Source organism: Chanos chanos, chromosome 9 (genome assembly GCF_902362185.1).
Source record: "Chanos chanos chromosome 9, fChaCha1.1, whole genome shotgun sequence".
NCBI classification, from domain to species: domain Eukaryota; kingdom Metazoa; phylum Chordata; class Actinopteri; order Gonorynchiformes; family Chanidae; genus Chanos; species Chanos chanos.
The window spans coordinates 35,135,872-35,207,960 of NC_044503.1; the positions used below are offsets into that span (position 1 = coordinate 35,135,872).

At 39.2% G+C, this 72,089-nt stretch overlaps 5 non-coding genes across 5 annotated transcripts; all 5 read right to left on the reverse strand.

Moving 5' to 3' along the window:
- Positions 1–7,108: 7,108 nt before the first annotated feature.
- trnay-gua (transfer RNA tyrosine (anticodon GUA)) lies at positions 7,109–7,198 on the reverse strand. The gene is given in 2 exon segments: positions 7,109–7,144; positions 7,162–7,198. It is a non-coding gene; the product is annotated as a tRNA-Tyr (tRNA).
- A 1,910-nt stretch (positions 7,199–9,108) lies between these two features.
- Positions 9,109–9,181, reverse strand: trnak-uuu (transfer RNA lysine (anticodon UUU)). The gene has a single exon. It is a non-coding gene; the product is annotated as a tRNA-Lys (tRNA).
- Positions 9,182–29,365: 20,184 nt separating this feature from the next.
- trnak-uuu (transfer RNA lysine (anticodon UUU)) lies at positions 29,366–29,438 on the reverse strand. Its single transcript has one exon. It is a non-coding gene; the product is annotated as a tRNA-Lys (tRNA).
- A 6,261-nt stretch (positions 29,439–35,699) lies between these two features.
- On the reverse strand, positions 35,700–35,772 carry trnak-uuu (transfer RNA lysine (anticodon UUU)). Its single transcript has one exon. It is a non-coding gene; the product is annotated as a tRNA-Lys (tRNA).
- A 26,036-nt stretch (positions 35,773–61,808) lies between these two features.
- On the reverse strand, positions 61,809–61,881 carry trnak-uuu (transfer RNA lysine (anticodon UUU)). The gene has a single exon. It is a non-coding gene; the product is annotated as a tRNA-Lys (tRNA).
- Positions 61,882–72,089: the final 10,208 nt, after the last annotated feature.

A 72,089-nucleotide genomic window follows, 5' to 3' on the forward strand; every position in this document is an offset into this window, starting at 1 on the left:
GGCTAACTCACCTGTGTGTAGGCGACACAGCCAATGAGAGATGAGTATAAGGAGGAGAATCACACACACTGTACTGAGTGCTATGGCTGCATAAGACAGAGCAGCACACCACTCTGAGCCTACAGGAAATACAGGACTGCATTATCATATGACAGTTTGTCTTACAATTCCAATTTCATAAAACACCCTCCATAATAATGTATGTTAAAGTAGACTATCCATTAAGAGTTATAGATGACACTGACTGAATCCAAAGATTGTGCTCAAATTGACTACATGCCACAGTTTTCTGGTGCATATGAACAGGTAATTATTTGTGTGTGTGAGTGTGTGTGTGTGTGTGTGTGTGTGTGTTTGTGCGTACGCGAATGTTCATGTGTATGTGTGTGTGTGTGTGTGTGTGTGTGTGTGTGTGTGGGTGTGTGCTTTACCTGATTCCTCTCCATTTCTCTTGTTTAGTAAGAACGTGTTGCTCTTGTAAACTTTGTCTCCAGCATGAAACTCGCACCAAAACTCCTCCTCCAGGTCTGTATTACTGTACTCATGCTGGAGAGCACTGTGGGAGTTGTAGTGATGGGAGTCTCTGTTCTGATCATGGTCCCAGTTAGTGTAGTACGACTGAATACTGGTGGGCATTTGAATGCGTAACTGACTCATCACTTGGAACATGCTTGAAATGGGACAATAATTTTACGTTAATAAAAACTGAAATGCAACGTCAGCATACGACGATTTTAGTAGATAATCAATCTGCTGTTCCAGTTGAGACTGTGTTAGAGAAAATCTGATAAACAGGATGCACGTGCTGAGCGGTAGCTTGTGAAGTCCAATATCTTAAACAGGTTCCGCTTCCATACAGAGTAAACATGAAGATGGTGTATGCAATAATCGTTCCGTGAGCTGAATGAGGAGGTGGTTAATAAGTCGGCGAAGACGCACATTTGATAGATAAAAATATTGGCAGAGAGGGGGTTGGCATAAGGTTTTTAACTAAAACGCGAAAAAAAGTTCTAACCACAGAAGGGAGCCTTAAGATGTGGAATAATTTTAGAAATGCTTATAAAGAAAAAAAAGAAAGAAACGAAGGGATTTTAAAATATTTAAATCAATTCTAAAACTAAATGAAATAATAAACAACAACAACAAAACCCCACTTGTCCTAAAACCCTATATTATTACACTTACAAAGACTTAATTTTACGACGCTGAAGCCACTCACAAAATACGTCTATGAAGTTAATTATTCATGAGTGAACTTCAGGATACGCTAAAAATTGAAACTTTCAAAGCAGAAATTGAAAAATTGAAAAAGAATAGCTAGCGTATGACGAGGGAGAAATTTCTGTAAAACGAATGAATTAGTGAGATCTGTGTCGTTAGAAATTTTAATTCAGTTATTGTACGGTAAGACAGATTGATACTTTCCTCAAAGACGTCGCGAAAAATACAGTTCATATCATCACCATCTCTCAGTGTGACTATTCACTGCTCACCTTCTCATTTCACAGGACAATAATGGCTTTCATTAAAAAAAATCACTGTTATCCACTCACCCACTGTTTGTCTCCATTAATTCCAAAATCTCACCGGTTCGGTTCTTTCCACCTGATGACCTCCAAAATATATTCACCACTGGAGCACTCAGACCGCTCACTAGACAACGTAGTTCAGCGTAACGTCTCCGTTTTTCTGGCTGATCTTCAATTGAATTGTTGAACCACTCAAAAAACAGCTCGACTTTACTGTTTTTTGTCCAGACCTCCTCCTCTAAAACAAAAGAGCATTTTTAAAAAAAAGAAATTTTAAGATAATGTCAGACAATTAACCAACCACGTTTTCCGCAACTGAGACGAAAACATGAACTAGAATACAGGGCATAGAACGTTCGATAGAACATGAAAAAGAATGTAGAACATAGAATGGAATGCAACTGATCATCAGAACGAAGAGTCATATATACAAAATGTTGATCTGCTCTGTCTCGCCAGTGGGCTGACTTTTAGCCTGTAACCAAAAAACTAAATGCATTTCTGTTCATGCTTAACAACAGGATTATACAAATAACGCCGATTTCTTTCTTGCTTGTTCACCGGAACAAACTTTTGACTGTTTCACCTGCTCAATCTGGATTGCGTTTAACTGGACAAGGAAACTTTTGACCTGCACAGTTCTACATAATCTTAACTCCTCTATTCGGTACGGATTAAATGGTTGTGGAGCACACAGTGAAATGACACGTTCTCCCAGACAGGTCATCCTTTACTTTATGTGTTTCTTAATGGCTACTGCAAATTATTTTCTGGTAAAATGTATGTGAACATTTTTACGACTTCAAAGCTCTTGTTACAAACTGAGATACGTGTTTTGTCGAATGTCACATCGGGCATTCTCAGTAGGCGTTTAAGCACTGTAGATACTGTGAAGCTGCTTCGAGACATTTTTGATGGTAAAAAGCGCTAAACTAATAAAATTACACTTAAAACTTAAGACTTTAACGTTTTGAATGTGCAAACCTATGCAAATATTATTAGACTAAAATCATTATGTTTCACTGAGAAGTTTTAGAAAAACGTCATAATTATATTGACTGTTTTTACTGACCTCCGACATGCAGGAGGGTGTCCTCGGCCTTAAAGTCAATGAGTGCACTCTTTTTTTCTCCGCAATAATAACGTCCTGAGTTCCGTTCTTCAACCCGAAAAATCGTCAGCTGCATTTCAGTAGCGTTTAATTTTACACTGGAAAACCGACACGGCGGTTTCTGACACTTTGTGTTAATGATCTCCACTGATCCGTTCATATGGAATCGAACCCACCGCACGTAGTCCAAACGACAGCCGCCCGTTCTGAAACAGGAGCAGTTTAGGGAGACGTTTCCGCCTGGTTTGGAAATAATTAAAAGGGTCGCATCTGTGTAAAGAGTAATAAAAACAAACAAATAAAGTGACAAACTAATATAGCATGAATTATACTTAATTTCTATAAGTTAAATAAAAATGGCAGCTATGCACATGTGAAGTGATGAGTGACGTTGCTAATTATTAAGTAATTCGTTATATTTCATTTTTGAGACTGAGTTATGAACATTTGACACGCACCGGTGCAACATACCAACAGTAAAGTCCACTTATAAAAAATATCTATTTAAAAAAATATCTATTTATTGATTTGGCAATTGAAATGTACAGACTTACCCACGTGAAAAACGGAAAGCAGGAGAATGATAAATCGAGCCATGTGCCTTAGAAACAGACGCTCTCAAGAGTAGCTGGGCAGACACGAGAAGAGAGTCCAGAAAACAAGTAGTGAGCACTTCCTAAACGAGGCATTATCACCGCAACACCTAAATTAAATGTGTCTCTGACGTGATGTGAGCAAAAGCCACAGTCAACAACATGCCCAGTGAAAAAAAAACACCTGCCTGGACCATAGAGCATTTCACCAACACACAGCATGAGCTCTCACGCAGGAGGCTCCTCACTTAGTGACACGCAGTTTCAACCGTTTAACCACAACGTTTTTTTTTTTTTTTTTTTTGGTTTGTTTCTTTTTCAAGAGGTGTGCGCAAAGGTAAGAAGAACCTCGCGAGAGCCTTGTCGTCAGTAAGCCTTCTCCTTTATCATCCATTGTCTTTCTTGTTTTAATTGTATAGTGATTTGTTAAACAAACGAGCATAAGTCAGTTACACACCAAGATGTATTCGGTTCTGACGTCAAAAGTGTACTTGGCCTGGTTAGTCAAATACATTTCACGCTAATTAATTTCCCAACGAATTCAGTAAACTTTTAAAAGTCCCCAGTTACCAAAGTTCAAAAACATTTTCTTTTCAGATCAGATAATTCGAGTATATGAACATTTAGATGATCATGCAAAGTACAATGTCGAAAATCTGTCAGAGTAAAATAGAGTAAAACAAAAGAATCAGACAGAGGCGTGACAATGTACATTGCTAGTTTTTCTTGGTAAAAAACATGATGTATAAAATGATTATGCTGGTCACACTGTGAAGAGAGTGATGCGCAGTGACAAGCGTTAAACAGAATGTGTGTATATATCCTGTCAACAAACCACCACTGCATTAACCTGGCCTGAGAAGTGGAAAGTTGTCTGTTGTTTTGATCACTGGAAACTTTCACCCCTGACCACAGTGAAAGAACAATGATGTGGTGTGAGCGCTACAGAGTGAACAAGATACAGCTTTTTCCATCTTGTTTTTCTCACCAAGCAAACTGTTTGAATGCACCATCGAATTATTACAACAATCATATCATCAGTGCAAGTTCGCAAGAATGGGAAATAGATTAAATTTTGAAGCTCAGAATTTGAAGAAACTAACTGGGCAAAAAAGGGACAAAAATAGCCACCGTTTTTGGTAACGTTTGAGCGACACAGGAGTTGGAATTTTCCGTCGACGGTCTCGTGATACCGGAAAGATAAATACGCGAGAAAGCAAATAACTGTCGTAGCTCCCAGTTTCTCTAAAACGACACTATTAAATCGAAGCCAAGACTCTATAGAACAAGAAGAAGTAACAGACACACGCGGGAGTCAGTAAAGACTTGATTCTGAAGACCTTTCACTCGTCCACCTCCCTCTCCGGAATGCTGGTTTGCGCGTTGCGTTTGCAGTGATCTATTTTTTGTGCATTTTGTCCATTTTCATTATGGTTACTATATCCAGCATGTGTCATGGTTTGTAGGTGTGTTGTGGTACCCACAGGTCTTGTCTCTTTTTAAAAAACATTATTAATGTCCTTTTTATTATTAATGACATAATTCTGACAATGTCGGTGTCAACAACCAGCAAAACATTCTGAATAATAATAGTAAGATAAAAAATAAGAAGATGTAAAGTAAAAAATAAGATGAAATAGAAGTAAGACAGTTATCTGGAATTGGAGATTTTTATTTTTGATTATCATTAAGTGCCAAAATATCAGTAGAGACATTCACAGGCCTGGCTCCAGCCCTCTGTAACAGGGTGGACCAGTGAGATTTTGTGGGGGGCAAATTATAGAAATATATGTTCAGAAGAAACAGGATGTTTCGGACATAAGTCCTTTGTCAGCTGCAGAGTCCTTTTGAGCCTGTGCATACAGTGTGTACACACACACACACACACACTGGTGGTTGTTAAAAGAAGGGGAGTAAGGAAGCTGCGCTCGGTGAAGTTGGGTGGTGTTGGGGTGGTGGTGAGGGCATATGTGGGCATGTAAAACCCATACGCATTGTAGGCAGCTGTAAAGAGTTTTGGTCTAAAACTAGTGAACTATCTACCTAAAAGACATGGAAAGCACAACAACAGCACAATAAGCACTGATAAAAGCTTGCTAGCATTTTAACTGGTGTGTTTTTGGGATATAGTTAGCAATGTTATACTGTGACAGGCGCTCTTACATTTTCAAGAGGTGGTCTGACCACAGAACATTGTGCAATGCCTGGGTGGCTAGTAAGAATGACAGTTGGGTTTTTTCCTTTACATGACCGTATACTATAAAAATGAATTTCTCATACTATGTGGTGTTGAACACACTGATCTTGCCATTTGGTTTGGTAATCTCGATTTTTGGAACTGGTCTCCCTGCTGCGTTGACCCTAACCTTCCCCCTGCACTCCAACGAGTGAAATTGTGTATTTAATGAAACATCTACAGCGCCGTGTTTCAATTGTGGCTTTAATAACAATTAACAAAGCTAGCTTGAACGTTGGCAGACGTATGAAAATTTTCGAGTTTGTAAAAGTCGTGCGTCTCAATAAATACGCGTTTCCTGAGATTACACATTTACACCTATTTGTTCTCTGTCTTGGTTATTACTCGCGTAATTTTCCTTAAAATACAATAATTTTAAGCCTCTATACTTTAACATTTCCCATTTGGCAAGGTAGCAGAGAAACATCTCTCTCTAGCTCCGATTACTCGCCGTGGATAAGTTTTAAAAATTGGCTGGCTTTGGGTTTGTTTGTTCAAATCATCGACAGTACAGATGGATCACCGCTACGATCAGGCAACTGCTAAATAACCAAAAAGACGATAAAAGAACCAACACTGGTACGACAGACGAAATGGAAACGGGCTGCTTATACTATTTTCAGTTTATTAATAAATCTTTAAAAATTCTTTAAATACAAATCTTGGTAGGTAAACTGACATGACCATCGAAAGGCGCAGTTCTGCCACTGACAGACTCTAATGTCACATAAAAATGTCAGTTACACATGTCTCTGCACTGATTGGGTGTTCGCTGCTGTGATTGGTAGATTCGTACAGAGAACAAGATTTTTGGAGGGTGGTGGGGTGGGTAAGCTTATGGGCACAAGAAAGATACATTTTCAAATAAATTAAAAATAAAATAAAATAAAATATATCCTTGTGATGAGAACTCTCCAACTTGGGTGGGTGGACCAGCCTTGTGATTGGGTATCATTACTGCAGCATAGCAATAGGCTAGTGATAAGCGGTAAAACAAGTAACCACTCTCTCTCTTTCTCTCTCTCTCTCTCTGGTGTGCGTATGTGTGTGTAGATGGAGGGTTAACGTGCGTTTGTGAGGGCTAGTCTGAAGATAGAGCTTGACAAGCGCAGGCATTTCCATTTTACTTGACTGAAGTTGCTCAAATCAATAACGTATTGTCATTCAGGTGACTCAGTCTGTACTTGGCTGTGTTACGATTGGGTGAATTTCTACATCACTGAACTCTGAAATGAAAACCAATCAGCGAGAACTTGTTATAGGTCTAACACTTTTTAATCTAGTTCGAACAGGGCCGTAGCATTTCATTATGAATATATATGCATTTTACGATAGTGGTTCAAGCATTAAGTTAGGGAGAGGACATGTTTTAAAGGATGCTTTTAGCATACAAAGGTAAAGGTTATTTATCCAGCTTTTTGTCGCACAATGGCAATGTCAGACGGTATCCACATAACAACGCTGCACTGAACAGACGCAGGAGCAGTGGGCAGCATTCCCCTGCGCCCGGGGAGCATTAGGGTTAAGTGCCTTGCTCAAGGGCACACATGTAGGGACTGGGAATCGAACCGGAAACCCTCCGGTCACAAGCCCGGTTCTCTAAGCTTTGGAAAACGGCTTCCCACGAAAAATAAGCACCTCCTTCGAGCCGGATTCGAACCAGCGACCTAAGGATATCAGTGTCACAGGCCTCTACAGTCCTCCGCTCTACCAACTGAGCTATCGAAGGAGCAAGTGCTGGGCCTCAGCTGCATGTGGGTCGTTTGAACTAAAATGTGCGAGCGAAAGTTTGGTCTCAGTTCATCTCTGGATGAATCAATTAAAAAAAAATCATTTTGCTTTTGCTAAAATAACTCTTCTTTCTCTCAGCTCCGACCAGCATAAGACAGGTAATAGTAAAGACATCATAGCATCGCTTCTGCCATCTACTGGACATCTACACTCATTACGGATGCGTGCCATCAATTCATGGAAAACAGCCGAACATTTTCAGTTTAGTTTACTGAGCACAAAGTGCGTGGTGTATGTTGTCAGCCGCCCATGTCAAGAGGTGCGACTGTGTTTTTCGTGCACTTACTATTTAAGAAGTGATTCCATGTAGGTATGGATACTTCTTCCGTTACTAAGACAGAACATATATACGGCATTAGTTCAAATATTTAGTTAGTTAAATATGTAACTAATATATTTGTTCAGCATTTAACGAATAGCTCGCTACCAGTTTCGACAGAGGTGGAAAAAATAAAAGTAGAAGTAGAGTATTTTTTTTAGCAAGAATGTTTCTGCCTTTTCTTTTTCCACCCTTGAGTACTGATATGTAACACAAGCAATCTTGTAAGTATAACACATTTGCCATTCACTGCCGAGTTGACATCAGCTTGTCCAACAACAGTCAAGTCTCTCTCGATGTTATCATTCCCTCTAGTGGTCAGTACATGGTACTGCGTCAATGGGATTAGCGTGCCACCATTTACTTGTCAGAATGTTTCTGTGAAGCTTTGCACACAGTGACTTTTGGACATCTGTAGGTCGTAGAGCTCTTTGCTTTGGTTAAGGGCATATGCTAAACTTTCACCTTTGCTTTGGGATCGGGTTATATTGTATACAGACCATGATCGGTTGACTGCCGTAAAAGGCTAAGGTTTGTGCTGACTTTTAATTTGGGATCATATTGGCAGAAATTTCATGACAGGTTACGCATGGATGATAAGTACACAGCGTACGGACAGAGTAAGGGACACTCCACGACAGAATTAAAGGTGGGGTTTATTACTGCACACATAGGTCAAGAAACACAGTGGAAAAAGAAACCCTCGTACTTTGGACTGATCACACGGGTTGTGGAGAGTCCTTGATTAAACCAAAACACATACACACACACATACACACACGCATGACTTTCCTGAGTGATTCACCACTACTATTGATATGCTCTTCATGATCTCCTCTCGAAAGTCTTCATTTCAGCACCAAGGACAGCGCGTAAATGACGCCCTCATTCTGATGGCCTCTTATAGTCTGTACGGGTCAGTCTAGCAGGTCAATCCAGAAGATCAAAAATAAATAAATAAATAAATAAACCCCAGAATGATGGTGACAACATGCATTAGCATCGACACAGGGCCTCTAATGATAACTGTTTTTAAAGATTTAAACTCCTCTTATTGCTCTTCAGTAGGACCTGGGCTTCATTGATAATATGGACAAGGACGTAGTTTCATTACGCATTGCTTTTTATGACACCTATTTGTGACACAAGACGATGATAAGTTTCGCTTAACATTTCTTCGTTATACCTCTTGGCACCGTCTGATGGCAAGTTTGGTAGTTAATTTCCTCTCGATTTATATCAGGAGTTTAATTTACCGACATTGCTGAGGGGACGATAGAACTGTTACTCAGTGACGGCATTTTGTAGCACTTTGTTGGGTCCTGATGCATATTAAAGCCTTTCGTACTCAGTATAAGGTATTCTCTCTGCTTCGACGCATTACTGCACTTACACAGCAAGATCGCCTTCGTTTCCCACAGCCAAGCTGAAATTCCAAGCCATTCATCACACCGTGGCCAAGGAACACAACTGTTTGTTTCTTAAAAGGTCTCCACGCCCTATCCATTTCAAAAACTGAAGGGGAGAGACGCCCGAACAGGGACTTGAACCCTGGACCCTCAGATTAAAAGTCTGATGCTCTACCGACTGAGCTATCCGGGCTCCGGCACTGATTCCGAAGCTACGCAGCTCCCTCCATTGGAGTAACCTGTTTAAAAAAATATGTGCACTCCATATCGACAACTATCAACTACTGAGCCGGACCAGCAACCAGGTTGCGTTAGGTCAAAAAGAGATGAGCGATAACTCCTGAAGGTATTCAACTTAAGGCGGTGTGGGACGAGTCTCACACCGACCTCATAACGGTTTAGTCTGATAAAGTACTGGTTAAAATATCCTAATGAGTCACATATCCCGGTGGCGCTTTGTTGAGGAACTATACAGGTAACAGTGTGAGGTTCCCATTATTTGACTGTGGAGGGTGAGCTGTCGTCCAACTTTTTCAAACACGAAAGAGAAAGAACGTGAACCGCGGAACCGCTAGGACCCGGGCCCTACATACTTTTGAACATCAAACATGTAAAACAAAATTCGAATCCATCGGTAGCCACATATGTCATACATTGCTTCCATGCGTGCCCCCGTACAGCCAATCAGGAAACAATAACTTATCATATCTAAAAGTGTGTTGGTTAATTGTATCATGTGACGTGAATCGAATTTTTCGAACCAACTCCGCTCTCTTCATACAGTTAACGTTAAAGCGCCACTTCATTCTTTGATTATCTAGATAGCTTTTACTGCATGTTGAAACGCCGAAAAATAACAGAGTTTTCGGGGGACAATGCCAACGAACGTTTTATGTTTTGGAGATTGCCAGGGACGTCACCCGACGCAACGACGTAGACAGTTCTTGGGCTGACCAATTCGAAATGAGTTCCGCGGTCAATGAGAGCGAGGGTCGCTGGATGATGACCATTTTCCATTCAAATCGAACACAAAAAACAAGCCCATCGACTCCACCTCGGGCTGTGTTTTTATCATTTTCTCCTCAAAACGCCATGCAGCACTGACTAGGAATATCTAATTCAGCGCATCTAACTCATTATGAAGACGCTGAGCAACTCATTCTGTTCAGTGTGTGACCAAATGCAAATATTACAGTTTTTTATGATTGCTTACACACTTGTTGCGGAATTTCGCTCATTGTGTCAAAACTCTACACACAAGCAAATAAGACACGACACTCGGACATAAGCATCTCACTTCCATGTCAAAATGAAACTCTGCAATCAAAACCTAACAATCCTTTCTCAAAATGGCATTTTTGCGACAAAATGATTTACTCTTTGAAAGCAGCAACAACATACTGATGTACTTTATAGAAAACACTTCTGTCTTTAGTATTTCGTATACCTTTTTAATTTTCTCACACAGGTTCCTGTGATAGATTGCTCTAGTACAGTACATCTACTCTCATTTCAATGAACATAAACAAAGAAAGTCTTCAAAAAAAAAAACGTTTATCTTTTTCGCCATTGTAGGTTTTTACAACAACAAGAAAACACAAAGAAAAATAGAATTGCAGTACAGTAATCAATACAATATGCCACACCAAACTCAAAAATAATTACAGTAAAATTACAGTGCAATGGTAAACAAAAATTAGTATTGTAAGAAATTGTAAAGGATGAAGTGGGTGGTTTATGGATCCCGCCCTCTTACAGGGTCCTCCCTTGTTCACATCACAAGCAATGTCATCCCTGGCTGGGCAACAGGGAAAATATCACCTTGCGTGCCGTATCCAACCCTGGACTGTCCCCACCTCAGTGTCTCCACATGCCTCTTCAATTGCTTGCAGAAGAGGCAGGCGGGCATGTGGTTGGTGGTCATGCACTTTTTCCAATGCCAAGTTGAAAAGAATTCCTCAGTAAGACTGTGAAATGGGGAGTAAGGGGGCAAGTATACAACTGTGAAGTTATAGTTGTTGGTGAACCAGTGCCAGACCAGAGCAGCCTGATGGAAACTAACATTATCCTACATCACAACAAACCTGGGCTGCTCTGGTCTGTCCAGTACAAGTATGTAGTGAAATCAGAAATGTGATTAAGTGTGCTGTGTTGTAGCGACCTGGGGTGGCATGGTGATGGAGAACACTTTGCAGACTCCATGCAGGAGCCCCCACCCACACCCCATCACCATCAAAAGCTTATCTGAGGTCTATTTGTAGTGCTAAGGCTCAGACTGATTGGTGTTACTGTATAAGTGTTTTCATATGTCTGTTTGGATGTTGCCAATTTCAGCTATGTTTTGCATTTCTGATAGAAGTGTTTTCCCAATGATTGCAAGAGGTTCATTCATGAACAATGTGTCTACTGTAAGAAACAGTGTGTAGTGTGTTACAGAATTGCAAACAAAGTGCAAAGCAGAAAATGTGTTTGTAGTTTTGGTGCCTTTGTTTAAGACATGGTTGCAAAAGTTAAGGTTTTGGTGATTTTGTCTAGGCATTCACTTCCAGTGTGTAAGCAATTGGCAAAAACTGTAATACATGTTGATCATTTCAAGTAACGCATAGCAAGCAGTTTTGAATTTCACATCGAGCTACATTTAGTTTAAATACATTTAATGAAATTGTTCTTACAAATAATACGATTCAAGGTGAAAACATCTCTACTTTCTGGAGCGATTTATTTTGCAGCATTTCTGGCTTTTTATTTCTGAAGCATTTTTATCATTACAATAAATCTATTTTATTTTCACTTGGTTGTAAAGCGAGGTCTCTTCCTGTCCGTTGAGGCGTCTCCCTTTGTTGTCTACCAGACTTCGACTTTGGCGGTTGTTTGAAATTGAGGTGTGTGTATGTTACCCCTGGCTGTTCAACATCCTATGAAATAAAAGCAAGGAATGTCATTTTTATGGTGAGTCCAGTAGTTGATTTGTTCAACATCATCTCTCTCTCTCCATCACACACACATTGCAAACATTACAAACACATTTAAATCAGGAGTAGTTTTCTGTGTGAATGAATCTTACCTGTGTGTCTGTTAAAGTTGAATTATTGGTTGTCAGTAATCCTGAATCTGAAAAACACAGTCACTGTTTGTAAGGTCCTCATGACTGTTATCACTATCTTGTGAAACACAGCAGTTACCTACATTTAACCTGACTGTAAAGTGAGGCGTCTTCCTGTGTTTTGACATGTTGGTGTCGTCTACCAGACTTTGAATTTGATGGTTGTTTGAAATGCAGGTCTGTGTATGTGACCTCTGGCTGCTCATTGTCCTATGACACGAGGAACAAAAACAACTGTTGCTATGTATACATTCACTTACACATGTACACACACAAAATAAGCAGTGTCTTGTTATTTGGGTGAAAAACATACCTGAACCTCTGCCTGAAATTCTGAATCTAAAATACATAATTACCATGTTCAATACATTCATTTTTTCACTCATTGCCTTTTAGAACAGTCAGCTAAATATATATATATATATATATATATATATATATATATATATATATATATATATACATATATTAAAAGATATTCTTCTGTATTTACTCATTCAGTATAAGATTTTAAATGCAGTGTCATATATAGCTTTTTCTTCTCAAGAGTAACTCACCTGTGTGTAGGTAACAAAGCCAGTGAGAGATGAGTATAAGGAGGAGAATCACACACACTGTACTGAGTGCAATGGCTGCATAGGACAGAGAATCATACCACTCTGAGACTACAGGAAATACAGAACTATATTAGTATTAAGACTAATATATCAGTCTGAAACTACAGGAAATACTGTGTTGTATTAATATCATAGACTATGCATGAAACAGTGTATGAGAAATGCCTTTGAGCAATAATCATACATTTCTTCGATCTTCTGTTTTTGAATACGTATCTCTTCTTTAACAATGAATCAGAGACTTCACAGATTAAATGTGCATTTAAATTTATCTTTAGTCTGTTAATTCAACTTAAGGTTCAGTGTGAGTATTTATTGTCAGTGAGTGCTTAGTTATTATATAATTGGTGAAACTTTTTTTATAAATGGTGAAAGTTTTTTTCTTTTTTGACATGTATTTCATTGTACCTCATGTATCAAACCAAAAGGGTTCAATTAATTTGCCTATTTTTATCTCATAAAACATCCTTCATAATAACATGTGTTAAAAATATGTATCAGGAGCTAGAGAAAACACTGATTTCACCCAAAGAGGAAGGAAAAGAAAAAGAAGAAGAAGAAGCACTTTATTTGTCGCACACACACTGAGCAGTGAGTAGTGAAATGTTGCCTCTGCATTTAACCCATCCAAACATCACAGGCTATGAGCTAGGAGCAGTGAGCAGTCGCTGCCCGTGGAAAACACTATGGCCAAACAGGGACTTGATTACTGGACAATCAAATTGAACGTTTAATGCTTCACCAACTGAACTATCCATGCTCTACTCATGTACTCATGCAACTATTTCTCATGGACATGACTAAGTAATTCATTAACATGATTTAAATATTCATTCTCTCTCTCTTTCTCTCTGTGTGTGTGTGTGTGTGTGTGCTTTACCTGATTCCGCTCCATTTCTCTTGTTTAGAAAGAACATGTTGCTCTTGTAAACTTTGTCTCCAGCATGAAACTCACACCACCATTCCTCCTCCTCCGGGTCTGCATTGTGGGAATTGTAGTGAGGTGACTCTCTGCTCTGATCATGGTCCGAGACATTGTAGTGCAACTGATTACTGGTGGGAATTTGAATGCGTAAATGACCCATCACTTGGAACCTGTTTGAAACGGGACAGTAATTTTATGTTTATAAAGACTGACACACAACGTCAGCTGTCCACATGACAACGTTCGTAGATTCACGTACTGAGCAGTAATTTGTTAAGACCAATATCTTAAACAGGCTAGGGATCTATATATAGTAAACAGGTATACAGGAATTTGGCAAAGACGCACCTTCGATAGATCTAAAGAGTGGCAAGCAAAGACTGAGGCTTGACAGAAAGTTTTCAACTAAAACTCGAAAAAAAGATTTTAGCAGTAGAGAAGAGCGTTTAGACGTTTAGATTAGGAATAAGTTTGGGATGCTTGTAAGGAAAGATGAGTCGTGTTCATCTCTCTCTCTCCCTTTCTCTCTCTCTGTGTATACACACACACACACACACACACACACACAGGCTATATATATGAACACGACTCATCTTTCTTTACAAGCATTCCTGAGCTTATTCCTAACCTAAATGCCATTTGCGAGAGCTATCTTTAGAAATGATAATCAGCTTAAGGTAAAATAGACTGATACTTTTTTTTAAACACTTCATGAATAGTATTCATATTTTAATTTTCGCTCACGACAATTAGCCTACCCGCTCGCCTCGTCATTTTACAGGACAGCACCAATTTTGATAAAGAAAAGCAGATTTTTAACTGTTGGTCACTCACCCACTCTTTGTCTCCACTGATTCTAAAATCCGACCCGTTCGTTTCTTTCCACCAGACGACCGCCAAAATATATCTGTCAATGGACCACCCAGGCCAGTCACTAGACAGCGCAGCTTGGCGTAACGTCTCGGTTTTATCCACTGTTTTTCAAGTGAATTGTTGAACCACTCAGAAAGCAGCACAACGTCACTGTTTTTTGTCCAAATCTCTTCTAAAAATAAAACAATATTGTACGACTGGATTTTTTAAAGTTATTGTAGACCATTAATTTGCCAGCACAACTGAGTCAAAAGCATAGCACAGAAAATAGAATAGATCATGGAACATAGAATAGAGTGCAACTGGGCATAAGGGTGAACAACAATATATATTAAAAATTATCTTTAACAGCTCTATGTGTCTTTCAGATTGCAACAAAAATTTTACATCAATATCCATTCTTCTGAAAACAATCATTTAAATAATGTCTCAAGTTCTTTCTTGCTGACCCACCGGAGCGCAATTATTTTCATTTTTACGCAAGCCTAGACCTCACTTTTGACGAAGCTCGACTTTGGACACTCTATTGCTATATGTTCGAATTGAATTTCGCCGGACGATTAAACTTTTGACCTACATAGCCCTGCATGACCCTCACCCTTCTATTCTTCTTGCATTTATTAGGTGCTGCAAACACTGACTTAAGTGTTTTTTGAAAGAAAGGTCACACTTAACATTTTTGTGTGTGTGTTTCTGAGTGACAACGCTCATTTGTTCCCTGCGAAAATTCGTTTAGACGTTTTAACACTTTCCTGGCAGCCAACCATTTCAAAGCTCTTTTCACAAGCATACTCTGAGACAAGCTTTTAATGTACAATCCTATATTATTATTATTGTTATTATTGTTATTATTGTTATTATTATTAAAAATATTATTATTATTATTGATAATAGTAGTAGTATCATCACACAAAATATTTCAGGATGCTTCATTCTACAGGGACTTCAGTTTAATCGTTTTATCGACCACAAAGTATTAAAAAAGATTAGAAATGCAGTCACTGTTTTTCCTGACCTCCGACATGCAGTAGGGTGTCTTCAGCCTCAGAATCAAAGAGTGTGCTCATGTCTTCTCCGCAATAATAGCGCCCGGAGTCCCGCTCTTCAGCCCCAAAAACAATCAGATGTATTTCCAAATCATTCAGTCGTTTAATTGAAAACCGACAGTTTTGATTCTGACAATCTGCCTCAATCACACCCAAAGTTCCACTCGTGTCAAATCGAACCCATAGCATATCTTTGAGCTGACAGCCGTCTGTTTCCACGCAAGGGTAATTTATGGAGACGTTACCGCCTGGTTTGGAAATGATTAACAGACCTGCGCCTGTGAAAAGAGTAACCAATCAAAACAAACAAACAAAACAAAAACAAACAAATCAAACAAATAAACAGACGGACATAGCATTGATTTTTATTTAAATTCTACAAAAGATGTAAAAATAACGGTTGCGCATATGTAAACCGTATGCATGTGGTGCACACATCTGGTATGCTACGTGTAACATATCAGCAACAGAAAAGGCTACCTTATAGCAGCATGTATTAACTGAGCTGGAAATGAAAATGGATAAATTTACCCCAGTGAAAAGCAGAGAGCAGAAGAATGACAAACCGAGCCATGTCCTTTAGAAGCAAATGTTCTCAAGTGTATGAAGGCACACACGCGAGGAAAGTGTAGAAAACAGCGTACTTGCTCAAGCGCGCTTTTGCGCACGGTGTGAGTTCTATTACCTGAACTTCAAAGGGGAACCGTATCACCACGACAGCTAACTTACTCGTGTCTCTGATGTGTACAAAAAAACCCACAGTTAACAACATGGCCAGTGAAAAAAGAAAAACAGCGGCTTGACCGTACAACGTTTCACAAACATACAGCACAGCATTGCCCTTTACGCAGGAGGCGCCTCACTCAGTGACACGCAGTCTCAACCGTTCAACCACAATGTTTTTTTTTTTTTTGCATGTTTCTTTTTCAAGACATGTGCATAAAGGTAAGAAGAAACTCATGACGGCCTTGTCGTCAACCTGCCTTGTCCTTTAACACTCGCTGTTTTTCTTGTTTTAATTGTACAATGTTCTGTAAAACAAACCAGTTACACATCAAGATTTGTGAGGCTCTCACATCATACTCTAAACGTGTATTTGTCCAGGTCAATTACGTAAGATTCACACCAATCAATTTCCTAACTAATCCAATCATCTTTTAAAAATTCCCAGTTACCAAATTTCGAGGATACATTTTCTACTCAGATCCGATATTTCGCGTGAAAGAACGTATTTCAGATTACAATGCTGTAAAAGAGAAGAATCAGAGAGACGCGTAACAACGTACAATTTAGTTCCTTCTTTGTGGAAATATGATGTAAAAATATTTATGCTGGCCACACTCTGAAGAGAGTGATGAACAGTGTCAAATGTAAAACAAATGCTGTCAACAAAACGCCTCCGCTGGCCTGAGAAGTGGAAAGTTCTCTGTTGTTTTGCTCATTGGAAACTTTCACCCCTGACCGCAGTGAAAGAACAAAGGTCTTGCGTGAGCTCTTCAGAGAGAACAAGATACGCCTTTCCCCATCTTGTCTTATTTTTCTCACCAAGAAAACTGTTTGAATGCAACTTTACATTTATAACAACAATCAGTACAAGTGGGAACGACGTGAAATAAATTAAATTGTGAATCTCTCCGAAGTTTTAGTCACTGTGAAAAAAAAGATGATTAGCATCCGGAGTATTTCACACTAATCGGTCAATAGGAAAGAAAGTAAGATTGTCAATTGTGATGATGTTTAAGTAACACAGGAGTTGGAATTTTCGTGGTACCGGAAAGGTAAATTCGCAAGCAGGCTACCAAATATCTCTCGTGGCTCCCAGTTTCTCAAAAATGACACAGTTATATCAGAGCCAAGACTTTGTTATGTCTAAAAATGAGAAGAAACCGTCTCAAGTTTTGTTTGTCACATGCCAAGGTACAGTGTACAGTATCAGTGAACTAAAGGCAGGCAGCAGGGCAGACTGTGCGAAACTCACAATAAGAAAAGTAGAATTTAAGAATAACTTAGTAAGAGAAGGGAAGGAAGAACGAGCAACATATCAAAGAGCTAAAAACATGTTAAACGAGCTACATGGAAACTCAAGTCGGATATCACCCTGCGAGATAAATGACAGAGATACCATACATACAGTGAACACAGGTACACATAGTATATTATGTACTATGTATACCTGTGTGTGTGTGTGTGTGTGTGTATGTATGCATGTATGTATGGAGGTGCGGTGTAGGAGTGTAGGACTGAAGTTAGACCGCATTTAGTGTTTTGATGGCCTCGAGGAAGACGCTTCTAAGAGGAGCGGAGCGCCTTAATTTAAAGTAGCTGGTTGTGTTCTGTTCAGATTTCGATCTCGTTGTTTCACTCTCAGTGCTTTCGTGTTTTGCTACTTACAAACTTGACTTACTGTGTTCGATTGTGTATTTTTCGTTACTGAATTCATTTGCTCTAACACAGTACAGCACCGTTCCCAGAACAGTGTTTGGCGCGTTGCATTTGTATTAATTTGTTTTTGTTGTGCAAACCATTTTCATCATGGTTATTATGTCCAGTATATATTATGGTTGTATGTGCTGTTTCATAAAATATTAATGTCATATATTCTTCTTCTTCTTCCTCTTCTTCTTCTTCTTCTTATTATATCATTATTATTAGTATCAATTTTGACAATTAAGGTGACAAAGACCAGCATAACATTCTGAATAATGATAGATCAACAATATGAAGATGGGAAAAGGAAGACGAGATAGAAGAGAGAAGGTCATTTGAAGTTGGAGATCTTTTTCTTTCAGTAATTATCATTAATTATATTAGCAGAACGGTAGCCTAGAGGTGAACTGTTAAATTTTAATAAGAGTTCAGCTGACATGTAGCCAAGCCTCTCCTCTTCTTCCCTCCTTCCTGATTGTTCGCTGTCTAGCAGTTTACTAGCAGTGTGATTCATAAATGACGCTGCTCTGGAGAATCTGTGTCGTTTTCAGTTGGAAGCGCTACTGGGAAATAGGTCACCTGTTGATTCCCAACATGTGAGAATGATGAAACGTGCGAAGTTAAATTGCGGACCCTTCCTCTTGTTTATGCTCTGGGATAAAATACTTCAGCGAATTTTCTCCGAGCGTGCCAGCCTCTGGATTTATGCTAGGCGTCTGTCTTGAAAATGCGTTCTTTATTTATTTTTGAGAAGCATTGTAATAGCAGGACGCCTGACTAAAATATGGAATGAGCGTCACAATTAGAAATGCATAATAAAACAAAAAGTAAGTGTACGGCTCGAGAGGAAACAATGCACTAGTTAAAGTTTACCAGCAGGGGTCGCAAACATACCGCTTCCTCATCGATAACAAAACCAAATTTGATATACAGTGAAATGTATAACATTAAATACATATCTTTGCTTGTTGTTTTCTCAAAAGTAATGGATAATGTATTGGTACATGAGCCAAACCCGTTGTCATTATTGCTGCAAACACGAATAATTCGTTAGAAGTCAATGTGTGAATGTAAAAAGTATTGACTTTGCATGAAATCATCAAGCAGATATGACAGAATGAAGTAAATGTTGCTAATTTCAGTCATGTTTTCATGCTGAGGTTCCAAAATAAAACGAATTTAATTACTTTCATTTTCTAGAATTATTCAAGACAATGATTTAACAAAACATTTTTCTGTGGAGTGAATTTTTAGATGTCAGAGCCGTTAAAGCAGCTAATGTAAACAATGGCAATGCTTTGACTCTTAAGTGAACATTAATCAGGAACACCTGAGGAGCCCAAGCTATGAAATATTATGCAATTAAATGTACAACTTAACATCTCCAATTCGCCTGACTTTTATATCTTCTGACTGTGGGAGGAAGCCCACACAGACACGGGGAAGACTTGCGAACTTAACACAGAAAGGAACCCCGGGCGCTCAGCCAGGGACTAAACCCAGGACCGGCTTGCTGTGAGGCGAGAGCTTTAACCACTGCTCCACTGTGACTGTAGTAGTACCTTGCTTCTAAATTCACTTTACCGTAACAGATAAATCTGATGCAAGCAAGCAATCAGATATTGATACCGTTAGTCATACCGTTCATAATTTAAAGGTGCTGCTCCTCACATGGTTTTTGGTTGATGTTAGGGAGCGCTCAGAAAAAACTTGAGATTCGAAGTTGTAATTATTTAATTGGACCACTGGGGGTGCTGGTGCTCTCGAATGCCTTGCTAATGGTCAGACCTTTTTGAATGTTGAAGAGCTAATAATTAGACATTAGAGCCCCTTGAACGAGAAATAGTTTCTTTATTGTCTTTTACAAGGAAATTTGCTGTCACGCTTGTACAAAGCCTCACATGTGATTCCACCACCACGAGGAAAATTAAACATGTTTTCCTTTCAATTGAAAGACCAAACGGCATCCAAATAGTTTATGAAAATAATACACATAAAAGTAAAAAGTAGGGAAGGATTTGCAAATTGATGAACAAATCAAAAATCTGATATTGGAGATAGTCTAAATTTCTATGAGCATTCATGGCCTGAATATATATACACTAGAGGTACAGATATAAAATTTATAAATTATAGCGTTTTTCTGACAGACACCCATCTGGAGACACACGTGTGTCTTTGAAAAGTCTGATTAGGATGTATGTTCCTCAGAAGTTTTCAGAGGAATAGCTTCAATGTTTGTGAGTTTGACAGAAATGATCACATTACTGACCACTGAAAAATGCTCAGCAACACAAACATGGAAACACGAACCTGGTATCTCAGATCTGGGATCAAGTTGCAGACACTTGAATAAATACTTTTGCGAGAAATACTTCTTTAACTGTAAAGAGGTGAAATGCTGACTTTTCTAACAATCTTCATTGCTTGCTTCTCTGACCCACTTTAGCCTTGACCTACAATTTAAGAGAAGTTTGATGTGCAAGTTGCAGTTCTTAATATTTAAAGTCACATGCAGATTGGCCCATGAGAACTTTACATACATGTTCCAGAGTGTTCTGGTGCCACAACTGCTTTGTGACAATGTCTATTGTTTTCCAATTGTAAGATATATACATATAGTTTAAATTCAATTTCATTTTGATTTTCACAATAGGTCTTGTCACAGACCAGTTTCACAGGATGCTGGACCTGATACCCCAAAAGTGAACAAACACCAGGGTGACAGAGCAAAGAAAAATCTCCCTTAGACTGAGACAGGAAGAAATGCTGGGAGGAACTAAGACTCACCAGTGGGGAATACTGTATCATAGTATATTTCATTCAATGAAGAAATACAAGAAAAATGAAATATTGCAATAAGACGCATTAAATGAACAGAAATAAATCATCTTACTCTAGTTTCCGAACAAGATGTCATAGATAATAAGATTAAATCTCTGTGACCACACATACACATACTGTGAACAGTGATTTTGACCCCTTCAGTGAACATATCCTTACACACAACCATTAGGCTCAGGGGCAGCGTGCAGTATACCTGCACACAGGGAGCAGTTAGGGGTTAAATGCCTTGGCTAAGGGCACTTCAGCTATGGATGGGAATCAAACCAGCAACCCTTCGGTCACAAGCTAAATGTTTCTTTAACATTTAGGCCATGGGTTAAACATATCAGAAATTTTTTCCACATCAGGTTTTCTGAAATGAATCATCTACTCATGAACATGAGGTGATATGAATGAATGAACCTGTTAATGTATTAATGTATGAATGTATTAAAAATCTTTTTTCTGCTGCTACTGAATGTCACCGAGGTGAAAACCAGATTGTCCTTCTCCCTGTCTGGCTCTCTCTCTCTTTGTCTTCCTCCAGACCTGAGAAGTTGCTTTAAGTCCTGGAGTGTGTATTTCACACTTGTGTAGATGTCCACCTTCGAAATAAAAATAATGACACAAATTGGACTTATCCTATCATATCATACATACACACACACACACACACACACACACACACACACACACACGCACCCAAACGCACACAGGCACACGTGCACCCAAACACACACAGATAATGAGTAGCTGGCCATCTGTTTAGAAAAAAACACATACCTGGACCTCTGCCTGAAATTGTGACCCTGAAATACACAATGTTTTAAATATACTTATCTTTTATCTTTTTTAATTCATTTACCAAAAGAAAAACATATATGAGGTATTCATCAATATTCAAATACTCTGTTCAATATTTTAAATGCAATTTCATATGTTTCTCTCAGGGGTAACTCACCTGCTGGAAGGTAACACATCCAATGAGAGATGAGTATAAGGAGGAGAATCACACACACTGTACTGAGTGCTATGGCTGCATGGGACAGAGCAGTACACCACTCTGAACCTACAGGAAATACAGAACTGATTGAACCCAAAGAATGTCCCCATGGAACACTTTTCTCATGCACATGAAGAAATAATTAATTGTGTTTGTTTGCTTGTGTGTGTGTGTGTGTGTGTGTGTGTGCTTTACCTGATTCCTCTCCATTTCTCTTTTTTAGTAAGAACATGTTGCTCTTGTAAACTTTGTCCCCAGCATGAACCTCACACCACCATTCCTCCTCCTCCAGGTCTGTATTACTGTACTCATGCTGGAGAGCATTGTGGGAGTTGTAGTGATGGGAGTCTCTGTTGTGGTCATGGTCCCAGTTAGTGTAGTATGACTGATTACTGGTGGGAATTTGAATGCGTAACTGACTCATCACTTGGAACCTGTTTGAAACGGGACAATAATTTTATGTTTCTAAAAACTGGCATGCATCGTCAGCATACGACAAATTTAGTAGGTAATGAATCTGCTGTTCCAGTTGCGACTGTGTTAGAGAAAATCTGATAAACAGGAGTAGTATGTGAAGTCCAATATCTTAAACAGGTTACGCTTCCATACAGAGTAAACATGAAGATGGTGAATGCAATAATGGTTCCGTGAGCTGAATGAGGAGACCGTTAATAAGTCGGCGAAGACGCACATTTGATAGATAAAAATAATGGCTGTAGCCTCTCACAAAATGTGTCTGTGAAGTTAACTATTCATTAGTGAACTTCAGGATACGCTAAAAATTGAAAATTTCAAAATTGAAATTAAAAAAATTGAAAAATGAACTGGCTAGCGTAGGACGAGGGAGAAATTTTTGTAAATCTAATGAATTAGTGAGATCTGTGTGGTTAGAAATTTTAATCCAGTCATTATACAGTAAAACAGATTGATACTTTCTTCAAACACGTCACAAAAAAATACAGTTCATATTTTCAACATTACAGGACAATAATGGTTTTCTTTAAAAAAAAAAATCGCTGTTGTCCACTCACCCACCGTTTGTCTCCATTAATTCCAAAATCTGACCGGTTCGGATCTTTCCATCTGATGACCTCCAAAATACATTCACCACTGGAGCACTCAGACCGCTCACTAGACAGCGCAGCTCAGCGTAACGTCTCCGTTTTTGTAGCTGATCTTCAAGTGGATCGTTGAACCACTCAAAAAACAGATCGACTTTACTGTTTTCTGTCCAGACCTCCTCCTCTAACATCAGACACCATTTTTAAAACAATTTAAGATAATGACAAACAATTAATCATCCACGTTTTCCACAGCTGAGACGAAAACATGAAATAGAACACAGAATGGAATGCAACTGAGCATACGGACAGTAATATATGTAAAATGTTTATCTGCTCTGTCTCGCCAGTGAGCTGACTTTTAGCATGTTACCAAAAACTAAATTGATATCTGTCTACTCTTAACAACATGATTATAGAAATAATAATTTCTTTCTTGCTTGTTCACCGGAACAAACTTTTGACTGTTTCAGCCGCTCAATTTGGATTGCGTTTATCTGGAAAAGGAAACTTTTGACCTGTACAGTTCTACATGATCTTAACTCCTTTATTCGGGACGGATTAAATGTGTGTGGAGTACACACTGAAATGACACGTTCTCACGGACAGGTCATCATTTACACTCTTCATGGTGACTGCAAATTATTTTCTGGTAAAATTTGTGTGGACATTTTTACGACTTCAAAGCTCTTGTTACAAACTGAGATACGTGTTTAATTGAAAGTTCATCGAGTGTCGCCTCGGGCTTTCTTTGCTGCTAAACAAATAAAGTTACACTTTAAACTTAAGACTTCAACGTTTTGAATGCGCTATCCTCTGTACATATTGTTAGACAAAAATCATTATGTTTCATTGTGAAGGTTTAGAAAAAGATCATAATTATATCGACTGTTTTTACTGACCTCCGACATGCAGGAGGGTGTCCTCGGCCTTAAAGTTAATAAGTGCACTCATTTTTTCTCCGCAATAATAACGTCCTGAATCCTCTTCAACCCGCAAAATTGTCAGCTGTATTTCAGTAGCGTTTAATTTTACAATGGAAAACCGACACGGCGGTTTCTTACATTTTGTGTTAATGACCTCCACTGTTCCGTTCATATGGAATCGAACCCACCGCATGAAGTCCAAATCACAGCCGCCCGTTCTCAGACAGGGGCAGTTTAGGGAGACATTACTGCCTGGTTTGGAAATAATGAATTGAATTGCGTCTGTTGAAATGATAACAAAAACAAACGGATATAGCATGAATTTATACTTAATTTCCATAAATGAAATAAACATAGCAGTTATACACATGTGAAGTGATGAGTGACGTTATTAATGATTAAGTAACTTGTTTTATTTCATTTTTGAGACTGAGTTATGAACATTTGACACGCACCGGTGCAACATACCAACAGTAAGGTCCACTTATATCATATATATCTATTTATTTATTTGGCAATTGAAATGTACAAACTTACCCACGTGAAAAACAGAGAGCAGAAGAATAATAAATCGAGCCATGTGCCTCAGAAACAGACGCTCTCAAGAGTAACAGGGCGGACAGGAGAAGAAAGTCCAGAAAACAGGTGGCTTGCACACAAGTACATTGTGCGCTCTGCTACTTTAACTTCATTAACTTCCTAAACGAGGCAGTATCACCGCAACACCTAAATTAAATGTGTCTCTGATGTGATGTGAGCAAAAGCCACAGCCAACAACATGGCCAGTGAAAAAAAACCACCTGCCTGGACCATAGAGCATTTCACCAACACACAGCATGAGCTCTCACGCAGGAGGCTCCTCACTTAATGACACGCAGTTTCAACCGTTTAACCACAACTTTTTTTTTTAAATCTATTTTTGGTTTGTTTGTTTCTTTTTCAAGAGATGTGCGAAAAGGTAAGAAGAAGCTGACAAGAGCCTTGTCGCCAATAAGCATTGTCCTTTAGCTGCCAATGTCCTTCTTGTTTTAATTGTATAATGATTTGTTAAACAAACGAGCATAAGTCAGTTACACACCGAGATCTATGAGGTTCTGACGTCAAGCACTACAAGTGTACTTGGCCTGGTTAGTCAAATGCATTTCACGCTAATTAATCTCCCAACGAATTCAGTAATCTTTTTAAAATCACCAGTTAACAAAATTCTAAGACATTCCCTTGTCAGAACAGATATTTCACGTGTATGGACATTTAGATGATTAAATGGAATAAGGGAGAAGAGTCAGACAGAGGCGTAACAATGTACATTTCTAGTTCCTTCTTGGTGAAAATATGATGTATAAGATATTTATGTTGATCACACTCTGAAGAGAGTGATGGGCAGTCACAAGTGTGAAGCAGAATATATGTAATCATCCTGCCAGCAACACAGCACTGCACTAACCTGGCCTGAGAAGTGGAAAGTTGTCTGTTGTTTTGTTCGGTGGAAACTTTCGCCCCTGACCACAGTGAAAGAACAAAGACGTGGTGTGAGCGCTGAAGAGCGAATAAGACACGCCTCTTTCCATCCTGCTTTACTCACCAAGAAGACTGTTTGAATGCCGCTTCACACTATTACAACAATCACTTCATCAGTACAACTTGGCAAGAAGGAAAATAAACTAAATGTTGAAGCTCTCAGAATGTTTAGTCTGTAACAGTGTTAAAAAAAGACTGACTAGCGTTCGGAGTTTTTCACTCTAATCACTCTTACTGTTTTATGATTTGGTGAATTTCCACATCACCGAAGTCTGCATTGAAAACCATACCGTGAAAACTTGTACATTGTACATCTTAATCTTAGGATTATGCACAAATATGCGTTATTCAACCACCCGAACCCGACCCGACCAGAAAACCTTTAACTTTAGCCTATATAGCGATGGCATCCATATCAGAGAGATAATGTTTTCTTATTTAGTGCACGTATCAAAAAGCAGAGGCAGCAAGGTTTTGCACGAGCCACCGTAGGCTACAGCAAAGTGAGCCGTGCTGCATTATTCACCCCTGACCACAGTGAAAGAACAAAGACCTGGTGTGAGCGCGAAAGAGTGAACAAGATAAAGCTTTTTTTTTTAGATAACGACTTTTCCTCACAGACAAACTGTTTTTTTTTACGCAGTGAGAGTTTTCCCAAAAATTGCACAACAAAATATTAATAAAACCATAGTCTTTTTCTTTTTTTTTTTTTTTTACAAAACATATTAAAAAATAGTGACCACTGACCACAGTGAAACAACAAAGATGTGGTCACAGGGTGCTGAAGATACACCTTTATCCATTTTGACTTGTTTGTCTCACCTACAAAACGGTTTTTTAAGTGTGCTGAAAGAGTTGAGAAAGGTTTGGAATTAATGAAGAGTTAACAAAGATTTAGTAAAAATCAACTCACGTTGAGGATTTTTTAAACATTTACTAAATGCAATATAAAGCACATGGTAGTATTTACGAATTGCGTTTTAAATAAAGAATTAAGCTCTTAAAACTTCGTAGGAGACGTCTTTCATTATCTCGAGGCGGCGAATAGGTAAGTAACGGATTATCGTACCAGTAAAGCTAGTGACTTGGGCTACGAGCGATATTTTTCTCTTTCTGAGAGATGGCGTCCGTTGTCTCTCACTCTAACCGGCGTACAGGGAAAAATATTAGAAACGTCCCGGAAACTTCGCTTGTTATGTTATTAAAGTAAAAGTTGGAATTTACTGTCCACAGTCAGATATACCAGAAGATAAATACACGAGTACCAATTAACTCTCGTAACTTGGAGCTGGCTCTGAGGACTTTTCACTGTCCTCATTACAAACTCTCTACAAACAGCTTTTGCGGTACAGTGGTTTACACATTAAGGTTGCATTATGCCACTTTTTTATTTGCAAGCTATTTTCGTTTTGTAAAACATTATTATTGTCTTTTTTATTATTAATGATAGGCCTATAATCCTGACAACTATGGTGACAACAACGACCATGGTATTCAGAAAAATAGTAATAAAGTCAATAATATGAAAATGAAATACGAAAACGAGGATGAAACAGAAAAAAAGGGATATTTGGAGTTGGACATATTTTTCTTTTTAATTGCTGTTTTTGAATTATTGCTGTAATTTAATTACCATTGCCAAAATAACGGAAATACATTCAGAAGAATATATCTAGAATTTAATGAGACGCGAATGGTGAGCGGCGAAATAAGCACTGCCCCCACCCTCCCCATCTCGCTCTCTCTCTCTCTCTCTCTCTCTCTCTCGTGTGTGTGTGTGTGTGTGTGTGTGTAGATGGCGGGTTGTCTTACATTTGTGGGGACTTGAGTCTGAAAACAGCAGACATCTTTTTTTGCTGTACAAGTTGTTCAGATTAATCATGTGTTTTCACTCTGGTTCAGTCGGTACTAACTGTATTTTGAGTAAGTAAATTTCCGCATCACTGAACTTCGCAGTGAAGACTGAACAGTGAGACCTTGTTGTTGTACATGTTAACTCTGGGATGTGTTGCGTAACGTTCCTTTATGACCCTTTTATCTCAAGTCTTTCTCTCAACCGCCATTTGTCTACCTTACTGATAAGAATTGACGAAGAGTACCTGACTTTGAAATCTCGTCGTCGCACAGATATCCAGTCACCTTCACCGGCAAACTGTCTAGTGTAGTGGCACACACACACACACACACACACACACACACACACACAACTGGACAAAATCCCGAAAGAAAAAAGAAAGCTAGAGCGTTTGTGGAAAAATTCAGTTAGGAGGTAAGCATATATTTTTATATAGGATGTTTTTTTTTAATTAATGTTTTTGATCGTACAAAGTGAAATAGTAATTTATATATTCCCCTGTCGTACAGATATAAAGCTCAGAAAGTACTGTATGTAGTGAATGTAAAAATACATAAATAAACAAATAAACTAAAAAAACAAACAAAGAAACAAAAAAACCCCATCATTTTCGCATCAGCTACATGTGAGTCTTCAGACTTGACACCAGAGGGCGAAAATTTGGTCTCAGTCCATCTCTGGATGTGTCGGTTCAAGAAAATAATCTCTTCTGTGTTTCAGCGAAAATAAACCATCCTTTCCCCCAGCCCTCATTTTTATTGTGTTTTCATCTGAACTGAACTCTGTGCACGTGCAGAACCATGCACCACATCTCGCGCTAGGCGGAATTTGCAATATTGTTACCACGACCCAGTCAGTGCAAGCGTCAGTTGAGTGCCAGTGTATTGTACTACCTCTTGGGACCTTCTGATGGCGAGCTTGGCAATTAGGTTACTTTATTCTCGATTTATATTTTGAGTTCAGTTAACCGACATTACAAAGGAGACGATGGAACTGTTACTCAGTGACGGCATTCATTTTGTGCTGAGGGGTATTGCTGATGCTTGTTGACGTGTTTTGTAAACTCCAAAGAGTCAACTCAGTATGTAATACCTTGCGACTCTCTCAGCACTTAACCGGCAAGGAAGTTCAAGTTCAAGTGCAGGTTTAAGTTTATTTAAAGCCCAGTATCACTGTTTACAGTCTCAAAGGGGCTTTACATGCCCACGGTATTAAAGCAACCAGAGCAGGGTGGTACCCCCTGGCTTAATCCTCACAGTGGGCAAGAAAAAACTCCTAACCCCCCCCCCCCAGATGCAAGGGAAAAATAGGAGAAATCTGAGCCTCCATGGATGATTAGTTTGAAATTATGCTATCAATGCAATAAAGAGAACAAATAAGTCTTAGGCTTGGTTTTAAAGGTATTAAGAGAGTTTTTGCCTCTTTGATTTCCTTAGGTAGGCTATTCCAGAGAAAGGGTGCGCGGTAAGCAAAGGCGCAGTGGGCAACAGACTTCTTTTTAACTCTTAGAACAACTGATAAACTAGTATCCTGAGCGTGCAGGGTGCGGGTGGGATGGGGGGCGGGGGGGTTATAGGGTGTAATGAAGTTGAATAGATAGGCCAGTGCAATCTAATGGAGAATTTTAAATGTCAACAGGAGGGCTTTAAAATCAGCCTTTGCATGAATCGGGAGGCAGTGAAGGGGGGCCAGGATGGGAGTAATATGGTCAAACTACCTTGTTCTAGTCAAGATTCTGGCAGCAGCGTTCTTGATGAGCTGAAGACTTCTGGTAGTAGAGGCGGACCAGAGTACAGAACATTACAGTAGTCAAGGCGACACTTGTTAAATGCATGAACAGTGATTTCTGCATTAGCCATGCACAGCATGACCCAAATTTTGGCGATATCGCAGAGATGATAAAAGGTCGTTTTGGTTGTGTTCTTGATATGAGTGACAAGCAAGAGACTAGGGTCAAAAATCACACCAAGGTTTTAAGCTGTGGAATTTTGCGAGAGAATGCAGTTGTCTAAATTTAACATGAGATTATTAAAATGCAGGGGGACCAATAACTAGCATTTCAGTTTTACCTGCGTTAAGCATGAGGATGCTTTTGATTCCCGTGACGTCAAATTCTACGGCATCCAAATTCTTTGTGGCCAATTGGAAGAACAATAACCTCTGAGATCCAAACATTTCACATGCTAAAGGGAACACTCGCCCGAACAGGGACTTGAACCCTGGACCCTCAGATTAAAAGTCTGATGCTCTACCGACTGAGCTATCCGGGCTCTGCGGCCATGGGATCATCTGTCAATATTCATGCATCCACTTAGTTTAGCAATAAGTTTTATTTGCACTTCATACCGGGGCGCAGACGAAAAGACGAAATTATTTTTAAATTATTTTCTGGGACAATTCTTCGGGAGATTTTTACCATTTCAAACATTTTTTCATGGACAGAAATACTGGTCAGTGTTTTATCGGACGTTCTGAATCTGCTTTCACATATTTTTATCATTAGACTAAAATAAGTCATTATATTTTGTTGTGATGGGACTTCACTGTGATCGACCAAATTAAAACTATTAAAAAAGAGATCGCAAATATAGCCACAAGCGGCGGTTATGTGGTCCAAGCAGATCATCTGAAAACTGAATGGGTGACGGCTGCTATTTCTGAGTCATCAACTTGTCCTTCAAGACTTTTTCAGGACCTCTGACCAAGATGCAGTATGGAAAATTCAAAGTTTATTAGGGAATTGGTTTGGGAGATATGGCCATTTATTTGCTGTTGTGCCACACAGTCATGGATTTACACTAAACTTGATCACCTTAAGTCTAATATTGTATAGACAGGTAAGTGTGACAGGTACTGTAAATTTTAAATAATTCAATTTTTTTTTTCATTATGAAGTTCATGTATTATATGCAAAAATGATTTCCATTAGAAGAAGTTTTGATTTTGATTTTTGTCCTGTTAGGTCAGTGAAAGTTGACCTGAGTGTGTATGTGTGGGTCAGTGAATGCTGATCTGGGTCTAGCTGTCTGTGTTGGAAAGTGAATTTGCCATGTTTCAGGATTGATACGCTGTGATGATAAGACAGTCAGGTCCATCCATTAACAAAGAAGTTACCTGACACATGGAAATTTGCATGGATAGTCTATCAACACATCTGATGACCTTAGGGAGGAAGAAGGATCCTAGAGCTGTCTTTTGTGCCCCCAGGCTGAACTAGAGACAGTATTCTCTTAGGTTTGAAAAAACTCATCCTATCATTTTACAACTTAGACTTTTGTGCCCCTTGCAATGATACAAAACCCTAATGTGCTGACATGTTCCATTCATTAAATACATTTTACTCCTAAACCCCAATATACTGATATCTACCATTGTGACAGGAGGATGTCTTGTGTCCAGGAAAGTGGGCAGGTGGAATAGGAAGCAATTGGCAGACAAACACTAAGACACAGAGGTACATTAGCATATGAACTGACTGCCAAAGGGCTCATTAGAGGTGTATTGTTTGCACCTATGGCTAAAACGGTTCACAGGAACAAAGGCAAGTGAGTAACTGCAGGCAACACCAGACATGTATTGCTTGCCCCTGTGGTTCAAACAGTTCTAAGAAACAAAGGGCCTTATTATAAGGGTTAGAGATCACAGGTACATTCCTTAATTGTGTGTTTGTGTGAGCGTGTGTGCGCGTGTGCATCCATGTGTTGGTGTTGTTCTACACCAGTACACTACTTTCAAAAAGTTATTTGTCCTGAAATTGTTATAATTTGGTGTAAGCTGTTTAACTGATGTGTGTTCCTGAATAGATATTATTCTGATGTAATAGAAATTTGTTTCATATTCAAGATTGATTGAATAAATATGTGTGTGATCGCTGACATACAATGAACATGTATACAGTAGGTATGTATTTGATTTTTGAAGCTAGAGTTTCACCTAGTCCCTGTTTGGTGTAACTGCATTGTTTATTAAATACATCTTTGGCCAAAATGAACCACTGTATATATTGCTTATGCTCAGTATTTACTCTAGTAAGAGTTAAATCCTATCAAACAATTTCTAAGAGAGGAAAACATGTGAACTGTGATTTGTAACTGTTTATGTTTTCTTAACATATATTAGAAAACTGTCCAGTGAAGACCTACATCCGATTTTTCGCTCAAATTCATATAGACTTGCTGTGTATGAACTGCATATTTGCATCTGTTAATATAGTGTAATTGTGTATTGGTATTCATGAAGTTGCTGTACTAATTAGTGTGTTGCCTGTAAAGTGAAATGAAAGTATTGTTTGCATACAAAGGTGTTAGTGGTGACAGCAATTTGTTATTGGTAACACAAAAATCTTAAAATGGTATTTGTTGGCTAGTTCAGGAGTTTATACTTAGGGGTTTATAGTTTAGTTATGGAGAATGAAGAGAGATGTTTGAACAATACTGAATATTTAATTCACACAGATATCATGTGAATATATCATGTACATAAATATACTGTAGTTTGCATGAATGTCGATTTGTTTAAAAGAATCAATCATCAGTAATGCATGGAGCAAATTGAAACTGTTTATAAAGTAATGGTATGGATTTAGGAACACAATTTTGCAGTGAAGAAGAGACTGTTGATTGGTCATTGACTTTGAACAGTTTGGTTGCAGTTGAAAGGATAATTCACTGACAGAAGTTCATTTGGTTGCCTTTGCAAAGGTGATTCATGAGACATTAAAATATGTTTTTTTATAGTAGTATTGTAACTGCATGAGTAAAACAATACAATGAAAGCCTTATTACATGTAAGGTTTGATTAGGTTGCTTGCTGGTTTTCTGGAATGTCGTCATTTTGATTGTAAAGGATTCTATATGTGTGTTTTTTTTTTAATTGCAAGTGGCCTGGGATGAAGCAAACATGTTTGACGCATGTCAGACTTGTCTGCAATCTAGCAAAAGTGGGGGAGTGGTGAAAAAAGGAGTGTCCAACCTTTCAGGACCAATAAAATGTGTCGATAAGACAATTGCGCAATTATTCATTAATGGGTGGAGCCTTTTGGGTAAGGGGTACATTTATGAGACTTTCTCAGGAATACTGACATTTCAAAATGGAGGGTCCAACAGCTAAGCAAGCCAAAGTGGACGAAAGTGTAAAGACAGATTTGAGTAAGTACTTGTTAGATATTCTCAACATACCGTAAATTTTCAAATAAAACCGGGTCTCAAATACTCATAGCCGCCGGTGTCTCTTGTTGGGAAAAATATGGGCCTGTTCCAAATACAGAACGGCTCAAGTGACATATTTATCATATTTGCACAGCAGTACTTACAACAGTTCAACAACGTACTGTAATTATGCTCACCACGCTGTTGCTATTAGATTCACACGTCTTAACGGTACCTGAAAAAGTCACGGAAGGGAAAATGTCTGACTTAAGATGGCGTAGGTACGGTAGGGACATGTCGGCCGGTGAGCTGGAAACAGGAAGAAATTTATACCTTTAAAACTGTCATTATTTGAGCTCCTGTTCCTTTTATTCTCCTTGAATAGACAAAAAATTACAGAATAATCAAGACTATTTGGCGTAAACGTAGTAAATGATTAACAATTTCATTTTGTGATAGAGTAAACCTCACTCCCCGACACTCAAAGAGCCATGCTAGTGACCGAGGCCCGTAAGCGCGGGTTTCAGCCTACTTGCTAGCGCGCCCCACTCCCATGCCCTAGGTCGCTATTGCATGATTTGCTATATCTTCAGATGGTTTTAGTCTGTCGGTAATTGTGCTGTTCGTTCTCTCTGCAAATTCAGGTGATATACATAAATATTCCCTGACTTCAGATAGAGGATAAATAGTAGAATTATCTAATAATAGACTGTCTTTAATAATAGCCTGATTCTCTCCTCAGTTGAGGTAAATAAAGACAAGAGCCACTATTTCAGAATTTATAGCATGCATGACTCTTGGTACAGCATTGCTCTGATTTCTCATTGTCTTTAATTCTGTTTTTAGGTTCTAGAGATGCCAGGAGCTCAGAAGCCACAGAGGTTGCTTCTCAGCCAAGAGAGCAAAGTATGAAGACGCTAACCATTGCTCAAGTCAAGGCTTTGGGAGCACATAAAAGTGTACGTATTCATCGTGAATATATGTTTTTAAAATGCAAAAACAGTGCCTGTTCTCTGCTGCTGTACTGTTGTTCCTGTCCTGACGAGTAGTGGTGTTTTTACTGAATTTGTTTCAGGTTGCTGCTGTGGAGGGAAAGGTCTGCGTCGTCAAGGCCAGTTCAAAGTTGGTGCAAGTCTGTGGTGTGGACGAGGAAATGAGAGAGTGTGTCATCTGTGACGCAACAGACACGATTAAGCTGTATCTCTGGGAGCGGCACGTTTTCGCCGTAAACGCGCTGGGGTCGTACAGATTTAGCCGTCTCGCCACGAGAGATCACGCCGGAGGGACGTGTCTGATGGGGTGCGGGGACACGAGCGTTTTACAAATCGAGGACGTTCGGGTTCCCGAGAGCGTCCTCGGCGAGGCCCTCGGCGAGGGGCGGTTGGAGAAGATTGTCGGGCCGGTGACGGGCGTCCTGATCGAGGAAGAACTGCGTTGTTCCACGTGCCTGAGAGCCCAAACGGAGATTTCCAGCAAAGCACCCACCCTTCGTTGCGAGCAGTGTAAGCTGTTGCAGAAAAGATCGGGCTTTATTTGCAGTCTGAGCGGCACTCTGGTTGTCACAGAGAATGGGGTGGACGCTGCACTGACCGTTACTGATGCGGTGCTGAGAGGGTATTTAGTCGAAGAGAAACTGACGCACCTTGTGCAAAACGTTCAGGACATTGAGGAGCACTTCCTGAATGTCGATTCATTTGAAGTGACCTATGATGGAGAAAATTACATTGCAAGCCTAAAGGTGTGCAGAGCTTTTGTCGAAGGCCCAAGTTCACCTGCAATGCCCAGTAACCCTGGAGGTGTCAGTGAACCAAGTGCATATGGTGCATATGGTGAGGATGTTTTGGGTGCATTAGACAAGGTCTAGTTGCATCTGTTGCACTGTATATAGTTAACATTTGGTATCTTAACAGACAGTTGTTTGGAGCGCTGTATAAGTTAACAGACAGTTGTTTGGATTAGAGCTGTCTAAATTAACAGACAGTTGTTTGGATTAGAGAGCTGTGTAAATTAACAGACAGTTGTTTGGATTAGAGCTGTGTAAGTTAACAGACAGTTGTTTGGATTAGAGCTGTGTAAATTAACAGACAGTTGTTTGGATTAGAGCTGTGTAAATTAACAGACAGTTGTTTGGATTAGAGCTGTGTAAATTAACAGACAGTTGTTTGGATTAGAGCTGTGTATATTAACAGACAGTTGTTTGGATTAGAGCTGTGTAAGTTCATGTGTGATTTTGTTACTTCTGCTCATTTGAAAGTAAAAGTTGGTTTTCTTAATAAATTCAGTTTTGTCTGAAATTGTTTTTATTTTGTCTTGAGTCATGTGTGGGAACATCGCAGGGACATACTGCATATGTACAGGAAAGGTTTAGTTTTGTTTTCAGTTAAATCAGTAGCACACACACTCTCAATTAGTCACTGTGTGTAAGAGAGCAAGAGAAAAGGGGGAGAGAAAGACAAAGTAAAATGTAAGAAAAAGAAAACATTCCAAACGTTCTACACTTCCTGCATTCAACATATCAGAAGCATTCATTCTCTACTTGCTGCCGATGAGCAGTGTCTGTGCCAACACTGAGATAGTTCTGTGAAACGTGGGGCTTCAGTAATAAAGTCTGAGGAAAAAAAAATATGGTTTTCCATAACAAAGCTATCTATCTATCTATCTATCTATCTATCTATCTATCTATCTATCTATCTATCTATCTGCTTCAGAAAGAAAAAAGAATACCCTAGTATAAAATTTCCTTTTGGTCACACACAACAAACAGACGGAGATAGTCAGCTTCTCGATAATGAGTTGGATTTGCTGAACAGGATATTTCTCGTTCTGTGTTGTATGGTGTTTTGAGGGAAAATGACCAAGCAGCATAGAGCCCTAGATTGAGTTGATGGGCTTGTTTTTTGAACCTGTTTTTTGAATCATATTTTTATCCAGCACTGCAAGGATGGTTAGTGAATTCTTATGGATGTATTAGGTAAAATTAGTTTAACATTGTTAGCGACACATACATAGTGATACATAGACGCATTAACAGTGCATCAGTACTGTATGTCAACGAAAAGTTGCATCGGACTCATGCTGAGCCTTAAGTGTTGTTGTCCAGTTTTTGTTCTGCTGTTGTAGAACCTCTGAGAACAGAACTTAAGATTCTATTTGTGAGAGGCAGGAGACCACACAAAGAACCAGGTGAAGGAACTTTCAGCTATTATGAATTGACAACATTTTGTGAGTTATTTGTGTTTATCAGGACGTTAGTGTCTAAGAGAGAGGTGGGGAATGTATCCGCATCTCGCCATCACTGCATTTCTCCACGGAACTTCCAACAACTATTCACAGAACTACTTGACTAGGTAAAACCCATCCATTTCCCAAATTAAAGACAACACTCGCCCGAACAGGGACTTGAACCCTGGACCCTCAGATTAAAAGTCTGATGCTCTACCGACTGAGCTATCCGGGCTCTGCAAGTCTTTCAGAAGCACTTATTGAATAATTGGAATTTTCCGTCGCTATTTCTGTGTTACCGTGAGATGAAGACCAAAAATTTGGTACTTTCTTTATTTGAAAGAAATTAAACGAGTAACCCCTACTTCTGTTTATTATTGACGGTTACAAGGACGATATACCTAAACTTTGAATTTTCCCTGACCAAAGTTGATGCAGATTGCTAATATTACAAAAACAAATTGATTAAACTGAAAGAAAATATACTAAGCAAGGATCCTTACAAAAAATGCGTCATGATGAATATTCGACATGAAGGACTTTCTTGAGTGTTTCATCACTGCCGTAGATAAGTCCTCATTTCAGCACCACGGACAGCGCTTGAATGAATCGCTTACTCAAGCTTCCGGTTTTGGTCTGTGCAGGTTAAGTCAGCAAGTAAATCCAGAAGATCAATAAATAAATAAATAGATAAATAAATAAAGTCGGTGATTGCCACAACACACACTGACATAGACGGAAGCCTTATTCCGGAGCAATAATACCAAATTCAAACTCTTCCTATATGTTCTTCATTAGGTCGTGGGGTTCATTGATAATATGCATGAGAATGTAGTTTCATGACGGATTGTTTTTTTTTTTATGATCAGGATTTGTCAGTGACAAGTTCTGTTTAACATTTCTGAATAATTTAATCTTAGTGATTATATCTGCCGGAACTCAGAACACGTGCATAACCAGGCAATAGATCTCACACCAGGCGGCAGCAGAGACTTAATAATGCATTCGTAATATCGTTCCGACGAACCTGTCAGTTTAAGGTTCAGTCCAGTGAAAGTTTATTGTAGTGCCTCTTGGTGCCCTCTGGTGGCGATTTTGGCAATTAGGTGACTTCATTCTTGAAGTATGTCCTGAATTTAATTTACCGAAATTGTCAAGGGGACTCAAAGAAGGGTCCACTATTACTTCTCTCCAGGACTTCAAAATGCATATGCCAGTAATAAATGTTGAGGTTCACTCAGAAATCTGGAAACTATACTAGTGTTGGTCTGAACTGAGATCTGTATTGCTAAACAAACACAAATGCACAGTCATGGGGGAGGAGTCACCTAGGGTGACCAGGCGTCCTGCTTTGCCTTGTACTGCACAGCATTTTGACCTTTTGACCCACATCCCGCATACTGATGATTGTTTTATTTTATATATTTTATTTTTGTGCCTTATTTATGTTGTTGTTGGATTTGGTGAGGAGTGCAACTTGAAAGATTTGAGCTGCATGATACCTGCTGTTTTGCATAAGGACAGTTACCTTTGATGGGTTTGTTTGCATCTGGTCACCCTAATGTCCCCTGAAGTTAACTTGTCAATCGCCCTGTTTGGTAGAAAACTTGGCAAAATATCTCAACGGTTACTTTTTCCTGACAGCACTTTGCTGAGGGAATATACATGTGAGAGGGTGAAGGTCGAATAACTTGGCAGCGGAGGGTGATCTGTCGTCCAATCACTTCAAACACGAGAGAGGGAGGGACGCTAGATGAAGATCATTTTCCATTGAACACGGGTTCAGAAAACAAGCCCATCGACTTAATCTAGGGCTCTGTGCCGCTTGGTCATTTTCCCTCAAAACGTCATACAACACAGAACTGGAAATATATTATTCAGCGCATCCACCTCATTATCAAGAACCTGACTAACTCAGTCTGTGTGTTGTGTGTGACCAAAAATACATTTTAATTTGGGTGCAGTTGTGAATGGTGTCATGAAATAGCTGAGCAACGTCAGTGCAGGAGTTATTATCTGCATTTTTAATGAAGGACTAACACTCCTTCACTGAAATTCCTCCATTTATTCATTTATTATTTTTTAAATAATAACATTCAACACGAAAAAATATCTCTGGTTTCTGGGGCAGTTTGTTATGGAGCATTTGTAGAGCTTTATTTCCCAGAACGTGTTTACTACTAACAACAATCAAGTTATTTCGTTTTCACTTGGCTGTAAAGCGAGGTCTCTTCTTGTCCGTTGAGGCGTCTCTCTCTGTGTTGTCGTCCAGACTTCGACTTTGATGGTTCTTTGAAATTGAGGCGAGTGTATGTTAGCCCTGGGTGCTCATTTTCCTATGAAATAAAGAGAAAGACACAGCACTGGCTCTTTTGTTCTCCTTACGGCTTTCGGGCTTGTGGCAAAATGAAGCAAATTCAAAAAGGCTCTTCTGGCATAAGGTACTATTATTATTTTTGAAGCAGATAGATAGATAGATAGATAGATAGATAGATAGATAGATAGATAGATAGATAGATAGATAGATGGATAGATAGATAGATAGATAGATAGATAGATAGATAGATAGATAGATAGATAGATAGATAGATAGATAGATAGATAGATAGATAGATAGATAGATCGATCTCTTCTTCTCCTTTATATCTGGTGTTGTTACAGAAAACCAATTTTTTTTTTTTCTCAAACTTTATTGCTGAAGCCCAAGATTCACAGAATTATTGCAGTGTTGACACAGACATTGTGCATCTGCATTGCGCATCTGACTTCTGTTATGTTGTATGCAGGAAGTATAAAAGGTTTGGCATGTTTTCTTTTTCTTTTTTTTTCTTTTTCTTACATTTTACTTTGTCTTTCTCTTCTCCTTTTCTCTTGCTCTCTTACACACACACACACACTTACTTAAATAAAGCACTGTTTTTATGTATAAATTTTACCTGTGTATCTGTTAAAGGTGAGCCATTGGTTGTTGATGATCCTGAACCTGAAAAACACGGTCACTGTTTGTAAGATCCTCATCACTACCGTCTCTCTCTCTCTTATGTGAAACACAGCAGTTACATATGTAACAGGATGGTCTGGTGGTAGTATGAGTGTGTGACCAGTGCAGTGGGGGAACCAGTGCACTCAGGCAGGAAGTGCATACACCTTTAGGAATCAGGAATCTTACTTATTAACCATTAATCATAACTAACAACCCAGGGACTGCTGGCTGTAGCCAAGGTGCAGTATGCTTACTACTAGGCCTTTTGTCTGAGTTTCAGTTGGTCAAAAAGAATCTTGTTAAACCTACATTTAACCTGACTGTAAAGTGAGGCGTCTTCCTGCGTTCTGACGCGTTGGTGTTGTCTACCAGACTTTGATTTTGATTGTTTGAAATGAAGGTCTGTGTACGTCAGTTCCCGCTGATCATTGTCCTATGAAATAAAGAAAAAAAAATGAAAAAAATGTTGTTACCCATCACCTCTCTCTCTCTCTCTCTCTCTCTCTCTCTCACTCTCACTCACTCACTCACTCACTCACTCACTCACTCGCACACACACACACACACACACACACACACACACACACGCACAGATAAATGTGTTGAGAAACATACCTGAACCTCTGTCTGAAATTTTGAACCTGAAATACACAGTCAGTGTTTTGAATATATCAGTCTCTTCTAAAATATTCATTTGTATGAACTCATTCTAAACATCAGTGTAGTGTCATATTTTTTTAGGAGTAACTCACCTTTGCGTAGGTAACACAGCCAATGAGAGATGAGTATAAGGAGGAGAATCACACACACTGTACTGAGTGTTATGGCTGCATAGAACAGAACAGGACACCACTCTGGAACCACAGGTGATATAGAACTGGATTAAGCTAAGACAGTACATGCCAATAAATACATTTTGAGCAACAACAATGTTTCCATTTTCTGTGTTCCTGAGTACATGTCTATTCGTCAGTGAAAAACTACAGATTTCAGTTTGAATATGTATTTAAATTCATCTTATGCCCATAAATTCAACTTAAAGTAAAGTTTACTTTGTACAGTTTCTGTCGGTGAGTGATTAGTCATTAAATAACTGGTGGAGCACTTTTGTCAAGTTTGCACTTATCATGTATCTCTTTAGCTTCAGTACAAAGTGATTTGTTGCTTTGCCTGCATGTAATTCTTTACTTCATAAAAGAGCCTTCAAAATACTTCATGTAAAAGTATAAGAGCACAGAGAACACTATGTCCAGAAAGTGTCCTCATAGCACTTACACAACTGTTTATTCATACACATGACCAAAAAATTTATTCTGTGTGTGTGTGTTTGCGTGCGTGTGTGTGTGTGTGTGTGTGTGTGTGTGCTTTACCTGATTCCTCTCCATTTCTCTTGCTCAATAAGAACGTGTTGCTCCTGTAAACTTTGTCACCAGCATAAACATCACACCACCATTCCTCCTCCTCCAGGTCTGTATTACTGTACTCATGCTGGAGAGCATTGTGGGAGTCCACGTGATGGAAATCTTTGTTCTGATCATGGTCCGAGTTACTGTAATACGACTCATTACTGGTGGGATTTAGGATGCGTAGATGACTCATCACTTGGAACCTGTTTGACACAGGATAATATTTTCATATTTGTGGTCAAAGACTGGAACACGAGTCCAGCGGTCAGCAGCACGCACGTGATAGTTTTAATAGTTCCTGAGTGCAAGTATCGATACACACTAAACAGGTAGGCTATGTACAGACAGGACACGAGGACGGAGGGGAGCGCTCATAATTTCACCCGATCGAGAACTGCAATTTAGAAGATCGACAAGCGTTAAAGCTGCACTTCGCTCCGAGGCAACCTCTAATACTTCCTCCTCCATTGACTTCCCAGAAAACCCCGGATAGAGCAGATATGGAAGGCCTGTTTTTATTTAGAGCAAAAGCGAATATGGACGTGGAGCGGTGGAGCGATGCAGGCCTAGTGGAGCGCGTGCAGCCTGGACATGGAACCTTGACAAGATCAGGAACAGAACACGGAGAACAGGCAAAACATGGCTTGGAAAGCCACAGTAAGGAGAGACGTCGCAAATGACAATGTGAAAGCAGCAGGAATGCAGGGGGTATGTAGGCCTATAGTAGAGATTAAAAGACAACTTGAACAAGAAAAAAAAAATGAATGTGATCATCATTCCGTGAGCTGAACGAGTCGACTGTTACCAAGCCCGAGATGCCGACTGTTTGAAAAGAAAACAGAGGGACGGAGACAGAAGGTTTTGAACTAAAACGCTTACAAAAGTGTTCAGAGGAGCACTAGAGAAGAGCTTTTAGATCTGAAATAATTTTAATGAAGCTCATAAAGAAGCGTGAATCGTTTAATATATTAAAAGGAGAAAAGAAAGAAACTGGGGTAATCTGTAATCTGGGGTAATCTTATTTTATCTCTGAAACAAAAAATCATATCACTGATAACAAATTTGCGTATTTACAAAGATTCAATTTCATAACACTTTAACCCCTCCTCCCCCCAAAAATGTATATTTATGAAGTTAACTATTCATCGCTGAAGTTCGGAGTACCTTGAAAGAATAATTCTCTACTGTGGGACGCATAAGAGTGTTGTACAGCCAATAAATTTGAGAGAGAGTTGTCATTATAAATTTTAATGAATTATTTTATGGTAAGATATATTCATATTTTCTTCGGCGGAAATATGTTTATGTGTAGAAATCCCCCCCCCCCCCCCCGCCTTTTTTTTAATTTAACCATATTCTATCATGATTTTACAGTCATTTTACAGTTCAGTATGAGCTTTAACGAAGAAAACCAAATCTGTAACTTTCTGTCCCTCACCCACTGTTTGTCTTCATTGATTCCCAAAATTGACCGGTTCGGTTTTTTCCACCAGATGACGTCCAAAATATATTTACCACTGGAGCACTCAGACCGGTCACTAGACAGCGCAAGTCAGCGTAGCGTCTCGGTTCTGTCTGCCGGTCAAGCGAATCGTTGAACCGCTCAAAAAACAGCTCGACTCTACTGTTTTTTGTCCAGACCCCCTCATCTGAAAATAAAAAAAAGCATTGGCAGGCTGTAATTAATAAAATAATGATAGACCGTTAATCCACCACTTTATCCACAGCTGAGACGACACCATAGAAGAGAAGAGATCATAGAACAGCAATTAAAACACAGGACAGAATGCAACTGAAGATAAGGACAGACAGCAACATTAAACTATCCCTAACGGCTCCGTCCAATACCTTTGATGAAACTGGCGTTTGGTCTGTGACCAAAAAAATCAAAGCTAATTTCTTTCGATTTTTTCTGAAAATTATAATATAGGTAATGTTTTACTCACGCCGAAAGTTGCATGTGTGAGTTCTCAGAGTTTTGGTGCTTCTTGCTGCTATGTTCAAGTTTTATTGCTTTGAACTCGGATTCTATGACCTACACAGCTCTGTTTGCCCCTCCATACGTCTAAGATTTTATCAGTTTTTTGCACGCACGGTATTCACACTAGACGCACTGACACGGTCTCAGAGACAAGTCATCCTTCAAACTTTTCTCTGTGTTTACTTTTCTTAGGTACTTCTTTTTCTAACTGTTTAGTTTGTTACTTTTTTCTAGGAAAAATATTTTCTTAAGCGAAATAATAGTTTCCGAATTCAATTCTCCTTTCACAAGCGATCTCTAAGATAACTGAAAGTTGTAGAATGCATTTTCCTACACATTTTCCTTATAATTATTATCATTATTCAATTTTGATTCTTCAGGGACGTCACTTTGAAAGGCGGCAAACTAACAAAAAGATACTTTATGTAAAGTTATGGTTTTTACTGACCTCCGACATGCAGTAGGGTGTTTCCAGGCTTAAAATGAATGAGAGCACCCGTCCCAGCTCCGCAATAATAGCGTCCTGAATCCCGATTTTCAACTCGCAGAATAGTCAGCTGTACTTGAGAATTGCCTAATCCTTTACTGGCGAACCGACACAGTGTTTTGTTACAGTTTGTATCGATCATCTCCAAAGTTCTATTCGAGTCGAATCGAACCCACCGCACATAATCGCTATAACAGCCCTCTGTTCTCAAACAAAGGCAATTTGTGGAGAAGTTCCCGCCAGGTTTGGAAATAATTAGTTGGCCTGCGTCTGTGAAGAAAACAACAAACGAACAGTCAACAGCAGCGACAACAAGAGAGAAAAAAAGATACGACATGAACTTAATTATTACAAAGAAGAACAAGAACAAGATCAAGAACAACAAAAACAGCGATAATGCATGCATCAGGTGATGGCAAAAGAATTAAAAAAAAAAAAAACCCATCTCAGGGTTGACATTGTGCTATAAACATCTGTCATACTCCATGTAACAAGCTGGCAGCAGTGAAGGTTACTCTGAAGAGCATTTATTAATTGAGTTGACCAAGATCACGCACAGACTTACCCACGTGAAAAACAAAAAGCAGAAGAATGAGAAACCGATCCATGTCCCCTCAGAACAGACGCTGTCTCGAATCTAAAGAGACTCAGGAGAAGACAAAGCAAAAGTGAGCTTGCGGACTAGTACCTGCCCAGATGCGCTTTTGCGCACCATGTGCGTGCTGTTCTTTGAACTTCAAAGGGGAACCGCTATCGCCACAACAGCTAAATTAAACTATTCCCTGACACATACAAATGCCACAGACAACAACATGGCCAGTGAGAAATACTGGCCTCGACCATGTAATATTTTTACCAACTCACTGAACCGCCTGAAAGCGCTTCAGTCCGTGACACGCCGTCTCTACAGTTTAACCACAATGTTTTTTGTTTCTATATTTAGAGATCTGTTCAAATGTGAGTGGAGACTCATCAGGGCCAGGTCTACAGAAAGTGTTCACTTCTAACGAGCGACATTTGTCTTGTTTTAATCCTCTAATGTTCTCTAAACCAAAGTCCTTTGAAACAGTTGAACAGGTTTTTTGAAGTATGGTAAAAAAAGAATAGCAGTACTTAAAAGCTTGAAAATGCTCTTGGTATCTATAAAATCCACTTTTTTTTTTAAAAAAAAAAGTGAAGTTTTTTTGAAGTTTCTGAAATACTGTGACAGTCCATTGCGAGGTCATAAGGCAAATCCACTATGTGTTGGCAAGGCAGATTACTATGGCCTATCAAATACATTTCGAAATTAAATGAATTCAGAATGAAATATCAGAATCAGGTGCAACAATATACATTACAATAATTTTGTGCTGAAAATATTATGAATTATATCTTCATCGTGCTCAGACTCTGAGGAGAGTGATGGACAGTGATAGGTGTTAAACAGCATGTGTTTATATATTCTGTCAACAGAGCAGCACTGCACTAACCTGGCCTGAGAAGTGGAAAGTTGTCTGTTGTTTTGTTCAGTGGAAACTTTCACCCCTGACCACAGTGAAAGATAAAAGGTGTGGTGTGAGCTGTACAGAGTGAACAAGGTACATTTTTTTCCATCTTGACTTGTTTGTCAAGGTAAAAACTGTTGATGAATGCACTGAAAGTGTTTACCGAGGTTTCAAGACAAAATATTTGTACAAACCAACCCGTATCGAAGGTCTTTAAGCTCAAGACAATATTTTTTACAGATAGGAGTATTTATTTATTCATTAATTTATTCCTTCGTTTATTTATTTATTTTGCTTGTTTTCCCTAAACACGGATACATTTTTCTTTAATACGAAATGGCGTAATCGAACTACTCATTCTGGATTTAAAGACAGAAGGGGAGGGCTATATTTTTGTCATATTCATTTTCCGATCTTGCTGAATCCCATTCCATATGGAAACTCACATGATGTTAAAAATGCAATTAGCATCATCCATCCATGCATTTTAACGCTAAATGTTTGATGAAGTCATAATTTCCTTTTTCAGAATGGCTCAAAATAAAATATTTATTTTTTAAAAAAAGGAGTCAGTTATGGGACGAAATCGTTGTTTTATTATGAGTTGTTGTTTCACGGGTGAGATAAGGGAGTTATCAGGGTGTTACATTTGTCCTTTGTTTCAATATACGAAGTACAAACTGGCTTGGTATTTTACTGTCTTTAAAATCATTCTCCACACCTCAAACACACAGCCATCAAGCTCCTTTTCTCTCTCTGTCAACACCCTCATACATTTTTATCTTCCTAAATTGTGTGAAGTGAGTCCACAAGTAATTACCACATAACGTCACCTCGTTTAATCTCCGTTCTCCAGGATTGGATATAAATGGAGCCTGTGTTCTTTGAACGAAGATACATGTTAATGTTTTCTATCAGTGTAACATTTAGCAATAAGCTACGCCAATGTAACCAAGCTGAAGTGACAACTCCTTTTTTTAATTCACCAATCTTGATTAACGTTGGATAAATTTTGGTTTGTTTACTTGTTTAAGATGCATTTTGTAATCACTTTTGGAATTGTTTTCACTGACATGTCGGCAAATAACTGTACTTTCACTTTAAATGTTTGCAGCTTTTGGCTCGTCGTTGCTGTGAAACTTTCGGCCCACGCTGTGCGAAGTGAGAGGATGTATGCGCTGCTCTTCCGCTTGTTATGAGAATTCTGTTTCAGATTGTGAAATAAACCAACTGGTACACAGTATGTTTAAAATGATTTGTCTTATGTTTGTGAACATGTTGCTACGTTTAATTTTACACTGCCTGAACTGGGTTTCCCATATGCCTTTCGAGGTTGATAGGAGACTCACGCGACTGAGAAACCCCGCATTTCACCGTAGAATTTATCATTCTTTTTATTGGTGATTTGTACAGATATGTCGTAGTGTCTATCTCTGTTCTTTAACTGTCGTTTTCTTTGCGGTTTACGGTTGGAACACAAATTGCCTGCACTTTCAGCAGCGCAATAGCTCTTAGGGCAGCAGTTAATGGATGTGCAGGCAGCAGACAGATTGTGGTCATGCGGTCACCCGTGACACCAGCCGACTGCCACTGCTATATTCTCTCAACGGGTGAAGATCTGACCCCCTCAAAACCTAACTGCTTTTTGTTCCACCCGACCTCCAGAAACGCCTGCTTTACTCTCACCAGCAATAGGATAGGCAAGCTTTTATTATTCCGCTAAGAGCTACAGTCACTAAATGGCTTTGAGAAGTTCTCGATCCGTCAACAGTCTCCTGTTGGTATATACTAGTGATTTGCCAGCCATCAAAGTAATTCGGTCAGGAACTGGAAATGTGAAAAATGTGGACAGTAACAATAGATGTGTATGATGTCCAGAGACGCATTCTTTTCCCAGGGAGCCGCGCAACAAATCTTTGGAGGCACAAGAAGAGCCATTATAGTGCTGGCTAACAAGAGGCCTTTTGTTAAAAATTACCTTGAGGTTAATTATGCGTATTTTAAATAAATGTTACATCTGTAGCTGAAACCTTCTGAACGAGTGAAACACTTGTGAAACTTTAAAGAGAGATTAACCTCAGACACGTGAAATCGACCTTCTTGGCACTTTATCCTCTAGAACAGTGGTTCTCAATCCTGCTTCTGAAGGACCCCTGCTCTGCGTATCTTCTATCTGTCCCTGCTCCAAACACACCCACCTAATTAATGTGATTAACATGGTCATGATCAAATCAGCTGTGCTCAGCCAATCAAAAGTGCAGAGAAGGGAGAGCAGGATTGAGAACCGCTGCTCTGGTAGACGGAACACCCCTATGTCCTAGGGCGTAAAGATGAATTCATCGCCCGAGCGGTGACCTGAACCCTCAGATTAAAAGCCTGAGGCTCTACCGACTGAGCTATTCGGGCTCTGTGGTTGTAAGATGTATGCACTGAAAGCGTTTACCAAGTTTTCATAACTAAATATTTGTACAAACTAACAAACACACACGTATATGTATATGGAAAAGCGTACAAGGGCGCACTAGATTTTTTTGGCGTATTTCCGTGGTGAAAATTTTCGTATCTTGCTGAATTCCAGTTTATCATTTGGAAACTTGAAGCAGTGAAATCATCGTTTCTATTTTAGAATGGCTCAAAGCAAAACATTAAAAACAAACAATCAAATAAGTCACATGATGAGCGTTGTTTCTCGCGTGAGATAGTATTTTCAGGGTTTTAAGGTTATCCCAATTTTAATGAAGAAACGACAAACCCGGCTGGTATTTCACCGTCTATATTCTCAATATCCAAACCTTACACATACAGCCATCGTACTCGTTCTGTTCTGTCTCCATGAACACCCCTTCACACTCTCTGTTTCCCTAGCTTGTGTGAACTCTAGCATTGAGTATAATGGCGCCTATGCTCTCTCAACCAGGATATAGGCCTATGTTACTATTTTTCTATTAGTGTACTATTGAGCAATATGGCAGAGTAATCAGACTGGAATAGCATCTTTTTTTTACTTCACCAATCCCGATTAACGTTGTAGAAATGTCGCTTCGTTTACGTGTTTCAGAAATATTTTGTGATCACTTCTGGAATCGCTCTCAGTGGCGGTTAATTAACTGTACTGTCACTTTAAATGTTTCGAGCTTTTGCGCAGTCGTTGCTGTGAGACTTTCAGCCAAACTAAACATAGGTATGCACTGTTATTTAGCCTGTATGTTTGTGAACGTGTTGCTGCGTTGCAGGTGAGATGTAAACTTTGTACTTTTCATGAGTTTAATTTAGACTGCTCATAACGCTAGGGGATTTCCCATGATAGGAGACCGACGGCATGCACGCTTTACAGAGAAACCCCTGCATTTTCACCGCAGAATTTCCATATATTTTGTTGTTGTTGTTGCTGCTGTTGTTGATTTGTACATATGTTTCAGACTCTATATCTGTTCATTAACTGTTGGTTTGTTTGTGGTTTGTGCTTGGAACTTAAATTGCTTTCACCTTCAGCAGCGCAAGAGGACCCAGCGCAGCAGTCAATGGATGTGCAGACAACCGACAGACCGCAGTCGTACAGTCACACTCACTACAACATCCACTTGCCTTTGCTTTATTCTCCAAACGGGTTACACCTGTATTACCCCGCAAAACATAACTGCCTTTTATCTCACCAGAAACGCCTGCTTTGCCCTCACCAGCTTTCCATGCGCCAGGGGAATACGATAGGCAAAGTTTTATTATTCAGCTGAGAACAACAGTGATTAAATAGGTTTTGATGGCTGAGATATTCTCCATCTGCCAACAGTCTCATCTTGGTACATGTCAGTGATAGTCCAGCTCAGCATCGAGGGAAAGTAGCCGGGAACTGCAAATGTATAAGATTTGTACGATAAGAATCAGGGCACAGACATTTTAGAGAACATGTGCTCAAGCGAAGAAAGGGCACCCCTCTTATAATTATTCATAAAAAAATAAAGTTATATACAATAGCACATCTTTTACTTACTTACATACTTATTTATTTCAATACCCATATACTCACGCAGATATTTAATACTCAACAGATTTCTACAAAATTATCAGTTGACATAGAGAGAATGGTCTTTAGCATTCACTGTGTCTACATTTATGACAAGGACAGGTAAGAACAAAGAAAACAATGCCACATTGGACATGCTTTAGTGGGTAAGACTTCTGGTGACAGTGGATGCATTACAACAGTAAACCTCACCAGACTGTAACTGTCAGTGGCCCAACTTTAAGTACCCTACATAACTACTTTTTCTGCAGACACATTTTAATGGGCTATTTGTCATTAGGCAATGTTTTTGTAATATCTAAGGCAAAAACATGATATAGATTACTGTAAGTGTTGTAATGTGGCCCAAACCTGTATAAGGTTGGTTCAACTATAATATTGACAAATTACTAATATTCAGCTAAAGTAGCTTCATGTCTGATTTAAAACACCCAAACCACTTTGTGTAGTTAAAATAAATTGTGGGCCTATTATAAGATGAACAGCTAAATTTTTAAATCTGAATTTGTAAGGGCTCTGGACAGTTGTATCGAAAACACAGTAATTTGGCGGGTGACAGGTCGCAATGTTTCTGATATCCAAATATGATTGCATATATATATATAATGTATATAAATATAAATAAACCTCAAATTGGCTTTGTTATATACCATCACTGTCAAAATAACCAAAAGTACAGTCATGCTGACTGTAGACCACTGAGGTACTCGTGAGATCTTTATATTATAAATAGAGCTTAGAGTAGTTTATGACTTCCTCTTTCTGTGCACACACACACACACACACGCACTCAAACACACACAGGGAGAGAGAGAGAGAGAGAGAGAGAGACAGAGACAGAAAGACAGAGAGACAGAGAGACAGAGAGAGAGAGAGACAGAGACAGAGACTCCCTGCTCTTTGAGTATTGAGCTCCCCCTTGTGGTCATGAGGTGAGGGGACTTGCAGGTTGTACACATTCTGATGCTCTACTTGTCCAACAACAGTTAAGTAGCTCTACTGATCAAGTGCCTCTCCAAATTTAATCACCCCCTCTAGTGGTCACCACATGGGATTGCACTGATGCTATGAGCCTGCCCCTTTTGCTTGCCTGAGTGTCTCTGTGAGGCTGTACACACGATGACTTTTGGATATCCGTAGGTCACAGGCGTGCTTTGTGCTGACCTTGGGCACCTGCCAAAAGTTTCACCGTTGCTTTGAGGTCGGGCTATGCTGTACAGACCATGATCCGGGTGACTGCCGAAAAAAAAGATGGCTTTTCATGAACTAAATTGGAATGAAATAACAAACACACACACACACACACACACACAAAATACCATTAGACGTTCACAAATATTGCGTAGAAGGATGAAAATGATGCAAGAATTAAGATCTGTTTTGACATTACACAATGTTCCATGTTTAGTTTTGTGATTATGGGAGTAAGAAACAAAAGAAGAATCCATGATTTCATTGTGAGTTCCATTGTATGGGTCCATCCTTCATCACCTTGTACATCCTTCATCACCTTGTACCCATATCAATTTCACTTGGTTGCATCTTTTCACAAAATGCTTTTATGAAATGAACTTTTTGAAAAAGAGCACACACACACGCGCACACACTAAATAAATAAATAAATAAATAAATAAATAGAGGGCTGAACTAATTTCAGTAAAACCAGTCAATTTATGAGAGCTGTCTCATTAGCTGTCTTATTATCATTATATATGTATGTATATATATATATATTCCTTTTTTTTTCCATGTCTTGGATCCAGGGGTGGACAGTAAAGAAGTACATTTACTTGAGTACTGCACTTCAGTACATTTTTCGAGTATCTGTACTTTACTTGAATGTTATATTTGAAAACTTATGACTTCTACTCCACTGCATTTGAATGACAAATATTGTACTTTTCACTCCACTACATTTCTATGAAGGTTCTCGTTAGTCATTACTTTGAAGCTTAGCTTTGAAGTCAGCGGATGAATTTTCTTTTCAAAAATTTGATAGGCCACATTGTGTTAGTTACAGGAGAAAAATCAGTCACAGTAAACTACTCCAATGCTGTCAATCAAGTGCCGGGTCTGCGACTGGGCCTTGGCCTGTCAACCCTCACAATATACAAATATGAAGGTAACAAAGCAGGCAGATCGGAATAGGAAAAAAAAAACAGCTGTGAATGCAATTAAATGCATAAATGTCATAATTAAATGTCCCAATATGTTTATGCTAAGGATGCAAACATTTACCTTGGGCACAGCTATGAAATAGCTGGGCTAATTAACACTTAGTCTCATGTGTACCAACATATATGTAAAGGTAAAGGATTTCAACTTTGCATTTACAGTTTTTGCTTACACACTGGAAGTGAATGCCTAGACATAAGCGCCAAAACCTTATCTTTTGCAGTCATGTCTCAAACAAAGGCACCAAAACTACAAACACATTTTCTGCTTTGCACTTTGTTTGGAATTCTGAAACACACTGTCTGCAAAACACTACACACTGTTTCTTACATTAGACGCATTGTTCATGAATGAACCTCTTGCAATCACTGTGAAAACACTTCTATCAGAAATGCAAAACATAGCTGAAATTGGCAACATCCAAACAGACATATGAAAACACTTATACAGTAACACCAATCAATCTGAGCCTTAGCACTACAAATAGACCTCAGGTAAGCTTTTGGTGGGGGTGAGGTATCAGTGGGGGCTCCTACAAGGAGTCTGGAAGGTGTTCTCCACCACCATGCCACCCTAAGTGGCTACAACACAGCACACATAATCACATTTCTGGATGTAGTACTTGTAATAGACAGACCAGAGCAGCCCAGGTTTGTTGTGATCTGGGATAATTTTAGTGTCCACCAGGCTGCTCTGGTTCGAGACTGGTTCACCAACAACAAATAACTTCACAGTTGTATACTTGCAACCTTACTCCCCATTTCTCAGTCCTACTGAGGAATTCTTTTCGGCTTGATGTTGGAACGTGTCTGATCACCAACCAAATGCCCGCCTGCCTCTTCTGCAAGCAATGGAAAAGGCATTTGGAGACATTGAGGTGGGGTCAGTCCAGCGTTGGATACGGCACACAAGGTGATATTTTCCCTGTTGCCCAGCCAGGGATGACATTGCTTGTGATGTGAACAAGGTGATGTGGCTAGATCCTGACAGAGTGCCGGATCCATAAACGTCATCCCTTGCAATTCCTTACAATCCTAATTTGTGTTTACCATTGCACTGTAATTTTACTGTAATTATTTTTGAGTTTAGAGTAACATATCGTATTGATTACTGTACTGCAGTTCTATTGTTCTTTGTGTTTTCTCGTTGTAAAAACCTACAATAGCGAAACAAATGAGCGGTATGTTGTTTTTTTCTGAAGCCTTTCTTTGTTTGTGTTCATTGAAATGAGAGTAGATGTACTGTACTAGAGCAATCTTTCACAGGAGCCTATATGAGAAACTTAAAAAGGTTTACGAAATACTAAGGACAGGAGTGTTTTGTATAAAGTACATCAGTGTGTTGTTGCTGCTGCTTTCAAAGAGTAATTCCAATGGTGCACGTATGTATCATGCCATTTTGAAAAAGGATTGTTAGGTTTTGATTACGGAGTTTCATTTTGACATAGAAGTGAAATGTTTATCTCCGCGTGTTGTGTCTTATTTACTTGTGTGTAGAGTTTTGACACAATGAGCGAAATTCCGCAACAAGCGAGTAAGCAATCATAAAAACTGCAATATTTAACTTTACTGTTTACTTAGAGTTTTTTATGATTGCTTACACACTGGTTGCAGAATTTCTCTCATTATGCCTGCTGTGTACTTGTCATCCCTTCGTTCCCTGTCATTGGTCCAGAAACACAATGGAAATTTTGGACCAGACGCATGGGGCCTTTAACTTGATTAAACGGAAAGAAAATGTACTAAGCAAGTATCTTTACAAAAAAATGCGTCATGATGAATATTCGACATGAAGGACTTTCTTGAGTGTTTCATCACTGCCGTAGATAAGTCCTCATTTCAGCACCACGGACAGCGCTTGAGCGATCCACTCACTCTAGCTTCCGGTTTTGGTCTGCGCAGGTTAAGTGAGCAAGCAAATCCAGAGGATCAATAAATAAATAACTAAATGAATAAAAAAAAGTCGGTGATTGCCACAACACACACTGACATAGACGGAAGCCTTATTCCGGAGCAATAGTACCAAATTTAAAGTCTTTTTATATGTTCTTCATTTGCTCGTGGGGTTCATTGAAAATATGCATGCGAATGTAATTTCATGACGGATCGTTTTTTCTATGATCAGGATTTGCCAGTGATAAGTTATTTTAACATTCCTTAATAATTTAATTTTCGCGATTATATTTGCCGGAACTCAGAACACGTACAGAACCAAGCAATAGATCTTACACTAGGCGGCAGCAGAGACTTAATAATACATTGGTAATACCGTTCCGACGAACCTGTCAGTGAAAGCTTCAGTCCAGTGAGGAGTACAACTTGAAAGATTTGAGCTGCATGATACCTGCTGATTTGCTTAAGGACAGTTGCCTTTGAAGGGCCTGTAATGGCCAATGCATGTTGGATGTCTGTCAATAAAGACGTGTTATATTGTAGAATTAGTGTGCCTTTGGGATGACAAACGTCACTGTGCTCCTCGTATATTTCATATAGCAAAATTGTAGCCTGCATTTTTCATGGCCTAACTGATACGCTGCGGAATCGACGAGAGGACAAAGTATAGGTGTTTACGATCCGAAAGGCAGAACACAAGTGTTTCTTATTCAGTTAGATGGACGTTATATCGAAGTTTTCGGCTACCTCTTAGCATTGGTAACGCGTCCCACATTGTCCCAAACAAACGTACTACTCGTCCCACATTTGGTCTGTTTGCATCTGGTCACCCGAATGTCCCATGAAGTTAACTTGTCAGTCGCCCTGTTTGGTAGAAAACTGTGCAAAATATCCCAACGGTTACTTTTTCCTGACGGCACTTTGCTGAGGAAATATACATGTAAGAGTGTGAAGGTCGAATAACTTGACAGCGGAGGGTGTCGTCCAACGACTTCAAACACGAGAGAGAGGGACGCTATATGAAGATCATTTTCCATTGAACACGGGTTCAGAAAACAAGCCCATCGACTTAATCTAGGGCTCTATGCCGCTTGGTCATTTTCCCTCAAAACGTCATACAACACAGAACTGGAAATATATTATTCAGCGCATCCACCTCATTATCAAGAACCTGACTAACTCAGTCTGTGTGTTGTGTGTGACCAAAAATACATTTTAATTTGGGTGCAGTTGTGAATGGTGTCATGAAATAGCTGAGCAACGTCAGTGCGGGAGTTATTATCTGCATTTTTAATGAAGGACTAACACTCCTTCACTGAAATTCCTCCATTTATTCATTTATTTATTTTTTAAATAATAGCATTCAACAAGAAAAATATCTCTGGTTTCTGGGGCAGTTTGTTATGGAGCATTTGTAGAGCTTTATTTCCCAGAACGTGTTTACTACTAACAACAATCAAGTTATTTCGTTTTCACTTGGCTGTAAAGCGAGGTCTCTTCCTGTCCGTTGAGGCGTCTCTCTCTGTGTTGTCGTCCAGACTTCGACTTTGATGGTTCTTTGAAATTGAGGCGAGTGTATGTTAGCCCTGGGTGCTCATTTTCCTATGAAATAAAGAGAAAGAAACAGCACTGGCTCTTTTGTTCTCTTTACGGCTTTCGGGCTTGTGGCAAAATGAAGCAAATTCAAAAAGTCTCTTCTGGCATAAGGTACTATTATTATTTTTGAAGCAGATAGATAGATGGATGGATAGATAGATAGATAGATAGATAGATAGATAGATAGATAGATAGATAGATAGATCTCTTCTTCTCCTTTATATCTGGTGTTGTTACAGAAAACCAATTTTTTTTCTCAAACTTAATTGCTGAAGCTCAAGATTCACAGAACTATTGCAGTGTTGACAGAGACATTGCGCATCTGACTTAATGCTTCTGTTATGTTGTATGCAGGAAGTATAAAAGGTTTGGCATGTTTTCTTTTTCTTTTTTTCTTTTTCTTACATTTTACTTTGTCTTTCTCTCCTCCTTTTCTCTTGCTCTCTTACACACACACACACACACACACACACACTTACTTAAATAAAGCACTGTTTTTTTGATGTATAACTCTTACCTGTGTATCTGTTAAAGGTGAGCCATTGGTTGTTGATGATCCTGAACCTGAAAAACATGGTCAGTGTTTGTAAGATCCTCATCACTGCTGTCTGTCTCTCCTATGTGAAGCACAGCAGTTACATACATAACAGGATGGACTGGTGGTAGTATGAGTGTGTGACCAGTGCAGTGGGGGAGCCAGTGCACTCAGGCAGGAAGTGCATACACCTTTAGGAATCAGGAATCTTACTTATTAACCATTAATCATAACTAACAACCCAGGGACTGCTGGCTGTAGCCAAGGTGTAGTATGCTTACTACTAGGCCTTTTGTCTGAGTTTCAGTTGGTCAAAAAGAATCTTGTTAAACCTACATTTAACCTGACTGTAAAGTGAGGCGTCTTCCTGTGTTTTGACATGTTGGTGTCGTCTACCAGACTTTGATTTTGATTGTTTGAAATGAAGGTCTGTGTACGTCAGTTCCTGCTGATCATTGTCCTATGAAATAAAGAAAAAAATGAAAAAAATGTTTACACATCACCTCTCTCCTCCCTCTCTCTCTCTCTCTCTCTCTCTTTCTCTCGCTCTCTCACTCACTCACTCACTCACACACACACACACACACACACAGATAAATGTGTTGAGAACATACCTGAACCCCTGTCTGAAATTTTGAACCTGAAATACACAGTCAGTGTTTTGAATATATCAGTCTCTTCTAAAATATTTATTTGTATGAACTCATTCTAAATATCAATGTAGTGTCATATTTTTTTAGGAGTAACTCACCTTTGCGTAGGTAACACAGCCAATGAGAGATGAGTATAAGGAGGAGAATCACACACACTGCACTGAGTGCTATGGCTGCATAGAACAGAACAGGACACCACTCTGGAACTAAGGGTGATATAGAACTGGATTAAGCTAAGACAGTACATGCCAATAAATACCTTTTGAGCAACAATAATGCTTCCATTTTCTGTGTTCCTGAGTACATGTCTATTCGTCAGTGAAAAACTACAGATTTCAGTTTGAATATGTATTTAAATTCATCTTATGCCCATAAATTCAACTTAAAGTAAAGTTTACTTTGTACAGTTTCTGTCGGTGAGTGATTAGTCATGAAATAACTGGTGGAATATTTTTGTCAAGTTTGCACTTATCATATATCTCTTTACCTTCAGTACAAAGTGATTTGTTGCTTTGCCTGCATGTAATTTTTTACTTCATAAAAGAGCCTTCAAAATACTTCATGTTAAAGCATAAGAGCACAGAGAACACTATGTCCAGAGAGTGTCCTCATAGCACTTACACAACTGTTTACTCATACACATGACCAAACAATTTATTCTGCGTGTGTGTGTGTGTGTGCATGTATGTGTGTGTGTGTGTGTGTGTGTGTGCTTTACCTGATTCCTCTCCATTTCTCTTGTTTAGTAAGAACATGTTGCTCTTGTAAACTTTGTCTCCAGCATGAACCTCACACCACCATTCCTCTTCCTCTTGGTCTGTGTTACTGCACTCATGCTGGAGAGCATTGTGGGAGTCCACATGATAGGAATCTTTGTTCTGATCATGGTCCGAGTTACTGTAATACGACTCATCACTGGTGGGATTTAGGATGCATAGATGACTCATCACTTGGAACCTGTGTGACACAGGATACTTTTTTTATGTTTGTGGTCAAAGACTGGAACACGAGGCCAGCGGTATACAGCACGCACGTGATAGTTTTAATAGTTTCTGAGTGCAAGCATCGATAGACACCAAACAGGTAGGCTATGCACACACAGGACACGAAGACGGAGGGGAGCGCTCATAATTTCACCCGATCGAGAACTGCAATTTAGAAGAACGACAAGCGTTAAAGCTGCACTTCGCTCCTAGGCAAACTTTAATGCTTCCTCCTCCTCCATTGACTCCCCAGAAAACCCCGGATGGAGCAGATATGGAAGGCCTGTTTTTATTTAGAGCAAAAGCGACTATGGACGTGGAGCGGTGGAGCGATGCAGGCCTAGTGGAGCGCGTGCAGCCTGGGTAAGCTCTGCTCGAAAGTTTTGTACACGTGTAAGACATGGAACCTTGACAAGATCAGGAACAGAACTCGGAGAACAGGCAACGGAGAACAGGCAAAACATGGCTTGGAAATCCACAGTAAGGAGAGACGTCGCAAATGACAACGTGAAAACATTAAGAAAGCAGGGGGTATGTAGGCCTATACCAGAGATTAAAAGACAACTTGAACAAGAAAAAAATAAATAAATGTGATCATCAATCCGTGAGCTGAACGAGGCGACCGTTAACAAGCCCGAGATGCCGAATGTTTGAAAAGAAAACAGAAGGACGGAGACAGAAGGTTTGGAACTAAAACGCAAACAAAAGTGTTCAGAAGAGCACTAGAGAAGAGCTTTTAGATCTGAAATAATTTTAATTAGGCTCATAAAGAAGCATGAATCGTTTAATATTAAAAGGAGAAAAGAAAGAAACTGGGGTAATCTGTAATCTGGGGTAATCTTATTTTATCTCTGAAACAAAAAATCATATCACTGATACCAAATTTGCATATTTACAAAGATTTAATTTCATAACATTTTAACCCCCCCCCCCAAAATGTATATTTATGAAGTTAACTATTCATCCGTGAAGTTTGGAGTGCCTTGAAAGACTAATTCTCTACTGTGGGACGCATGAGAGTGTTGTGGGAGATGTCATTATAAATTTTAATGAATTATTTTATGGTAAGATATATTCATATTTTCTTCGGCGGAAATGTGTTTATGTGTAGAACCCCCCCCCCCCCCCCTTTTTTTTTTTTAAATTTAACCATATTCTATCATGATTTTACAGTCCTTTTACACTTCAGTATGAGCTTTAACGAAGAAAACAAAATCTGTCACTTTCTGTCCCTCACCCACTGTTTGTCTTCATTGATTCCCAAAATTGACCGGTTCGGTTTTTTCCGCCAGATGACGTCCAAAATATATTTACCACTGGAGCACTCAGACCGGTCACTAGACAGCGCAAGTCAGAGTAGCGTCTCGGTTCTGTCTGCGGGTCTTCAAGTGAATCGCTGAACCGCTCAAAAAACAGCTCTACTCTACTGTTTTTTGTCCAGACCCCCTCATCTGAAAATAAAAAAAAAGCATTGGCAAAAAGCAATTATTAAAATATTGATAGACTGTTAATCCACCAATTTATCCACAGCTGAGACGACACCATAGAACAGAATGCAACTGAAGATAAGGACAGACAGCAGCATTAAACTATCCCTAACGGCTCCGTCCAATACCTTTGATGAAATTGACGTTTGGTCTGTGACCAAAAGAAATCAGAATGAATTTCTTTCGATTTTTTCTGAAAATTATAATATAGATAATGTTTTACTCACGTCGAAGAGTTCTCAAAGTTTTGGTACTTCTTGCTACTACGTTCAAGTTTTATTGCTTTGAACTCGGATTCTATGACCTACACAGCTCTGTTTGACCTTAATCCCTCCATACGTCTAAGATTTAATCAGTTTTTAGCGCACATGGTATTCACACTAGACGCACTGACACGGTCTCAGAGACAAGTCACCCTTAAAACTTTTCTCTGTGTTTACTTTTCTAAAGTACTTCTCTTTCTAACTGTTTAGTTTGTTACTTTTTTTCTGGGAAAAATATTTTCTTAAGTGAAATAATAGTCTCCCAATTAAATTCTCTTTTCCCAAGCGATAACTGAAAGTTGTAGAATGTATTTTCCTACACATTTTTCTTATAGTTATTGTTATAATTTGTTTTTGATTGTTCAAGGACGTCACTTTGAAAGGCGACAAAGTAATAGAAACATGTTTTTATGGTTTTTACTGACCTCCGACATGCAGTAGGGTATTTCCAGGCTTAAAATCAATGAGTGCACCCGACCCATCTCCGCAATAGTAGCGTCCTGAATCCCCCTCTTCAACTCCTACAATAGTCAGCTGTACTTGAGAATTGCTTAATTCTTTACTGGCGAACCGACACTGTGTTTTGTTACAGTTTGTATCGATCATCTCCAAAGCTCCATTTGTGTCGAATCGAACCCAGCGCAGATATTCGCTAAAACAGCTGTCTGTTCTCGAACAAGGGCAATTTGTGGAGAAGTTCCCGCCAGGTTTGGAAATAGTTAGTTGACCTGCTTCTGTCAAGAAAGCAACAAACAGACAAACAAACAAAAAAATCAACAACAGCGACAAGACGACAGAAAAAGCAAATAATATGAAATTAACTATTACAAACAACAACAACAACAACAACAACAGTGGTAATGATATGTCAGGTGACGGCAAAATGAATATTAAAAACATATCCTTTTCACGGTTGATTTGCTATTAACATCTGTCACGCTCCCTGAAACATGTAACCAGCAGTAACGATTACTCAGAGGAGCATTTATTAATTGAGTTGGCCAAGATCACGCACAGACTTACCCACGTGAAAAACAAAAAGCAGAAGAATGAGAAACCGATCCATGTCCCCTCAGAACAGACGCTCTCTCGAATCTAAAGAGACTCAAGAGAAGACAAAGCAAAAGTGAGCTCGCGGACGAGTACCTGCCCAGATGCGCTTTTGCGCACCATGTGCGTGCTGTTCTTTGAACTTCAAAGGGGAACCGCTATCGCCACAATAGCTAAATTTAACGATTCTTAGATATACACAAAAACCGCAGTCAACAACATGGCCTGTGAAAAATAATGACCTGGACCATATAACATTTTCACCAGCTCACTGAATCGCCTGAAAGTGCGTCAGTCCGTGACACGCCGTCTCAACAGTTTAACCACAATGTTTTTTGTTTCTATATTTAGAGATCTGTTCAAATGTGAGTGGAGACTCATCAGGCCCAGGTCTACAGAAAGTGTTCACTTTTAACGAACGAGTTTTTCTCTTGTTTTAATCCTCTAATCTTCTCCAAATCAAATTCCTGTGATACAGCTGAACAGGGTTTTTTGAGGTATGGTCAAAAAGAGCAGCTGTATTTATACGCTTGAAAATGTGCTTGGTATCTAGAAAAACCACTTTTTAAAAAATCATAACTGTGAAGTTTCTGAAATACTGTGACAGTTCATTCCGAGGTCATAAGGCAATCCACTATGTGTTGCCTGTTGGGTATTTCAGTTATCAAGGCAAATTACTATGGCCTATCAAATACATTTCGAAATAAAATGAGTTCAGAATGAAACATCAGAAACAGGTGCAACAATAAACATTACAATTCTTTCGTGCTGAAAATATTATGAGTTATATCTTCATCGTGCTCAGACTCTGAAGAGAGTAATGGACAGTGATAGGTGTTAAACAGAAAATGTTTATATATCCTGTCAACAACACAGCACTGCACTAACCTGGCCTGAGAAGTGGAAAGTTGTCTGTTGTTTTGTTCAGTGGAAACTTTCACCCCTGACCACAGTGAAAGATAAAAGATGTGGTGTGAGCTGTACAGAGTGAACTAGGTACAATTTTTTTCCACCTTGACTTGTTTGTCAAGCTAAAAACTGTTGATGAATGCACTGAAAGTGTTTACCAAGTTTTCAAGACAAAATATTTGTACAAACTAACACGTATCGAAGGTCTTTAAGCCCAAGACAACTTTTTTTTTAAATTACGAGTATTTATTTATTCATTAATTTATTCATTCGTTTATTTATTTGTTTGTTGTCCCTATACACGGATACACTTTCTTAAATATAAAATGGCGTAATCGAACTACTCATTCTGGATTTAAAGACAGAAGGGGAACGCTATATTTTTGTCATATTCATTTTCCTATCTTGCTGACTCCCATTCCATATGGAAACTCACATGATGTGGAAAAATACAATTAGCCTCATCCATCCGTGCATTTTTAAAGCTAAATGTTTGATGAAGTCATCATTTACTTTTTCAGAATGGTTCAAAACAAAATATATATATATATATATATATTTTTAAAAGGAGTCAGTTATGGGACGAAACCGTTGTTTTATTATGAGTTGTTGTATCTCGGGTGAGATAAGGGAGTTATCGGAGTGTTACGTTTGTCCTTTATTTCAATGAACGAACGATAAACTGGCTTGGTATTTTACTGTCTTTAAAATCATTCTCCACACCTCAAACACACAGCCATCGAGCTCCTTTTCTCTCTCTGTCAACACCCTCATGCATTTTTGTCTTCCTAAATTGTGTGAAATGAGTCCATAAGTAATTACCACATAACGTCACCTTGTTTAATCTCCGTTCTGTAGGATTTGATATAAATGGAGCCTACGAAGATACATGTTCATGTTTTTCTATCAGTGTAACATTTAGCAATAAGCTACGTCAATGTAACCAAGTTGAAGTGACAACTCTTTTTTTTTTTAATTCGCCAATCTTGATTAACGTTAGAGAAAATTTGGTTCGTTTACGTGTTTAACATGCATTTTGCAATCACGTTTGGAATTGTTTTCATTGGCATGTCGGTAAATAACTGTACTTTCACTTTAAATGTTTGCAGCTTTTGGCTCGTCGTTGCTGTGAAACTTTCGGCCCACGCTGTGCGAAGTGAGAGGATGTATGCACTGCTCTTCCGCTTGTTATGAGAATTCTATTTCACTTTGTGAAATAACCCAGCTGTTACACAATATGTTTAAAATGATTTGCCTTATGTTTGTGAACATGTTGCTACGTTTTATTTTACACTGCCTGAACTGGGTTTCCCATATGCCTTTTGAGGTTGATAGAAGATTCACGCGACTGAGAAACCCCGCATTTCACCGTAGAATTTATCATTCTTTTTATTGGTGATTTGTACAGATATGTCGTAGTCTCTATCTCTGTTCTTTAACTGTTTTCTTTGCGGTTTATGGTTGGAACACAAATTGCCTGCACTTTCAGCAGCGCAATAGCTCTCGGCAGCAGTTAATGGATGTGTAGGCAGCAGACAGATTGTGGTCATGCGGTCACCCGTGACACCAGCCGACTGCCACTGCTATATTCTCTCAACGGGTGAAGGCCTTACCACCCCTCAAAACCTAACTGCCACCCGACCTCCAAAAACGCTTGCTTTACCCTCACCAGCATTTCGCGCCCCGGGGGAATACGATAGGCCAGGTTTTATTATTCCGCTAATAGCGACAGTCTCTGAATGGCTTCGAGAAGTTCTCGATCCGTCAACAGTCTCCTGTTGGTATATACTAGTGATTTGCCAGCCATCAAAGGATTTCGGTCAGGAACTGGAAATGTAAAAAATGTGGACAGTAACAATAGATGTGTATGATCTCCAGAGACCTATTCTTTTCCCAGGGAGCCGTGCAACAAATCCTGTAGAGGCACAAGAAGAGCCATTATAGTGCTGGCTAACAAGAGGCCTTTTGTTAAAAATGACCTTGAGGTTAATTATGCGTATTTTAAATAAATGTTACATCTGTAGCTGAAACCTTCTGAACGAGTGAAACACTTATGAAACTTTAAAGAGAGATTAACCTCAGACACGTGAAATCGACCTTCAATCCTGCTTCTGAAGGACCCCTGCTCCGCGTATCTTCTATCTGTCCCTGCTCCAAACACACCCACCTAATTAATGTGATTAACATGGTCATGATTAAATCAGCTGTGCTCAGCCAATCAAAAGTGCCACTAATGAGTTCAGTCACGGGAGACAGAGAAAGGAGAAAAGGTGCTGAATAGGGTATCCCCTGGAGCAGGATTAGGTACCACTGCTCTGGTAGACGGAACACCTATATGTCGTAGGGCGTAAAGATGAATTCCTCGCCCGAACAGGGACTTGAACCCTGGACCCTCAGATTAAAAGTCTGATGCTCTACCGACTGAGCTATCCGGGCTCTGTGGGAGTTTGATGTATGCACTGAATACCAAGTTTTCATAACTAAATATTTTTACAAACTAACAAACACACATACACGTATATATATATGGAAAAGCGTACAAGGGCGCACTAGATTTTTTGGTGAAAATTTTCGTATCCTGCTGAATTCCAGTTTATCATTTGGAAACTTGAAGCAGTGAAATCATCGTTTATATTCCAGAATGGGTCAAAGCAAAACATTAAAAACAAACTAACAAGTCACGTGACGAGCGTTGTTTCTCGCGTGAGATAGAGTTTTCAGGGTTTTAAGGTTATCCCAATTTAATGAAGAAACGACAAACCCGCCTGGTATTTCACTGTCTCTACTCTCAATATCCACACCTTACACATACAGCCATCGTACTCGTTCTGTCCTATCTCCATGAACACCCCCTCACACTCTCTGTTTCCCTAGCTTGTGTGAACTCTAGCATTGAGTATAATGGCGCCTATGCTCTCTCAACCAAGACCTATGGGCCTATGTTACTTCTTTTTCTATTAGTGTACTATTGAGCAATATGGCAGAGTAATCAGACTGGAATAGTAGCTTTTTTTACTTCACCAATCCCGATTAACGTTGGAGAAATATTTTGTGATCACTTCTGGAATCGCTTTCAGTGGCGGTTAATTAACTGTACTGTCACTTTAAATGTTTCGAGCTTTTGCGCAGTCGTTGCTGTGAGACTTTCAGCCAAACTAAACGTAGGTATGCACTGTTATTTAGCCTGTATGTTTGTGAACGGGTTGCTGCGTTGCAGGTGAGATGTAAACTTTGTACTTTTCACGAGTTTTATTTTAGAATGCTCCTAGCGCCACGGGATTTCCCATAAGCGTTTCTAGGTTTATTGGAGACCGACGGCACGCACGCTTTACAGAGAAACCCCTGCATTTTCACCGCAGAATTTCCATATATTTTGTTGTTGTTGTTGTTGATTTGTACATATATTGCAGACTCCATCTCTGTTCATTAATTGTTGGTTTGTTTGTGGTTTGTGCTTGGAACTTAAATTGCTTTCACCTTCAGCAGCGCAAGAGGACCCAGCGCAGCAGTCAATGGATGTGCAGACAACCGACAGACTGCAGTCGTACAGTCACACTCATTACAACATCCACCTGCCATTGCTTTATTCTCCAAACGGGTTACACCTGTACTGCCCCGCAAAATGTAACTGCCTTTTAGCCTCCAGAAACGCCTGCTTTGCCCTCACCAGCTTTTCAAACCCATGGGAATACGATTGGCAAGGTTTTATTATTCTGCTGAGAAATGCATTGAGTAAATGGGTTTTGATGGCTGAGATATTTTCGATCTGCCAACAGTCACATCATGGTATATGCCCGCTCAGGATCGAGGGAAAGTAGCCAGGAACTGCAAATGTATAAGATTTGTACGATAAGAATCAGGGCACAGACATTATAGAGAACATGTGCTCAAGTGAAGAAATGGCACCCCTCTAATAATTATTCATAAAAAATAAAGTTATACACAATAGCACATCTTTTACTTACTTACATACTTATTTATTTCAATACCCATATACTCATGCAGATGTTTAATACTCAACAGATTTCTTCAAAATTATCAATTCACACAGAGAGAATGGTCTTTAGCATTCACTGTCTCTGCATTTATGACAAAAACAATGCCACAGTGGACATGCTTTAGTGGGTAAGACTGCTTGGTGACATTGGATGCATTACAACAGTAAACCTCACCAGACTGTAACTGTCAGTGTCCCAACTTTAAGTAACCTACATAACTACTTTTTCTGCAGACAAATTTTAATGGGCTGTTTGTCATTTGGCAATGCTATTGTTATATATAAGGCAAAAACATGATATAGATTACTGCAAGTGTTGTAATGTGGCCCAAACTTATATAAGGTACATAAGCTATAATACTGACAAATCACTAATATTCAGCTAAAGTAGCTTCATGTCTGATTTAAAATACCCAAACCACTTTGTGTAGTTAAAATAAATTGTGGGTCTATAGTAAGATTTCAATAAAATTAGATGAACAGCTAAATTTTCAAATCTGAACTTGTAAAGGCGTGATAGGTCACATGTATATATGTATTAACCCCACATTGGCTTTGTTATTTACCATCACTGTCAAAATAGCCAAAAGTACATTCATGCTGACTGTAGACCACTGAGGTACTCGTGGGATCTTTATTTTATAAATAGAGCTTAGAGTAGTTTATGACTTCCTCTTTCTGTGCCCGGCCCTCAGTACCTCTCTCTCTCTTTCTCTCTTTGTTTCAAAGACACACACACACACTCAAACACACACAGGGGGAGAGAGAGAGAGAGAGAGAGAGAGAGAGAGAGAGGGAGACTCCCTGCTCTTTGAGTATTGAGCTCCCCCTTGTGGTCATGAGGGGAGGGGACTTGCAGGTTGTACATATTCTGATGCTCTTCTTGTCCAACAACAGTTAAGTAGCTCCACTGATCAAGTGCCTCTCCAAATTTAATCACCCCCTCTAGTGGTCACCACATGGGATTGCATTGATGCTATTAGCCTGCGCCTTTTGCTTGCCTGAGTGTCTCTGTGAGGCTGTGCACATGATGACTTTTGGATATCTGCAAGTCACAGGTGCTCTTTGCACCTGCCAAAAGTTTCACCGTTGCTTTGAGGTCGGGCTATGCTGTACAGACCATGATCCGGGTGACTGCCGGAAAAAAGGTGGGATTTCTGTTGACTTTTCGTTTGGCGTCATAATGCTAGAAATTTCATGACAGGTTAAAAATGGATGACAAGTACACAGCAGGCGGACTGAGTAAGGGGATTCTCCAAGACAGAGTTAAAGGTGGGGTTTATCACTCCACCAATGGGTCTAGAAATATGATGGAAACAGGAACTCTCATATTTTGGACTGACCACGTATGGTCAGGAGAATTCTTGATTAAAATAAAAAAAAAAAAAAAAAAATCTACCAAGCACATATCCTTCCAAAACATGTGTCATGATGAATATTTGAAATGAACGGCTTTCATGAGCGACTCACCACTACCATAGATAAGTCTTAATTTCAGAACCATGGACAGTGCCAGCTTTCAGTCTGTGCAGGTAAAGCCGTCAGGTCAGTCCAGAAGACCAAAAGAAAAAAAAAAAAGAGTTTGGTGTACATTTGCACATTTGGCTGATTCTGACACTTTCTTTTATTAATACAAAAGTCTTTGAACTTTTCTGTGAACAGAGGAGCAGCTTCTGTGCTGACCCGTAAATATTCCTCTTGCAGGTTTTCTTTGCAGGTCATGTTTTATTATTTGCTGTGTTACTTTCTCACTGGTGGCGATGAAAAGCAGGATCTTTTATGAAAATAAACTGTTTTTTGTTTTTTTTTCAACGTGGTTTTATTGTCCGTGATTTTTACAAACTCTCTTCGAACCTGGAAGCCCTCCAACTCCTATCCGTTGCTCTCCCCACTAGATGGCGGTATAGTTTTAACTTAACTTAACTCCATCAGTGTGGTGCTGAGACTGGTTCTCCTTCTGCGTCTTACGACACCCCGCCCCACAACCCCACCACCACCACCCACGCCCCCCACCCTGCCTGACACAACTGTGTTTCAGCCCAGTCCCAGCAAGCGTCATTACTCCACTAATCATGAACTACTCATCAAATGCTTAATGTGCTCAATAAAGGGTCAAATGAAAGGTTTAAACAAAGATATGAGGGTCAGTGGGCCTGGAGGAACAGACTCCAGACTAGGGGTCAAGCCCTCTCCTGGAGTTTTTCTCAGACAGACACACTGATGTGAATATTATCGTACTTTGAGGCCAATCAGCAGACAGCATTGAAAAATGCTTGGGCATAAAGCACAGCCAGTGATTTCAAAGCACTTTCTAGGGGCTCAACATTCATGATGCTGAGGTCGCCAGTCCATCGCAGACATTGTGAGGACGGTGACAAAATAATATCTTACTGACACTGAATGAACATAGTGTCGATTAGAAATATTTTGTATGTCAGGTAAATCAAATTCAATCAAGTGGTCAGATATTATTATTGCTAATTTAACACTATTAATTTAGGTGTGCTGTTCTTCGAAAGATGTCTGGCAGATGTCAGAAAAAAACTGAGAGAAAATTGATGCACAAAGCAACATTTCAGTTAACAACTTTCACTGAATAAATGTTGGTTCTTCAAATGCCAGTAAGAACAAGGAGTTTTAAAATGCTGTATGGTTGAGTCTATCAATAGACTTTCATTGTTTGTTCATCAGACTTTGTTTCTAGAACCTTGTCACTATGGAAACCTTTATTTACAGAAGTGTTTTTGCATGGACAACACACAGCATACTCTTAGCATACAAAGTCAAAATACAACTTAGATACATTGTTGAAATTGTGGTGTAGTTCGATTAAGACTGCTACAACACTACATAGTTTAAATCTGGTTTATTAAGTTCAATTAATCATGTGAACCAACTTTTTAAACAGACAAAGTGTTAATATCACACATTCTTACATAGGCTGTCAGCACAAGTACCTGGGCTTATCAGAGTTATTGTATTACAGTGATGACTGTTGAAGCGTTTCTGTTCTAAGTGAATCTCACTGTCGTGAGAGACTGTTTGTCTGTCTGCATCACTGACTATTTGTCTGCTTCCAGAGCTGACAAGACGTTTGAAGTCCTGAATAATGTATTTTACAGTTGTGCAGACATCCACCTGTGGAAAGAAAATTTAAACACAGTCTGAAGTCTTTACACACTCATAAATACTGTAACACAAACAGACAGAGAGGCAGACAGACAGACGTGCGCTCACGCGCACACACACACACACACACACACACACACACACACACACACACACACACACACAGATGTTTATAATGCTAGCAATGTATTCTTGAATTCTTGAAATACGCAAAAAAAAAAAAAAAAGTACAGAGAAATGCATTTGAAAACAAATTTTAGAAGAGTTGAAGTGATGATCTATTCAGAAAAGAAAGAAAGAAAGAAAGAAAAAACTTAGCACAAAACACTAAAAAGTCGAAACATTTGTGCTTAATGAAATTAAGAAATGTGATGATATTATTGGATTAATAAGATGACTGTGATCTATATGGGAGCAATTTTTTATCCTAAGTTCACAACTTATGCCTTCCGGTTCTGTCTGCACCTGTAGATCCTCTGAACCCAAAACACTGTAAAGACTCCAGTTATGAGAAGAAGAAGACCACATAGAGAACCCAGATACATCAACCTCTTACAGGAACTCTCACCTGAAATTACACACAAACACAAACAACACTGAATTTATCAAAAATGGCGATTTCTCAAAATGTTAAATAGGCTAATGAACGGAAGCATGTTTGGCTTTTCAAATGTGAGTGACAGATATGAAATCATTAAATGAAGTCAAAATTCACCCCATGAAATAGAATCTAATGAGACTAATGAAAAAATATTAAACAAAAAACAAAAAAAAGCAAAAACATATCCTACCAGTGGACGTGTGTGTTTTGACTGTTTGGATAAGGACCCCGTTTTCATTATGGCGACACACACACTTCACTGTGAGTGTGTTCTGCACTTTGGGGAGTGTGATGACAGACCATCGAATAAAGGACCCGTCCTCGTTTATCCTTCTCTCTGTTCTTACATTTATCTCTGTTTTGTTTTCACCCATTTCCCAGAATGGATTGCTCCAGTCCGGTCCCGCTCCTGTCAGCTCACAGAGAAACAGAATGGCGTTGTCAGGCCGGGTATAACCAAACACACGTAGTCCGGCGGAAATCAGAGGGTCTTGAAAAAGAGAGAGAGACAGAGAGAGAGAGAGAGAGAGAGAGAGAGAGAGAGAGAGAGAGAGAGAGAGAATTTAAAAGTTAGGACAGGTTGAAAACATATTTCAAGTGTTTGGCATTTAATTTACTTCAGTTCATGTTCACAGTGGTTAATGAGAGCCTATATCTGCTATGAACTAAGACGGGAGGCGATCGGTTTCCATTTTCAGACGCTGCACCGTAAATACGAATTAAGTTGAAGATGAACATACCTGTAACAACCAAGTAATGAGCAGGACCGGCAACGGTGTTCGTGCCGTCAAACAGAGCTGAGAAATAGCGCCCGGAGTCATGCACAGTAGGGCTGTCAATCTTAAGGTAAGTTTTACCCGAAGTTCCTGGTAAACCGAATTCATAACGGTCGCGTTTGGTGGAATGCTGATTAGAGTAGCCCAAGAGTTTAATATTCCCGGCAGATCTTTGGTGGTACCAGGCGATGTACAGATAAGAGCGGGAAGGTCGAAGAATTTGGCCGTGGAGGGTGATCTGTCCTCCAACCTTTCCAAACACGAAACTGTCATGATTAAGCAAACACCCTGTTGTAACTAAAAAGGGGAAAATGCACAAATGAAAACATTTACCCCTTAAAACAAGACATAACAAGTGACCATAATATGTCTATTTCTACTATTACTACTACTACCACTACTACTACTACAAATAAAAATGTTTATCAACATAATTTCAGTTAACCACTGAAATAAGCAATACAAAAGGGAAAAGGGGGAGTAGCAGCTAATCTGTTAACGAGAAGTTACTTTTCAATTTCAACGAATTTGATTTCCGTAAAGACTTTGTCACTTACCGGTTTTGATCATAAGTGTTAAAATAACCAAAAGCACGTTCATGCTGACTGAGGTACTCCGACAACAGTAATATATTCCAACTGTCTCTGATACTCTCTCTGTCTCTGTTTGTATGTACGTGTGTGTGTGTGTGTTTGTGTGTGTGAGAGAGAGAGAGAGAGAGAGAGAGAGAGAGACGTATACAATGTGCGTGCGCGCGCGTGTGTGTGTGTGTGTGTGTGAGAGAGAGAGAGAGAGAGAGAGAGAGAGACGCATACAAGCAACTTTGAATTGTAACCTTCACTCCTTCAGGACAGGGCTATCTCTAGTGGTGATCAAAGGGAAGCTGACTGACTATAATACATGAGACAAAACAAACAATAGCCTGCTGTAGCAGTTATCTGACCATATTTATTTCAGAAATCAAAGTGTCTCAAAACAAAATCAGACATAATTAGACCTCAGCTCTATAGCTCCACTTCTAAGATAAAAAGAAAAAAATCTGAAATTGGTCCGGTGCGCTTCACCTTTGAGTTTTTTTGTATTTACTGACAACATAGACTCACGCGAAACCTTCAACCTCCTGCACAGCACAAGCAACGGGTTACAAATGCTTTTCTCTTTCTCTGGCACTGCATTTACTGCATCTAAGTTTATCTTTCAGATTCATATTATGGTTAAAAATTTTACCATGCCCGTGAAATTATGGCGATGTGCTGTCAGATAATCTTTGAAATAAAAGCATATTTCATGGGAATAAGCTTAACAGCATTTTAAACACTAAGCCACCACGGGGATCATTTCCTATTCAGAAATGTCCGTCGACTTCATCACCGTCTTCATGTTGTTAAGTCGTTCTCCTCGAACCATCAGAACGCAAACCTGGCATGTCACATTGAGAGCATCCAACTAATTATCATGACACCTAGGTCTTTTTGCTCTGTTACCAAATATGACACAATTAACGGATTAACTGCAATAATATGTATATCGGCATGAAACAGCTGGGTAATTTAGGCACGTTATAAAGCGTTGTGCCTGCATCTCAAGGAGTTAAGCGCTAATGTTAACATTTCAATAGTGTCATCCAGTGCACTGAAAGTTTACGATAAACGTTCAACGCAGTGAAAGTTAACGGTAATATTTTCATCCTACAAGAAATTACATTCGCTAATTTCGGAGTGGCCACAAAATCAAAATTTTAAAGATCTTGGTTATTACATTAGACCATTAATAGCATGACGTCTTCGTATTAACATGAGAAACGTAGAACAAATCACATTGCTACTTTTTTGAATGCAAGTTTTATTGACTGTGAATAAAACCTTCAGTCGTTTATCTCAAATTTTCAGAGAGCTGAGGAGAACATATGAAGTTATACTGTAAACGACATACTGTCAAAAACATCTGAATCATAATTCTCTGCATTACGTTCTGACTCCTTGTCTAAACATCGACTTCTGAACACATTTATTAATGTTACTACATTTTGATCATTTTGATGCAGCCTCTGTTAGACATATTTAGCCCTGACATCAAATTAAACACACTGAATGAGACATATAACGCCAATCATAAAATTCAGGGAACAAAACGTATCTGCTATCTGTGGCAGGTGACATTCATTATTGTTTACTTTTCACTTGACTGTAAATCAAGGTCTCTTCCTGTGCGTTGATGCTTCCCTCTCTGTGTTGTCTACCAGACTTCGACTTTGAAGGTTGTTTGAAATTGAGGTGAATGTATGTTACCCCTGGCTGCTCACGCTCCTATGAAACAAGGAAATAGAAATAACACAGTTACCTTTCTGGTCTTTTGTTTTCCTTACGGCTTTCGGGCTTATGATTATGGAAAAATGAGACAAATGAGACGAAGACTCTACTGGCATAAGTCGCTATTTTTTTCTGAATCATGTAAATAGATAGATAGATAGATAGATAGATAGATAGATAGATAGATAGATAGATAGATAGATAGATAGATAGATAGATAGATAGACAGACTTCTTTTTCTCTCTTGTTCTCCCTTGGATCTGGATTTGTTGGGGAAAGCCATTTTTTACACTTCAATTTTGAAGGCCTAGATTCACAGAACTATTGCAGTGTTGTTTAGGCATTGCTGAAGCTCTTCTTTTGTTGCTGACATGAGAATTCATTTAACTTCTCTGCACCAAGCAGAGACTTAAATGCCTCTGTTATATATAGTGAACACAGGAAGTGTATAAGGTCCAGCATCTGTTTTTCTTTTTCTTTCTCATTTCCTATTTCTGGCATTTTTCTTTCTCTTTCTCTTCCCCTCCCCCCTTTGCTCTCTCACATGCACACACACACACACACACACACACACACACACACACACTCTCTTAAATCAGGCACTGCTTTTTTGATGTATAAATCTTACCTGGGTATCTGTTAAAGGTGAGCTATTGGTTGTTGATGATTTTGAACCTGAAACACACAATCACTGTTTGTAAGATCCTCATCACTGCTGTCTCTCTCTCTCTCTTATGTGAAACACAGCAGTTACTCACATTTAACCTGACTGTAAAGTGAGGCGTCTTCCTGTGTTTTGACATGTTGGTGTCGTCTACCAGACTTTGATTTCGATGGTTGTTTGAAATGAAGGTCTGTGTAAGTCACCTCCCTCTGATCATTGTCCTATGACATAAATAAACAAAAAACCAATAAAAAAACTGTAGTTACACATCACATCTCTCTCTCTCTCTCTCTCTCTCTCTCTCTCTCTCTCTCTCTCTCTCTCTCTCTCTCTCTCTCTCTCTCTCTCTCTCTCTCTCTCACACACACACACACACACACACACACACACACACACACATGCACACACACATGCAAACATGTACAAAAAACATACCTGAACCTCCGCTGGCAATTTCGAACCTGAAATACACAACCACTCTTTTAAATATATGAATCTCCTTTGAAATATTCTCTTTTATTAACTTGACATTTATGCAAGGTCATATTTTTTCTCAGCAGTAACTCACCTTTGCGCAGGTAACACAGCCAATGAGAGATGAGTATAAGGAGGAGAATCACACACACTGTACTGAGTGCTATGGCAGCATAGGACAGAGCAGTACACCACACTGACACTACAGGAAATACAGAACTGATTTAATAGAGGACACTACATTCCATTAAATCCATTTTGAGATACAATAATAACCAATAATAACCTTTCCCTTTCCTCTGTTTTGATTACATGTCTGGTCTTCAATGAAAAATGACAAATTTCACAGTTTGAATCTTTATCGAAATGAATCTCACTTAATGTAAAGTTTACTTTGTGCAGTTTCTGTCGGTGAGTGATTAGGTGTTAATTAGCTAGAGGAAAATTTTTGTCAAGTTTGCTCTTGTCATGTATCTGAATCCTGACCAGCATAAAGACGTTTGACCACATTACACCTGTCCTGGTTTCTCTTAATCGGCTCCCTATTCAAACAAGGGCATATTTTAAACATGTGCTTTCATGTGCTTTTCTACATGTGTACAGTTCTACATGTGCTTGTGCCTGCCAACCTTTTCGACGTAATTACAACCTGTAGTATAATAATAGTAATGTTATTATCATTACCATTATTATT